The sequence below is a fragment of the Cricetulus griseus genome, chromosome 7, assembly GCF_003668045.3.
Source record: "Cricetulus griseus strain 17A/GY chromosome 7, alternate assembly CriGri-PICRH-1.0, whole genome shotgun sequence".
NCBI classification, from domain to species: Eukaryota; Metazoa; Chordata; class Mammalia; order Rodentia; family Cricetidae; genus Cricetulus; species Cricetulus griseus.
This window is the reverse complement of record NC_048600.1, coordinates 56848448-56920536: the sequence shown is the minus strand read 5'-3', so window position 1 is coordinate 56920536 and position 72089 is coordinate 56848448. Positions and strand designations below refer to the sequence as shown.

Below are 72089 nucleotides of genomic sequence, written 5' to 3'. Positions count from 1 at the left end.
CCCCAATTTCTTTGATCAGTGCCTGACTTCCTGCAGCAAGAATGATGATACTTTCTGCCAGAAGTGGTCTTGAGAAATAGCTCAAGACTTATTCTTCATCATGTAGTGGAAATAATATAGGCTTAAAGGAAACATGTTTTTAAAGGATTAAAATCAGAGGCAGGAGTATTTACTAAGCCATATAGATGGGATAAAAGTAACATGTTAGGCATTTGGACATGTTATCTTCTCACAGTGATTGGTTTCTCCCCAAAACTCATTTGGTGAGGGGAAAATTGTAGAGAGTTGTAGTGTATAAATTATGGCAAAACTCACCATCATGGTAAGCAAGACAATTTCTTTCAGGCACAGGAAGAACCCAGTGAAATGTGACTCCTCATGTGAAAATCATTTTTAATTAATTAATAAATTTTCTGCCCAGCCTGATCACAGTCTCCCCTCCCCCTCCCTCCCTCTCTCCCTCCCTCCTTCCTCCCTTCCCTCCTTTCCTCCTCTTCTCCCAGTCTTTCCCCACAACTGACCCTCCTTCCCTTATGCACTCTTCCTCCTTTCTCTTCAGAAAAGAGCAGGCCTCCCATGCTATCAGCCAGCCATGGCATATCAAGTTGCTATGGCACCTCCTCTCCTATTAAAGCTGGATAAGATAATTTGGTGGGAGGAAAGGGTCCCAAAAGCAGGTAGTAGAGTCAAAGACTCCTGGGAGTCCCAAAAGAAGACTAAGCTACATAACCGTAACATATGTGCAAAGTGCCTAGGTCAGTCCCATGCAAGCACGCCAGTTGGCCATTCAGTCTCTGTGACCCCCTATGAGCCCAATTTCATTGATTCTGTGGGTTTTCTGGTGTTTCTTATTCAGAAGCTCCTCATCAAAAGTTGGGTAGCAAACACTACACACTGCAATGGTGAGGTCATTTGCCCCCAGCTCCAAGTGCTTAGCATATGGGGTAATTTAGGATGATGTAAAAAAAAGCCAATGAAACTGGATATGTACTTTTAAAACAAATTAAAGTAAGGGAATTAAAAAATTAAGAGGTTCTCAGGGTGTTACAGTGTTCCAGGAAACAGGTGACTTCCTTTGAACACAGGACTGTGTAGCATCTCATTGATGCTGTCGTCATTTGTTTTTTAGTCTGGGTGACAGAACTTCATAGAAAATGTACTTGGTTTCTGCCATAATACTGAAGTGCACAGTGAAAATTGCACTATAGGATGTTTCTCAATAGATGGGATAGTGGAACTGGGGAAAATGAGCCTCCCTGAAAAAGGATACAGAGTTCTGCAGGCTCTGCTTTTATTCTAGGATGGAGAGAGACCTTCGAAGTGGCAGAGAAGTCATAAATTTGTTAGCTTAGAAGCTAAAATGTGATAGTTTGAAGATCAGGTAAAACCAAAACCAGACCTGTGTTCCCATGCAGCTAAAGAAAATACAAATGGAATTCACATAATTAATTTCCTCCAATAGGAACTTTCTTCTCTTCTTAAACCTATGATCCCTTAATTCCAGATGTAGTTAGTCCATGGAAATGATAGTTTTGTGAATAAATACTAGTGGTTCTTTTTTATTATTATTATTTAGTCCAGGAACTGACTAATGTACTGTTTGACCTTGGCTTGTCTTAATTCATGTTCAGAGTGATGCTAGTTCCCCTCCCCCAACCGTTTAGTACTGATGTAGCCATTTCTAGTCAATTTTACCTATTTCTCTCAAATAGTACATCATATTCATCCTCCATATTGGTTGCAAAAGTGTCATCCACAAAAGTAAATTTAATATTGTCTCTCCTTGCTCACAACTTCTTAATGGAACCAAGCTGCTATAAACATATGGATCACATTTTTGCCCATTTTTCCAGTATGTTACTTTGCCCTGGGAACATATATTCACTTCCAAGACTAATGAATTTATATTCTGTAGATATATCAAAAGTGATGAAATACTTAACAAATAGATACATCTCTTTTCATTTTTATATTTTCTATTCAAATTATACTTCTCTTTATATATATTTCTATTTAGAAAACTCCTATGTGCTCCTCAAAACTATGCTTCTTTGGGGCAACCTTACATCTACGATATATTTAGTCAAATCACTCTTTTATCTTCCCAGTGTCTACTACAGCAGGGTAATGTATTAACACCTATTTTATGTATGTTCTTATTATTCATGACAGTGTTCTTCAGCATCTTTCATCATCAAATGATCTACAGCATCTTTAGGAAGAATAGAATATACAAAATAGATCAGGTATTGTGAACAATTCTGGACAATAGAGATGTGGCAATAGATATCTTGTCTTAACAATGGTTAAGCACACTTTATATTCTTACTAAAATATAATTCAAATGGAGATATATCAGGGCTCAGATGGCACTTCAACAAAATCAGTTGAAGTTGCATTTATTAATTTTCGATACCAGTTTGTGGGCTTATTTTAAACATAAAATATTTCAAACATAAAATTCTCATGGTTGTGGGCCTGTTGCAAATCCATTAGCAAACACAAGCGCCATTCAAAAAATAAAATGGAACCCTAGTGGCGAAATTAATACACTGTGTGCTTGAGAACTGAATATACTGAGAACTAGACCCAACATTTATTGATTTCTTCAGTAGTCTGAGAAATGTAGAATTGGAAATTAATGAGATAACCTAGCTTATACTTTCCCCCCAAATAACGCAGAGAACAAAACCATGGAAAAATAAATTAAGGCATCTCAGACTATGGAGCAGTTCCACTTTTGAAAGCCTGCATTCTTTTCATTTCTTTTTTTCTTTCTTTTTTTTTTCTAGTTCAAATTAGGAACAAGCTAGCTTTACTTATCAATCCCTTCTCACTCTCCCTCCCCTCCCCCCAACCACCCACCAGGCCCTCACCCCATGTCCTCCCTCTCCCCAGGAAGGGTAGGGCCCACTATGGTGGCTCCCCAAATTCCACCACATCATCTTGGGCTGGGCCTAGGCCCTCCCCCATGTGTCCAGGCCCAGAGAGCATTCTTTGCATTTCTTAGAAACTATTTAAAACATTTTCTACAGATGATTATTTTCCTAGTGTAAAAATGTGTCTGATGCTAAACAAATTTGAAATTTCATTAGATTAAAACTTGCCTTTTTCAGGTTATTGCAATACTTTTGACTTTGAGCATTTACAAAATAATCTATCCAAGATTATAAAAATCCTTTTCTTTGAAGATATTTATCAGGAAACTCACCATTTTTCTTCCAAATGGTGAGAGAGTCAGAGTGCCTGGAATAAAGCATGGGCCAGCTATATCCTCGTGGTGAACAATCAAGATAGGCACTTCTGCCCATCTTATTATGTAGATCTCATACTTCTGTTCTCTACTATGGCATCAACTGGAAAAATTTATATGCTGTGTTTCATACCCTATGTGGAGTCAGGCTTTCCAAACAATGCAGACAAAAGGCACCCATCGTTTTGTCCCATTTCTGATCCTAACAATCGTTGTAATACTGCAGTTTTATATCCGGTGATGACAAAGCTGTCTACTGCATAAGGGAGGCAACATCTGCAGTGTGAAGATGCTGCCTTGGCATATGGTCTGCATATTGCACAATTATTCTGCCTCTGGGGACAAACTGTTGCAAGGTTCAAACCTTGACATAGGCATTGGCCAGCTGGAAAGTCTAAAGCCAAGAATTCCCTTTTTGGCACCCTGATTCTCCATCTCTGAAAAGAACATCAAAACGGTAATTTTGATGTTTGGAAAATATTGAGGTGTTCACCATTGCTCTTGGCAGATAAATGCCCCTCTATAATACTTTTATTTTTTTCTTCCCCCTTCACTTTCTCGTTCTCATATTATCTTTAGATTATTTTTCAGTAATACTGGAATTCTCTGAGTTTTAGTAGCAATGAGAACAGTAGTTATTAGTTGAGGCTATACTTACGTCTGCAGGTTACTAGATTAAGGAATATTTATTATTAATATTTTGAAATACATGCACCTGTGTTCTGCATTGCCATTGTTCTCCCTACTTTTTAAATGTTTATGACATTAAAAAAACTTTATCTTTTAAAAATATAATTAGGGAAGTTAGCCAATTAAACTTCACAAAGGAAAAGGAGACAGTATCTTTTTCATCTGACTGAATAGTCTACAATAAGATCAGATTCTTTCAGAATCAATTAATTCTTTCTCTCCTCCCCTCCTCTCCTTTCCTGGGATGCTCTTTCTCTAACATCTTACACTGATTGATCAGTCGTCATCAAGGACAAAGACCTTCCATGATCTCCTTAGTGAAAGAATACATCATTCACAATTGTCTTTCTCTCTTTTTCTCCTTTTAATTTACCTGCATAGAGTTTGGATTAAAATGAATACGTGTTAAGTAACTTGACTTTTCCTTGCTTCATAATCTAGGGATGCAGCAAAAGAAGAGAGAAATTATCTAATTATCAGCCACAGCCAGTACTGAATTTCTGATAATTAACACAATACCTGCCCTAGGGAAAGGGTTCAATATGTGGAGAAATCAATGCTAGATGATCCATTATCATATGCAGGTGAAGGGATTCTCATGCTGTCTTGAGTTAGTTTCTTTCCAGTATCACTTTCTTTATTTTCATTCTTTAATAACCTGCCATTCCTCATGTAACTTTCAAGGTAATGGTTTATAAATTGCTACAGTCTCATACAAGCTACCAGAAAATTTAAGATTCTTACGTCAAAGAAAGGATTTTGTTGTTGAAGGCAAGTCAGCAGTCAGTGAGCATCCTCTTTGCCTCAGTTCCCCTTGCCCCATGTCTCACTGACAGATATGAGGAAGGCTAGACTGCACTACACAAGTACTAACCACAGGTGATGAAACTCAGTGGATTCTAGCTGATTTTTTTTTAAATGAAGTGAGTTTCTTTCCTTTCCTCCAGAAGGAAATGCTGTTCCTGCCTCCTAAGATTAGCAAAACCTACTATTGGGAGAGAGATACTCTTTGTTTTCCAAGAAATTTACCAGCAACTCTCTGCAACAATCTAATTTGGCATAAAGGAAGGACATGCCCCTACTTATAAGACAGCAAGTAGTACAGATCCATTAGAGGTTGTATCTTAATCGGTTCTACTGTCTTAAATTTCAAACTAGTGTCTGCATTTCTCTTTTAGAGGTAACCTTGTGTATGACTCTTCAAAGTGTTGGATTGCTCCTGGCCCTCATGAAACTGGCAGATACTAATTAATAAGGAGATGCAAGCCCTCTAGCTCTAAATGAAATCTTCTCTATTCTGTCTAACCTTCCAGAGGACCACCTTTAACTAGTATTAGTGACTATGCTAATGTTTCTCAGAGATGTCTCCCTTTACATAGCAGTCAAGTGTCCTGGGTGTGTTTTGACAGACTTAGGGATATTAAATCATACAAGAGAAGTTAATCCGTGTTTACATTAGAAAATATCTCCATGTGTGAGTAAAGTATTGTTGCTATTTTTAGAGATCAAAATTTCCCTAATCAGAATACCCCTGGACTCCTGGACCTTTGGTTCATAGTAAATAATGCAGTCAGAGTCCATGTACAGGGGGTCAGAATTAGCAAGGAAAGCCTAATTAAGAAATTTAGACATCAATTCCCAGGTTGTTGAGTTTAAAGCTTCGTGATAAGACTCTATTCTATACACAATGGATACATGGGTGAATGTAAGCTAAAATAGTGTTTGGTCAATGTTGAGAATAGTATACAAAAAATCTTTACTCAACAAAGAAAGAGAAGCCAGGAAAGCACACATAATTCACCAACTATAACATTGTTGTGATTTTACCTATTGAATAAGATTGTTTTTAGAAAAACCCTCTCCATGGGATGAAGCATTTACACATCTACTTTATGAACTTTTGTGTTGGTGACATCAAGTTTCCATAAGAAAAAGTATTTCAAAGTCTAACATCTCCACAGTGACCTAAGGCTTGTATTATTGATATCTAACCCTACATTATGAGGAATTGCTATAAAGTCATTCTACGGATATAGAAGCTCCAGAGATCCAGAGAGAGAGAGAGAGAGAGAGAGAGAGAGAGAGAGAGAGAGAGATTCTTTCTTATATGTAACAGTGATAATAAAGTAACATACATACAGGATATACTATCAATTGTTCAGTTTCTTTTTTTTTTTAAAGACAGGGTTTCCCTATGTATCTCTGACTGGCCTGGAACTTGCTATGTACGTGACACTGGACTCAAACTCATAGGGATCCAACTTCCTCTATCTCTCATATGCAAGGATGAATGGTGTGTGACACCAAGCTCTACTCTTACTAATATTTTAGAGATTTTCATTGAATATAGGTCAGACATTAAGCTACGCATTTTACCTAAATTATATTTTATACCTAAATTATATTGTATAAAGCTATGCTTTCAACACAGAAAAAAATAGTTAAGTATACATTTACATCTGGATGTGTTTTTACCTCCTTTTAAACAATTACATGAGGAAGTTTCACTTTCTCTTGATAATGAACTTAACATTTATGTCTCTATAAACACTGAGTTGGTATGGTATGTTTTGAAAGGACAAAAGCAAAGGAACTCAAGGTTTTTAAGCTTATTCTCCATTTTAATTCCTATTCTCTCTGGGATTGTGTGGGAAGCCAATACACATGAGGAAAGAACATCCTTGGTAGGGTTTGGAACTGTTTTTTTTTTTTTTACATAATTGTTATGTAAAACCACAAACCAATCTTATATGTCTTTCCATGTGAGAGGAGTGAAGAGTTCCCAGATAGGGACATGGGCAAAAAACTCTGGTACCCATCAACATGACACTAACAGACTTAAACATATGCTCCCCAGGGTGTTTACAAGCATAGAAGACTCCTTCTCAAAAAAAAAAGAGAGAGAAAAAAAAAGCAGTAGCTGCATATCACTATATTGGCAGTACTGGAAAATGATATGGTATTTATAGCATATGCTGGAGTGTATTCCTTACTCAAATATTTGGTCCATTGATTGACAGCTTCTATTTTCAAAGATTTGTTGTTGAATTCATGGGGACCTATAAGTGTGCTCTTTGGGGGAATCAGTGAGATTCTGAACTAAGCTTATTTCTGAAGGGACGTGTTACTCCTGGATGACAAAAGAAGTGCGTATCATCTTCTAGCACTATGCAGCCACTTCCTCCTCAGCTTCTCAGGGTGTATGAAATCTCAGCAATTCTGAGAAGCCCAGCTCTCCCTGGGTGATAATTATAACAAAACTGTCTTTGCAAAATGTTCAGACTTTTGGAATTTCAAATGAACTCTGGATGTCACTGAATTACTATGCCTGTATCCAGAAACCTAAATTACATTTTAATCTTATTTTGCTTTGGTTTTGTCTTTTAAAAATGAAAAGTATATATGCACTAACAATATAGAATGGGGTAGATGAAAGCATGTGTGTGTGAAAGGGGTGTAGGGATGAAGATATGGCTCAGTCAGTAAGAACATGTCCTGCTCTCCCAGAGGACCCAAGTTCAGTTCCTGGCACCTGCATGGAGGTCCTCACAACCTCCAGTAACTCCAGCTTCAGGGGAACTGAAACCTCCAGCACTCCCCCCTGTTTTTTACCATCACAGGTACCTCCACTCTCACGTGCACATACCTACCAATCAAGCCACCCACAAAAACACATGTACACATATAAAAATTACCTTAAAACAACAGTAATCTCTATATGACTATGGTCAGTTTTAGGTTTCAGAATATGTATCCCAGGCTTGGCTCAAACCCAAAATAACCCCTGGAAAGTTGGAATGGGAGATAGGCATCATCATGCCCTGCCTAACTAACAGGTATTTTGTAAATTGGCAACCATTATATTGGATTTTTCCTTTGGAATATCATTTTTTGCCAATGAATATTTACTTCATTTATAAAGTTCTGCACGAAATTGGTGATGTAAATATATTCAATAATCCTTCCATTTTTATGTATTTTGATGCTCCTGTGGTAGCTGCATATTAATATTCCACCCAAGTATATGCTTTCACACTTGAATTATTGCTTATTGAATAGATTACCAAAACTGGGTTCAGATTTTGAGTTTTGAAGGAATTGACTTGGCTGCCCACTAACCAACTTACCACTAATGTTGAGTGCTGTTTAATACTAATTTTTAGAGTTTTTGTTATTTTGACAGACATGGCATTATAAAGCTTCAGTTTGTATCTCCATGACCAAACTTCAGTCAAATGGTTATTTCTGTGTTCATTGGCCAAAAGCAGAAACTTCTCATTCTTTTATCATTACATGTTCTAGATTTCTCTTCTTATGAATTGAACTTTGTCTTCTTCTACCAGGAATCCATTTTAATTTCTGGGTATGAAATAATTTTAAAGGTTTGTTTGGATTTGACTTGGTTTGGCTTATTTTACCTTGTAACCTATATATCACTCCATGTATTATTCAATAATTATCAGTTTGAAAAACTATTCGTATAGAATCTAATTTATACATGGATCTATAATTTTACAATCTTCATGTCTTCATAGCTGCTCATGTCTCTCTATATAGTAACTATTGAGTTCTATTTAATCAGCTTCATGAACATTTTTATGTAAGACAGAACAAATTTTATGTCTCATTTCCCCCACTTAATATTGTTCATATTAATTCCTTCAGTAAACTTTTTAATTCAACTTTGATTTTTAATAAAAATAAAACTAAGCAGATCATTGATTGTGGCTTATTTTATATGAACAGGGTTCTGGATAATCTAAAGCAATACATATCTCTGTATATATTAATTCTGCCAAGGGTCACCAGAAAGTGATTCTATGGGCCTGACAATGCTATGTTTTTATGTAGTGTAGAGATAAGTGGAGAAATCTCAAAGTCAGGTTTATATTTGGAAGCTTTATAAAAAATGGTCTATGTAAAAGAGATTACTGAGATCTTTTTTACACAAAATTGAGATAGATAATTTTTATTACATACATTGTCTAGAAAACACATTTTTTGCATTTATATAAATTCTTATAAATATTTGACACCCTACACTCTGAAAACTCTTTCTAGTTATAGATTGATGTTTTGTATCTGATGAATTTTAAAATTTTAAAATAAAAATATCTGAAAGGGAATGCCATATCAAATTTTTGAACACTTTTAGTAGGTTCAAAAAGCATCTAGTGCTTAACTGTGGGTCTCACACCCTTCATTTTTTCTAGGGCTTCTCATTCTGAATCAAAGAAAATATTGGTCTATCCTCCATTGTAGTTTCATTGTTGTTATTGTTTTTTTGTTTTTCTTTTACTGGGTTGTGACATACTGTTTAGAATTAAGTTACACTTTGCTTTTAGGAAATATGAGCAGTGGTAGCCTTGTGCAGGGGATTCTTTTAAGTCTGGGAAACCTTCACTGAACATGTGTGTGAAATGTCTGGAAGCCAGGCTTGTACTTCAGCCCCCCTTAAGCTTTTGACAAAGGCTTTCTGAACCTTGTCTGACCTTCAACAGCCATGTTCCTCCAAGCCACAGGGCAATTCCACCAAATTTGATGACTTGTTTGGGAGTCTGACAAAAATTTCTCCAGGCAGTGAAATCATGATTTAAACATATGGCTGTCAGACTAACTTAGGACAGTTCAATCTGTAAAATAGCTAGTTTTCCTAGAGGTATGAAGTCTCAAGGTCACCGGAAGAGGAACAAGAATGTTTCAACATGGTTCAAAGACCTAATGATGAAGGCAAACACAGAACAGCAGGCTAGCCGTGCTACTTTTCAGACATCCTTTCTATATTCTGGCTTATTTCCACATTAATAGATGAGAAGTCTATGACACATCTTAGTTTATATTAGTATACATAAAGAAATGTAAAACAACATAAAAATTGTTTTATTGTCAGTATAACAGTTGATATTTGTGCTTAATTTAAGGTTCAGGCCATGGATTAGTTTTATTTGATTCAATATAGAGTGAGTTTCCCTGGTAAAATGTTTCCACAAGTTTAAACTAACAGTTTGGGTACTCCAAAATAGTATTCCATATCCTTAGTTCTATCTAGCAAAAGAAGCTTTTTAATTTCTGAATTTACTGAGTTCTATCTAAACGGCTTTTCTTGCAGTTTCCCTTATGGACTTTGGTGAATTGCTGCTCACTTGAGAAATATCTCTACCAACTGTCAGAAAAAAAAAGATTAAGAACTAACAGAAGTAGGTTACATCTCCCACCCTCTGATTGATTCATTACTTTATGTCCCTTATATTGACTTCATTTTATTCATTCTATTTTATTACTTAACCTCTATTGTTTTGTTGGCAAAATAGCTGAGTAGAAACTGGTTGGAGAAACTATATTTTGCCATCTGTTGTGGGGTTATGGTTCCATTTTGCTATATTTTCAGTCTTAAGCATTTTATATATTATGTCTGACAACCTACAGAGTCCAGTTTCTCTGTGATAATGAATTCACTATCCATGTATGGCCAGTTCTTCCTTGCTTCATCTACAACTATGTAGTGAAGAAAATCAAATGGTCAATTTGGAATTTGTGGTTTTTATGTGTGTTTTCCAGCTCAACTGAAAAACCTCTAACTGTTTGAGCACAACCTCCCCAAACTTAATTTCAATATTGGATATCTGATAAACAACCTAGGAAATGCTACTTTCTATAAGATGGCATACATTTCAAAGGTGATGGTAACAGAAAACATAGCAACCAACTGTTGAGATTTTGTAAAAATCCAAATGACTATGCAGGTATTATCCCATAAATATTTCACGTAAGATGAAAATATGAATCTCTTCTTTCAAGTAAGAAAACTGAAGTTTAGAGAAATCATCAAAGAACAAAAAAGTCACAGAGAAAATAATATAGGAAGAAAGAGAAAGAAACAAAGATGAAAGAAAGGATAGAAGGAATGATATAAGAAAAGATAGATCTTCCTCCAAATTCCTTTGGTAAATATTATGGAAGACTATTCCCAAAAATAAAATATCCATAACTATATTTTGCTGTAAATAGCAAACCATTTGAGATAAAAAATAATTTATCTTCACTGTTTATTATTGCAAGGTTGAAAATATCAAATCTGGGCCAGTGTGCCTGATAAAATTCCATATACTTTTGGAACCTAGTTTCTCTATCTGTAAATAGTGCTATTGCAAAAATGTTATTAGAGATTATATGGGACTAAACCTTAGTACAATACTTGGTATGCTATTGCTTCTAAAGCAGGAAGAGCTAGCTAATCATTTCTATGAGCTACGAAAATACTGTTTCCTAAAGGCAATTTGAGAATGGTCTACTTTATCAGAATCAAAATACTGAGTATGAGTAAAGGCACACAGCAAGTGCTTTGAACTGCTCTCAAAATCTCAATTCATGTGTTTCAATGGCTACCATCTTCAATGGCAGGTAAACTATGCTGCAAACAAAGTATCAGAAATAACGTTTTCCAGAAACAACAGAGCAGTGCATGTATGAAGTCAAAGTGGTGACTCTGGATCTTTAAGATATGTTCAAACTTAAGCCAGGAAAAAAATTCTAGCATCAGAAAGGGGTGTTTGTAAAGCCCCATTATAGCTAAGGAACTATTGCTGAGTGATAGATTCCTTGAAAGGGGGGATTCGTTTTCTTTAAGAGTATGACTTCTGGCAGAACACCCACTCTTTAGTGGGTGACCACACAACCAAAAGTGTATAGGTAACTGTAATTAGGACTGAGGTCATTAAGAAACAAAGTGAAGGGGCTGGAGAGATGACCCAGCAGTTGACAGTATTTGCTGCTGGTGCTGAAGAGCTGAATAGTGTTGTCAGCACCAACATGTCAGCTCACAAACATTTGTAATTCTAGTTCCAGGGCATCCAATGATCTCCTCTTATCTGTAGTGTCACAAAATATCATAAGTATGGGACGAACATAGACCTAGGAAGAGTTGAAGGAAAGTGGTAAACGTGATTGTGAAATTCTCAAACAATAACACACACACACACACACACACACACACACACACACACACACACACACACACTCACACATCTTCATTTGTCATCTAGATTATTTTATCTCAAATGGTCTTGGAGTATATGGTGTGTGTGTGTGTGTGTGTGTGTGTGTGTGTGTGTGTGTGTGTGTGTGTACTGATCTAGAACACTTCTTTCTGGGCCAAACCCCAAATTACCATGGTGAATTGTCTGCTCTTTTATGAGATTTGTGTAGTGATATCATTGTTTCACAGATAATTATACACAAATGAATGATATTCAAATCTGATGCTATTAAATTTCCTCATAGCTTTTTTTATATAGATTGAGATAGAGATATGTATGTGTATGTGAGAGAGAGACAGATGGACAGATGGAATTTTTGTGCATATATGTACATATGAACATATGAGATACACATGAATACATACACAGACATATGCACGTAGAGAGAGACAGAGAGAAATTGTACTTTTTTCTGAGGAAACATTTTTGTCAGTTCCATTATAAGCAATGTAGGAAATGTGTTTAGGTTAAAGATCTTGATTTGTATGGATGAAAATTAAAGTAAATAAAACCTAATTTCCACTTTCCACATTTACCACAGGGCTATAGTTACATTTGGACTTGTTTATGTACAATCATAATACAAACGCATCTACAGCCACACACTTGTTTTCATTTCATTCCACGCAGCACAATTATTGTAAACATCAAAAACGGAGAGCTATTGAACAGATGGGGCATTAGTGTCTTAATTCTTGATCTTTGTCCCCACAAATCCTTCCGTTTCATATCCTTTCCACAAATCCTGTGACCATTCAGTGAATGATAGTTTTTCAAATGCTGCTGTAAGGTTCATGTCATTTTGTGTGTGTTATGATTGTAAACAAATATGTAAATGCAGATGTCCAAGAGCATAATGAGAACACATTAAAGTCTTGAAATGGTATAAGCCAGGCGTATCATAATCCTACCAGAATATCCTACATAGACTAAGTGAAGTTTCTTGGAACCAGCTTGTCTGTTGTTTTATTGTTATTATTTCTGGTAAGTAAACTCCCTAAAATTTCTTCTAAATAGTAAACACTTAATATATGTTGTTAAGTGAGTATTTATTCATCTCATTTGCCTAACTAATGATAGATAAATAGATGTGCATCCATACTCACAGTTAAGATGTTTGCTTTATGTACTTAGCCATGTATTCCAAATCTACCAAATAAAATGCATACACATATTTAATATCTTAATTCTCTTCTACAAACAACATATGTTTCTTTATTCAGGCCATTTAGCATTGTCTGCTATTGCATTTTAAAATATCTTGCACAGTGGATATTTTAACAGTTGCCTGTTTTTATACCTTCTCTCTGACTTATCTCATTCAAATTGCTAAGTGAATCTACAAAGGTGAAAACCCTTCTTCAGGGTTTGGGTACTATGAAGACTTTATTTCTGTTTGAATAAATAAAATCACGTCTTGCTGTCAGCTTATCATTTCATTCGATTCTAAATAAATCTGAATTTATCTATTTGAGTTGATGGATTTGACATCTGTGAAAAGCATTTTAAAGAAAATGGGTGAATCCAGGTTACCTGTGAGTCACTATATTGAAAATTATCAACAGAGGAAACCTCAAGAGTGTCCTACTTAAATAAGTATTCAATTGTTCCTGGCTCCTATACAGTATATATATTATTTTTATCATATAGAAGAGATGGTGTTTTAAATTTATCCTTGGGAGAGTCTTTGCTTGTGTGAAGTAACTGTGGATGATCATGTGCTGTGAGGATTCTCTGAGGCCTCATATCTGTTCAAGATTTTCATTTGGAACTATGTAAAACAATCTGTAGCTAAGAAAGATTCATTAAGAACAATTGTTTTTGTCAGAACACCCTACATATAAGAACATAGTCCTTGGATTAAGATGGCATTAGTTAGAATGTCCTAATACCTTGTGTGATGACCTCCTTTTTGGAATTTTAGTCTTACGCAGAAGTGACTACTGACCCTAGTTCTATGGGTTATATGGTCTTCCTTTTAAAACATGTATTAAATTCCAACAAATGAATATATTATTTATAAAAAGGGATATAATTAAAAATGTACATTCATTAGATACAATTTATGTTTCAAACAAGATTCAAATGAGATATTTTCCCATGACATGCTACAAATCGAAATATGAGGTATTATTATCTCACTATTTACATAACATATATGTGTGTGTATTTACCTCCTTTGCAAATAATATTCAGAAACAATGTAATTCTTACAATCTGCCATTGTTTGGGGAGTGATCATTCTATACAATCAGATTGTAAGACACGTATGAATCAAATTGAAAGAAATGGCTCTTTTGATTTTTGTTTTTACATTATATTTCCATGTCCCTTATTAACCTTAAATTATTAAACTATGCTTCTAATCCAGAAAAATACTATCTTAGATGACAAATATATCTCAAATAAAGTATAAAGCATCTTATTTTGTAAGTCACATTTGTTTTATTTCAGTATCAATTATGCAAAAGGAATATTCTACACAATATTTGATATGGTTCATTAAATAGGGTTGTCTGTATTATATACTAGAGAAATTAGTAAAGTTGGAAATATTTTATGTAATTATTCATTTATGTATAAATAAATATAGATATTAAAATACAACATTTATTGTTGTGATATTTTTTGTTTTTTGGGGAAACAGAGTTTTTCTATGTAGCTTTGGAGCCTGTCCTGGTACTTGCTCTGTAGATCAGGTTGTCCTCAAGCTCATATAGATCTGCCTGACTCTGCCTCACAAGTGCTAGGATTAAAGGCATGTGGCACCACTAACCAGTTGTTGTGTATTTTTAACCATACTTTATAATATGTCAATAATAAGAAATGTTTCCAGCACACATATATCTGAGCCATGCCAATATCTTTTTAAAAGTGACTTTGTTGCAGATTTCTGCTAAAGCTGATTATTTTACGTATATTTTATCTTCACCTCAAATTAGTTTATAAATGCTAAAAAAGGTTCACTGAATAAATGAGAACACTCATTATTTTACTGTCATTTACTACACATTCAGTTGAGAAAGTAAAAGCAGTTTTCTATTGAATAGAATCAGCACGACTTCTTCAATTAGGTCAGGGTTTCCTGCCATTTAAAAATGACAGAAAAGCCAATATGGACAAGACTGAAACACGCCAGATAAAGCTATTTGGCTTTCCTAGGGTCTCTGGTCCTTGGTTTGACCTCAAATCCCTCCTGCTAAAACTAGTAACTATTAAGAGGTTCTTAGCCACTGGCTTTATGAGACAAAGGAAAAAACTATAGCAAGAAATCTGAAAAGGAAAGGAACTTGTGTGCTGTTTCTCAACAAACAGATCTTCAAAATAATGACTGTTGTTATCAATAAATTTATCCTTCATTATATATGTGTATATACATATTTCAATTTAATTTAGTTTAATTTATATATTTGCTCTCCATTCCTCTTTTAACTTTTACAAGTGGATATTTTTGAAATTGAAATGTCCATTGATATCAGAGGAAACTGTGTGACTGACATAAATGGTCAAGTATAAGCATCAAACAAAAGGAAAAAGGACATTTGTTTGAACACATGGTCTCACAGTAAAGAAACACTGACACAGAAGTATGACCAAGTAAGTGAAGCTTGAACTCTTAAGATTCAGTTTCCATCCTAGAATTGATGACTCATGATCTATGTGACTTTGGGTGCATGTTTTGTTATTTCTAATCCACAGGTATGGAAAGATTTGTAAAATGGGTATATTAAAGTTTGCTTTAAGAACTTAACTTAATGAGATATGCTAAACAATTAGTACATAATTTTATGACATAAACACTTAGAAAAGTTAGACATCATAATTTATGCTTCTTCAGTAATTTATTTCATCAAGTACATACACTTTGAAAAAATTTATTCCAGATGTAACAGGGAAAGTATAATACTATTAACTGTCTTAAAGAATTAATGTAACAACAGGATAATATAAAACAATTTATTTTCTTGTTATTAATTTTCTGTGTTTTATTATCTGGAAATATGGGAATATATTAATACCTCAGATGGGAAACTATAAACACATTCATAACTTAGAATGCTGATTACTGTTTTACAAGTTATCAATATTTTAAATGCATGTATTTTATTTATTAAAAATATAGGTGTCCTAAAACAAATGCATATGTCTTCAAAGTTTATCTAATATATGTGCCCGTAGATACATACCAGAGACAATATTATATTCATTGAAATATATTCTACTTTGCTTTTTGTTTTAAGGGACATTTCCATGTCTGTATTCCCATTCAGCTCAAAAGTTATTCATATGTATTTCTTTTTAGTGCTGTGTAATTGCACACAGTTGTTGTTGAGCATAGCACAGTATGCAATTGCAATTGTTAAATAGTTTTTAATCAAATGATAACATGTCAGTGCCGATGTTTGCAAAAGTATAATCAATAGTGATTTGGTTGTATGAGGTTAGATATAAGAGTTAAAGTGTTCCCCAATTTGTTGAGAAATGTGAAAGGAGTTACAATAATTTAAAGTGGAGAAGGAAAGACTTTAATATCACATTTTATGACTTTATTATTTTTCAAAAGGCACTGAAACTGTGGAATATTATATATTGTAGAGAGATAAGAAGGGCTTTACAATTCTTAAATGGGGTTTCCAGAACCTTACCTAGTAAAGCCAGTTTTGCTTTACAACCTGCTCAGTGAATATGTAAATTAATTGACAAATAAATGGGGTCAGGTCACACAAGGGAATTGTAGTGATCTTCAGAATCTAAGAGTGAATTGATGTTTGTTATCTGCTTCACTGGCAATGCACTGCTGTTTAAAAAAGGACACCTCAAGTCAGGCTTCAAACCTACCCTCCAAATGTTTATCTTTAAAATACTTTGCTAGTAAATTATCCCCTAAAAGAAAGAGAACAAAGTTACACATGAATGTGGTCTTCCATCCTGTAGGCCACGCTATTGCAACTGCCTAGCTTAAGTTTTAATCTTACATACTGATTTCCTTGCAGCATAAGCCAAGAACACTTGTAGAATACTAACTACAGAAGTGTTTGGGGCTAGCTAATTAGTTTTTCCTTTTTATATTTTTTGGACAACACTCGGCCTCTGTTTCAAATTTCTCCTCCCGGAGAAGTGCACCAGAAGAAAATGGCCCGCGGGCTTACCAAAACTTCATCCACCAGAAGTGTGCTCGCATTTTCTGCATCTCCTCCCTGTGGTTTTTAAGTGCTGAAAGACAGTTCCTGGCAGAGCTGGTCTTGTCTGTCAACGCCCCCACGAAGACAGCACCCATGACCTGAAGCAGTCATTCACAAAACCTGAGTAAGGAACCATAGTCATCGCTCATTCCGTGAGGAAGATATCGACCACACACACACACACACACACACACACACACACACACACACACACACACACACTCTCTCTCCTCTCTCTCTCTCTCTCTCTCTCTCTCTCTTCTCAGTGTATAATTTATCTGTGGGTGAAGAACTCCTAAGAAACGTAATAAAAGAGGGAAGAGGGCAGAGAAGAAAAAAATAAAAGCTTCTATTTTTTTTTTTTTTTTTTTTTTTTTTTGGTCTGACTTCTAAACATCCCTCCCCCCTCCCATTTTTCTGATCGGAGGATGATGGAGTTCACGGCAAAGGCATGTTTCCGGAAATGGAGACATGCTTCTCAAACCCAAAAATGATTTATGTGAAGTTAAATATTCCACATTCGGAAATCCAGCAAAATCCAGAGTTAAGGGCATCCGTGTTTCTTCACCACAACGCACTCAGACAAAGGTTAAAAACCCAGTTCCGAAGCCTGCCTGGCTGTCCTCTATGCTACAGATGAAAGGCGGGGTGCAAAGCGCTCGGAACCTGAGAAAGTAGGAAGGACTCTAAAGCTAGGGGCCCTGGCGGCCAGGGTTCTTCCTTGCTGTCCCTCACTGTTCCTGGCTCTGCAACATGCTGCGATTTAGACATATGTGTGGGAGTGTTCAAAGGAGAACAAGTAGAGAGGACAGAGCGCTCTCCACACGTGTAAGCCTGCATCTCCCTGCTTCGTAGCTTGCGTTCATTCATATGGATGCAGTGGTTAAATATTTGATCATCGGAGGTAGCAGAGTTACAAGGATCAGTTGTGCTTTAATGAGCACACCTTAGAATAGTGTGTTTTCATAAATCGCAAGAGAGAAAAGATCCTAAGTGTAGCCCCCATGTCTAACCCTTTCTACCGTTCCCTCCCCCATTCCCAGTCCCAACTCCCACCCCACCAAAATAAAGGAATGCTTGCAGCCCATTGAAGAAAGATTTCAGTCGGCAGCAACAGAGAAGGGGATTAGGGCCAGAGCCGTGCAAGTTAAATTGCGCTGCATATAAAAAAATGGGCGGATTGGTGTCCAGATCCAGTGGCTGGTACCACCTTCCTTTCTAAAATAAAATCTCTCTGGCATGAAGTCACCGCCTATTTCACATCCGGTTTGCGCTGGGACGTATTACTACTGTCTTGGTACAGAGAAATCTTTTGTTGTATAGCTGCAGATTGGATATTGGGAAGCAAATTTGGGTATGAAATCTCCAGTGCAGGAGCACGCAGAGTCCATGATGGCTCAGACCGAGTGAGTGAGCGCGGCGCGAGGACGCCCTCCGCCCGGCGCGCCCGCGCTCGCACACTCGCGCAGCTCCGGCTCACCGCGATCCTCTCTCCCACACTTTTCTCCCCGGTCTGGAGCGATCCGGTGCCCAGAGGGGGCCCCGAGGTAAGTGAGACTTCGGACCGCGAGAACCCAGAGCTTGCAAGGCTCCTTTGTCGTAGCAGGAGAGGCAGAGATAGATGCTATAGTGGTGAAGAGAGCAAGAGCCAGCAGGACAGGAGCTGAAGCTGGGAGCAGGTAGAAACAAGGAATGTTTTTCTTTCGGGGTGAAAACTGCAGCGATATAGGAGCAGAATTTTCTCTCTTCCTTCTCTCCTCTCTGAGGCAGATTTGAATGTACCCTGAGGGGTGGGTGGTGACATGCTGTTTTGATTTTTTTTTTTTTTTCTGGCCAAGGGGAGCTGGGGTGAGTTGGGGAGGGGCGCTGGGGTTTGCCATCAGCTGAAGTTAAGGGACTAGAACAGAAAACCTGTCACCCTGTTACATCCTGGGGAAGACTCGCTCTCCCTGCCTGAGCACATCCCTTCTCCCCTTTCCAGCGACCGCTGCTGAAATGCCCTCTGGTGTAGGGGTCTCTCATTCGGGAAAGGAGAAACTGAACTTACTTAATCTGGGTGGCAGGGAGGTGGGTAGTGGAGCATGTGTCTGGCTAGGGGCAGGATGGAGGTGGAAATGGGTAAGGACAGAGCTCCGTGCTCCCCTTTCAACTATTATGTTTGCATTCGCAAGAAACTTTCTTCCTCCACAACTGAAGTGCCATGGCAGGTTTGTTTTCCTCCAAATATCAGAGGAGTGTAAAAGCTATGGTGTCTGGGTTTGGGGTTCAGTTTCCTTCACCCCTTTAGGACTTTCTCCCTTTTCTAGAACCAGTGGGAATTAACAGGGCTAAGAGAAGTTGTTTTCCTCTTCAGAACAGATGTTATTTTATTTGAAAGGATGGATTATCATTGTGTGATTTGGATCCAATATTTTAACTTAATGATATTTATCCAAGATGTCATGTCATATTCTACTCCTGTGTGTCAAAACCTGTCACCAAATGAAGATAAAGCTATGATGAATCTCACAGTTCTTATCTTTACATCCTTTTACTCTAAACAAATTCTGGTTCCTTGCTTACATGTCTGTATATGAGGGTTTTGACTTATTGGAATGATCTCAGAGACAGTGGAGAGCATTTTGTTGATGTATTTAAAGGCATACCACATGGAACAAGACAGTGCTCAATGTAAAAAAAAAATGGTTTTATAATGGCTGCATCTATTCATCTCTGATTCTATTAAGGAGTTAAGATTCAGGAAAGTGGCAAAGTCAAATACATGTGATAGTTTTCATAGTCGGACTGGAATTAATTTCAGTGCATTTAAGCAACTACATCTGCTTCTTAACCAGGTAGTGCTCAGGATGTTGAAATTTGGCTTCATAATTATGTATATATGCACACATAATTATATGAATACATACAACACATATATTTTTGTACTAGTTTATTCTTGCAGTATTCCCCAACCACATTCAAATTCAACAATCAGATTATGATTGATTGTACTTTACCTAAGTGAGAAGAAATATCCCCTTCTTTTCATGCAAAGCAAACCACTGAAGCTTCCATCTGTTTGAAATGAAGCATTTTCTAGCAGCAACCTGGAAGAAATTACAGAATGCATACAAGATATGTGTGGGCATGTTTGTGTGCATTGGTGTGTGTGTGTGTGTGTGTGTGTGTGTGTGTGTGTGAGAGAGAGAGAGAGAGAGAGAGAGAGAGAGAGAGAGAGAGAGCACAGCAGCAGCACATGGCCTGACTATAAAGTGTATCCTTTAGCTTCACAGAAACATTAGTGAGCATATTTAACAACCACAGAGGAGAAGCACGACTTTGGCATTCAACAGTGTGTTTCCAATGGTTTTTATAAAGAGATAAATACACTTACTTCTGAAATCAAGGTACATCCAGAATTCAGAGATGCATTCAGTCAACAGGAGGTGTTAACCTAGGCATCCCACCTACCTACATGCTTTCCTGATACAGATACCAAGCTTACATCTTTCCATACAGATCCTGCCACAGGGACCCAAGTCACAAAGGTTAAAGTTTTCAGATGATAAACAACAATAGAAAAGAATAAGTCAGCAAGTCATGAAAATTTACAGGCTATTTTAGAAAACTCATAGCTTTTGTGTTGAGCAATAGTGTCACCTGAAAGCATTGTCACCTTGTATTCTTTTTCAGGATAAACTCAAACGCTGGTATATTTCTGAATGGCGAGATGGTAAGGAAGGTGGAGTGTGGATGGTCCAGGTTTCCATTGCTTCCAATGAGGTGTCATATTCCAGTGAGGTCATTTCCTGACTTCAAAGCATTCATCTGAACTGCCTCAGTCAGCCCTAGTGGTTAGAACCTGATGTTTCTTGCAAGACACATTGATCTCTACTTATTCCACTTTTCAGTTGCACAAGCCCGTGATGAAGAAAAGTCCCGGTCTCTCTGACTATCTTTGGGCCTGGACCCTCCTTCTCAGCACTCTGTCAGTAAGAAGGTGGGGCACTTTATTTTAAATCTGCATGACAATTTCTGTAATTTTTCATTTATTCCATCAGGGGGAAGAAAATTGTCCATGGATGAATTCATGACTAAGGGAATTCGGAAAACTTTACTGCAATAAAATTTCAGCTAAGACTAAAGAAGAATAGAACATGAAAATAACTTTCTTATTGGGATGTCTGCTAGAATACACTTAACAAGCTTTTTTTGTTTTTTGTTTGTTTGTTTTTTTGCTAGGAAATATATGAGTTCAAGTTTTAAGCCTAAAATTGAACTTTGCAGTTTTCATTTGTATCTGAACAAAGCTTATAGTTTCCTAATTTACAGAAAAAGTTACCCGATTAATTTCTGCATGCCCTATAAGTTGTAAATTAATTTTCCAACAAGAAAATTTCTAACAATTTGCAAAACCGTACAGTAACTTGTAAAAGCACGGGAGTAGAAAACTTAAATTATTATTTATAACCTGAATGTCATGTCTATAAAGACATGCATATTGTATTTTTAAACTGTGGTTAATAAGCCAATAGAGATGGACTATACCAGATGAGTATTTTAAAATATTAGATAAAAATTAAACTGCTAGTACTAGAAAGACATGTGGTGAATAAATTTCAGTAAGTTGAACTAACAAAAATATTTTCTAATTATACAACCAACAATATGAGATATTGTAATAGCAACTATCTAAATGAATAGTTTATAGTTTTTGAGTAGTCTATTAATGTGCCTCATTAGAAGGTATTCGACATACCCAAAAATCTTGAAATCCTTGAAATGTCTTAGGAAGTGAATCTTTATGAGTTAAATTCAGAGATAAGGAGTCACCAGGAAAGGTCGAGATTTCTGAGTATTGTATTTAAATTGTTGACTATGTTACTTTTTAGTATTATTACATAAATAAATACCAGATGAATCAGACACACATTACTGTCAGATACTCTTTATTTGAGGAGTGAAGTGATGACTGATTTTTGAAAAATTATATGAAGTGTTACTATTATAATGACCTGTAGATGGAGTTAGTGCACAGTGTTTTATTACAGAGTGGTTCATATGGAATCAAAACCAGGTTTAGTAACTGACATTTCTCTTCAAAATACTTATTCAGTTTAGGGCACTCTATATTGGTATTAGTGTTTATACCCCCCCAAAGTCATCTTAATCTTTCTCCTAGGGTACTTATGTGGCAGTTGTAACTTTATATAGGGAATGAGAAGTCAAGTTGAATATGAGCCTGAATATAAAATCACAATAAAGAAAGGTTTCCATCCCAAATGGGATAGCAAGGTTGGTCTTATTTGGGATGGGACTGATCTCTGTGATATTTGCATTCCAATGGTAACAATTGCTGAGAGCAAGATTTGTAAGCTGAAAAGATTTCCTACATTTACGTAAGCTGTGGAAACACAGGGAGCATAGTTAAAGGCAACAGTTACCAGGGATTCTAAGGTGTGTTAGCAGTCTACCCACCCTCTGATGTCATCCTAACTCATCTTTCCCCTCTTAAATTTATTGCTTTCTCCCTGAGAGTTTTATCTATGGATACTTTCCTGAATCTTAAGATGTGTTCGTATTTCTGCCTCATCTTTATCAAGATGACCTTCCATTGTCCTTGGAAGATGCATGGATGGCATTTGGTTTTGTGACAATGAATTTTTATAAATAATCACTTTCAGAAAACTGCCTTTGCTTTTGCCTTATTGCTGTCATCTGCTAATGAGACATGCGGGAAGTCACAAGCTCACTGAAAAATTTGATTTAAAAAAACAAAATGAAACAGCAAGATGTTTAATTTTGCTAAAGGAAGTTCTCAATCTGTGTGACATGGATGGATTAATGTTTAATTTCAGGGAGTGAAAAATGATTTCATAGAAATGAATTCCATATATTTAATATCACAGAAATATTTAACTTATAACTTTTGAATTACTTTTACTTATGACTATTGAATTAAAATTTTAACAGCATAGTAGTCATTGAAAGTATACACAGCTCAGTGAAATTCTATACAGTTAAAACAGACATGCAGAGCAGGAGCAGTGCAGACTCACATTGAATTTTACCCTTTCAGTATTGAATATTTTTAGGCTTATCCATGGCAGAACTAGAAAAGTAATTATCTTTGTATCCTTAAAGTGGCCATTATCTGTATCCAGGCCTTCCTTATTCCTTTCTATTTAGCCTAGTGAATTTGGTGTGTGATGTTTTTATTTGCAAGTTTTAAATACAATTTTATGAAATTAAGAAAAATAGAAGTGGTATTTTAAACTTTGCTCATGCATAATTAATTACTTGCAAGACAGAATTTGTTTCTGAAGTGGTAATAGATTGTATTTGGTGTTCCTATCAAATAAGTGAATTCTGGTTTAAAATGCCACCATTTTACATATATTTATTAACTATATAACTACACATGAGTGAAGCAAAAGAATAATAAGATTTAAAAATGAAGTATGTAGATGTGTCTCAGTTTTACACCCTACATCCACTTTCTCTTTCCACTCAAGGTCAGAGCTAGCCCTGTAATCAGTCAGTGAATGTATATTCTTTCTAAGATAGAAACGGCTTCTCTCCAAGGATTTTGAATGTGTCATGCTAAATCGTTACATAAAAAAGATTAAATATGCATAGATAATAAAATGATTGGTTTAAGAAACACAAAGTATATGGAAGTACAGCCCTATATGGTTGAAAGCCAGAATAAAAATACTAAGGGATAGAAGCCTTATCCTCAAATAGAAAGAAACAGGAGTTGGTGTTCCTTTACAGAGGATGGAAATAAAGTGTTATCTCAGAAGGTGAAGAAAACTGAGTTCTGGCCTGAGTTATGCTCCTAAGTAGTGGTATCTTAAAGCAGAATGCCAAGGTTTATTGCACCTTACATAAAGAGTGCTAATCTTGACTTTTTTCAACAGTTATACTATGTCTAATGCCACATAAATCTTTTAATACATTTTCAAAATTTGTTCATACATCTTTAGTGGTGGATCAAAATTTCCACATTGATAAAAAATAATTAATATAAAAATTGTTTATATGTCTTCCTTTACTAAGTATCTTAAAATGAGATCCAAAACTCTAAAGCACAAATATATAGAAAGGAAATCAGAGAAGAAAGCTTGATAGGTGAAAACTTTCATATTAAATTTTAAAGTGAACCTTTAAATCAGTTTTATAACCCACGTATAGACATATATATGTAAATAAATAAAAATAATGTGGATAGAAGGTTCCTAGATGGCTTTATAATATAAGTTAACATTCTTGTTTTCTCAGGGAGGATCTGTTTATTCTAAGACTCTCTACCTCTTGAGAACTGAAAATGTAGACTTAGAACTCATTTTCTATATTAAAATTAAAAGCCTATCTCCAATGAGACCACAAATGAGAAAATGACCCAAGTTATAAATACTCTCAAACTCACAACAGCAAAGAAAGTAAGAAAATCTGAGAAAGGTTTTGAATGGTAAGAGGTTTTAGTGGAAATTTATAATTTCATGTTATTGTTTTCTTTATTCTTTCCTCAGCTATGGACAGCCTTCCCAAGATGAACTTAAAGACAATACCACTGTCTTTACAAGGATTTTGGATCGACTCTTGGATGGTTATGATAATCGTTTGAGACCAGGATTGGGAGGTGAGTTATACTCGCACATTTTTTTTCTTGAGAAATTTTAATATTGTTAAATCTTTACTAATATATCTCTACTTTCTCTTCAAACAATATTTTGAAATGTTAGTATGCTGATTGATAATCATATATTAATAGATCACTCAGTGCTAATTCAATTTACTAACTTAGTTTTGTGCATATACATATTTATATATTGAAAGACAGACACAAAATTCTCATAATGACACAAAAGAGATACATATTCTTGACATGCACAATGTTTTTCTGTCTAATAACTTGGTTATATAAAAAGAAAGATAATGTTCTTCCATTTAATATAAGGTTTGTCAACTTCACCTGCTCTGCCTGCACTGAATTCTATCTTGGATTCTGTGTTGGAAATGTTTACTTTAGAAGGTCGTGTGTTCAATCATATCTTTGTGTTGTATTACCCCATCTCTATGATAAAAGTTAAATAGAATAGATAGTAATGTTTTGTTTTTAATCTGTGCCTTTGAATATATTTTCTAATTGTCTTTAGTAAAGTTTATGATTCTTGTAAAACTAGTTAATTGATTAATTGACTAAGGAATTTCTGCTTAGGGAGAAAATAATGTTCAATATTGTGCATATATATATATATATATATATATATATATATATATATATATGTTCATAGTACCAGAACTTCCATGCTTATTTGAATAGTCTTTGAAAAAATGTACCACCTCATTGTGATTGAGTAAAGGCTAATAAAGTCACATCAAAATATTCATCTTAAAGCAAAACAAGTAAAGTGAGGAAAGAAATGTCATTGAAAGTCTCATAAGATTTCAACATATGACTGACTCTGTGACTCCAAGTTACAGCAGAATTGTCACCTTTACAAAGCCGCAGAAATCAATAATAATATTTAACTCACAGTATGAAAAGCCACTTCTTATTAAGTTAGACAGAACAGAAAAAGGAAGCTAAGCTTAAGAACTCAAACACTGGTTTTCAAACAACATAGTAAGATGGATTTAGAACTATTCATTCATTCATCATTCATTGTTCAAAGGTGGTCCTGGAATGAAAGACTTTGCCTACACTAGTCATACTCTACTCCTGAGCTATGGTCCCAGACCCAGAGTCTCTAAAAATATATGTGGCTTGCATACTATAATCCCATGAATGGAAATCACGGGTCTATTTTGAAGCTACAAATATCATTATCACCAGATAAGTAAGGAGGAAAACACCTGAACCAAAGAATATATATATATATATATATATATATATATATATATATATATATATATATATGGTCTTACCAGGTGTACTCTCTTCTCAAGTTCAAACATTAATTTTTAGAAATAGTTTCCTCAGGTTCAGCCTCCACCTTGTGTTCTTTTACATTATTGGGGAATATATATTATTCTAAAGTTGCTGAATGTAACATTATATATAGTAGACTCAGATACTAATAAATCTGAGGAAGGAGGGCAAACACATTAAGTCTATGGCTTCAAAAGCAGCCTAGGCAGTATAGGAAGCCTCTCTGTCAAGAAAAGTAAAACCTTATATTTGAAATGAAGTATTCATAAAATGGACAGCATAGATATGTTCATAATGCATAAACATAGTGTAATTGTATATCTACGCATGTGGATTGACTCTAAGAAATATTCTGTCTTTACAAACAATTTTAACAGATTGCAAAGACTAGTGATAAGGGATGAATGTTCAAAATGATGTAACCACGAGGTTATTGATACAATTCATAAAAAGGAAGGCTTCTGAAAATGCTGATGTACATTCCTTTACTTAATGTCTATCCTGTCTCAGGTCAATTTTTAGAATAGCAGTAGAATTAACCCCATATGCAAAAGTTTGGGAAATCATATTTGATCATTTGTATGCATTTTAGTGTGTATATATAAGTGTCTTCTAAAAGATGTGCATGTGACTTTTAATTTGTTAGAGAATTCTACATAAACACACAAACGTACACACTTCCTTTAATGGTCATTTGTGACGGTACTGTTATTACGGTCTACATAACAAGACATGACTGCTAATTTTCATTTAATTGTATATTCTAACTCCTTGAGGAATATATTGTACATACACCTAAATCACGGAAAGTCATATATTACAAATGAACAGGTAGCCTAAATTATACATTCAAAGTTAATTTTTGAGATCTATGACATTGCAAGATTTTCTTAAAGAAATAGCTACATTCGTTTATTAGAATACTTCTATTTTTAGTCTGGAATTACTTAATTTCTGAAAATAGCAAAAAAAATAGACTTATGGGTTAGAGAACAGAAATAATGGCTAATGTCATAAAGATCAGCTATTATCTTGTAAGATAATAGAAACTCAGGATTTAGAAAAATACATTTTTTTCTAAAAAGGAAAGTACTTTAATCTCTAGGAAAGAGTTATTTTTCTATTTCTCATTCTTGAGAATGCTGACTTAAAGAATATACTTTATGGTTATAAAAACAAAGGAAAACATAGTTGAAATCTTTCTTCGGAATCTGTTTTAAATGTTGGCTTGGAATGTAATGAACCCAGATGTGCAGAGTTTGAAATTTGCTTTTTTTAACTTTAATATTGACCAACCTTAATTTGTACATTTTGAAGGACATTCTTAATTTTTAAGACACAAACAGACATGTGACTGTTATAGGATCAAAACAATTTATGTACATTTTAATACTAAATATCTAGACAATTAGAGTTAGAATATGAAGTATATTTCCAGGACACTGATTTTATAATATAATCAGCTATGAATTTTTAAAAAAATGGTTAACTCTGATACTGACTAGAAAATGGAAATTATCTTTTCTCCAGGAATAAAATATTTAATTTCATATTTGCTACAGATTTCAAATAATTTAAGCATGGCATGATTACTAGTAAATACCTACAACAATGGAATTCCCACATATTATTATTATTTTACATAACTCATTTACTTTCAGAAGAAAAGAATATGGAAAGGAAACAGAAACTTTATATTACATGAAAACAAGGCAAAGCTTCCCAGTACTTTGTTCATGGTTATATCTGAGATGACTTTCTCCTAGAAAGGGGCCCTGCTGTCTTCTTCACTATGATAAAACACTGTGGAAAAGACAGGGATGCTTGTTTTGAATGTACTCAAAAAATAGTACATAAAACATAAAGTCTGTGTAAGCAATTTTTCTATATACAAACCCATTATGACATCCTCAGCTTTATCATTTGGGATCCTGGATAATATTAGGAATGAAATTCATGACTTGATCCTGTTACTGGAAATCAGCTTGCAGACATTATAACACTACTGTAAAAGGCTAGCCCCTGTTTCTCTTAGCACCAAGACTCAACCAGAAAAAGAATAAATAGAACTATAACATGAGGAGGAATCTTCTGATGGGGATTGTGGGTTTTTTGCTGATGTTGCTAAAATATGGGTGAACTAAAACAGATTAGAACCTGTAGAATACTAAGAACTGAATATAAAAAGAACAAAAATTAATGAATCAAGGATGTTCACAATCAAAAAGCAAATGCAAGAAATTTGAATTAAAATTATAGTAAGGAAATGTATATAGTAATTAATAATTACTGAATTCCTTATAATTTATGATAAACAAGAGAATTTTCTTGCAACCAGGAAACTCAGAGTGTGTTTGACTAACCCAAGTTCAAGTCAAAGGAGTGGCATAGTTTGAAAATCAGACAGTGGAAAGATAAGAAAAGCTAGCTCAAGAAGAAAGCAAACAAAACTGAGGCCAGGGGATAGGAAGTGGAAGTGAAGTTTATCAAGAAGAGTCATTGTGACTGAGAGGACCAGAGAGAGTTCTAATGCAGAGCAGGGGAATGGACAAGGTACAGAGGAGCTTTTTATGTTTGTCTGTGAACTGAAAGATCTCAAATTCATTTTCTAAAACTTTCTCCATATGTTAAAATGGATTAAGGTCTGCTCTTCCCCAAACTAAGCAACTATATAGACTTGGGAGATATTTGATTTATTTGCCTTTACATAGTCTTGTTTCCAACTCCAGAAATTGTAAAAATAATTCATAGGGATTCACCAAATGCTTAATGATGAATTAAGTTTTGGGAGGTTCTAAGAACAAGCAATATCCTCTGACCACATCCTATTTTTTTTGTCCCTTTATAGAGACCTGATTCATTTTATGATATGCTTCAGTTCCACAGTGAACCAGGCTGGCATATAGTGAATGTATTGTACAAGTCTCTTAATTTCACTCTTTCCAAAAAAATTGAGTAAATCCATGTTTAGCTAGAACACAAATGGGATGGAGAACAAGAGATAAAATATTGGTAAAGTCCCAACTAGAGGGCTTACAGAAACTCCTCATACTGTCTTCTTTTTGTTTCTGGTATTTCCTGGAAATACTGCTAACAATTTTTAAATTTATTTTTAAATTTAATTGCAACAAATAATGCATGGAATGATGGATGGATCCCAAAAGATTTCATCACTAAACTACACAGAAAGCCAAAGAAAGAGATGCAAGTGAATATTACTAGTGTTACAAGCCCAGCTGGGTGAGTTGGAAAGTAAAGTTTATAGATACATAGCCCTTTAGACAGCCACAAATTCTATCCCTGCTATGAATTAACAGTATTTAGTTGAATGCTTTTTCTTTGTATTAAATATTGTTGTTTTAAATTTTTTGTTTTGATCTTTTTTTGCTAAATAAAAATAAATAGGTTAATAAGTATTTAAGCAACTCTTTGAGACATTGGCACACTTAGATACTCAAGGTATTTTAGAAGTAACATGTTTAAGAAATAATCTTAGTCCCTAGGTACATGTACTGGCTACTTTTATGTCAACTTGATACAATATAGAGTCATTTGGAAGGAGGAACCTCAACTGAAAAAAAATGTCCCCCTAGATTGGCTTGTGGCCTGCCAATGGTGCATTTCCTTAATTGATGATTGATGTGGAAGGGCCCAGATCCCTTAGGTGGTACCAGCCTGAGCAGCTAGTCCTTCTAGTTGTAAGAAAGTAGGCAAATCAGCATAGGAGAAAGCAAGCCAGTAAGAAGCACTCCTCAATGAATTTGCATCAGCTCCTTCCTCTAGGTTTGCCTGAAGGTAGTTCTGGCTTTGACCTCTCCTCTCAGTGATAAAGTATGGTGTAAAATGTATCCTGAAATAAACCCTTTTCCGCAAGCTTTGTTTAGTCTTGGTGTTTATCTCTACTTGGTTTAAGTAGAAATCTTAACTAAAACAGTACCTTTTGTCTTTATCATTAGAATTTTCCTAATCCCAGCCTGTAATCAAAGCTCTTGATAGAGAGGCAGGAAAATCAGGAGTTCAAAGTCATCATCTGTTTCAAAATAATTTCAGGCCAGCTCTGCTACAAGAGACCCTGTAAAAATAAATAAAGAGACTAAAACAAAATAATTTCCCCAATCTTGAGTAGGGGTCAAACCCTCATAAAACCTTTTGAGTTAACTGTTAACCAAACTATTATAAGAGAACTCAGCTTGAAAGAGCCAATTGGCCTGAAGTTCTTTGTCATTAAAAAAAATGATACTGATTTCTTAGGGAATTTACTTGGTGTTTTTCTTTCAAATATGAGAAAAGTGGAAAGTTAAAGGAAAGCAAATTTAAGTTTTATATTTTATTCAATAGTTAAAAGTTTAAGTCACTAGAAATCAAGAAACACTATGGTTTAATTCTTTTAAAATTTAATTTTATTTTGAATTAAAATTAATTCATGAAGTTTATTATTTAATAAAAAGACTTGCAAAAAATTAAACATCTACACCCCAAGTTAACCAGACCCAAAGTCTATGCAGGTCAATGAACTTCTGTTCATTTAGGTGATGGGCATGAGTTGTGAAAGAGCTCCTAAAGCAGATTGTTATTCAAGTTTCAGTTCTGTCACAGATTTTTCATTTTTGGTGGTAGGTAAGTGCCTAAAATAGATTTGACAGTGAAGAAGTAGAATTCTATTTGAAGCTCCATGGCATCAGAATGGCTATTTTATAGATTAAAAAAAATTAAGTGGCTAACTTGTAAGATAGCAGGTATTCAAAAACCTTTTATAATTATTTGCATCCCAAGTATATTGAGATCAGAGAAAAGATTATACTCATGTTTAATGTTAAAATACTGGTTTTGTATTTATGTTTGGAGGATTTTCAAACAGCTTATATTTCTTTCACAATATAATAGTGTTAGATAAAAAGTATATGTACTGAAAAAAAATCACAAAATACAAACAAAAGGCTCTGCTTATTTAATCCTTTCTCATTGATGTTTTATTTATTTGACAAGAAAATGATCTTGAATATAGTATTTAAAATTTCTACACTTAGAAATCCTCACTTTAAATTTATTATAGTTTTATTGAGTTGTGGAACAGATGTTCAGATATTTGCAAATGCAACACACTTTCACAGAAATAATAAATCTAGACAGTCTATGACATAGTTGTTTTTGAGAAAGCCAGCTACCAAGAACCCAAAAGACATGGTTCAAAAAACAGAAAACCCCTCTGAATCTTTACTGGCTGAAATCTCCAGTTGGCTCATGAATCCAACTTATGTAATGAATCACCATGATACACTAAGGAATGTTCTAGCATATTTATAAATATTCTATTCTATTCTATTCTTTCCTGTTGTATGTCAATCATCTACATAATCAATGCCAAGAATTTCCTCAGATAAGAGGAAAACTCTGAGATGATGCTTAGGTTATAATGGCCAGTACTGGAAATGGGAATGGGTAATTTCTTGTACACTATAATTAATCTCTTTCTATCCTTTCCATTGCCCATCTTTATTCCAGTCCCATGAGAGTTCTCTAAAATGTTTTCTTTTGATTATTTCATTTTATGGTAGAATGTGAGTTCTCTAAATGAAAATTTATATAATTTTACAGACAAGAACCTCAGAATTAAGAATTACAGAGAATATTAATAGTTAATATTAATTAATTAATAGAGTGCTGGTTGTTATGTGGTGGAATATTACCCAATATCAGTATGCTGTTATTATATATCTTCAGTACCACATGGGGTATCATGACTCAAAGCTTTATATGAATGTGTACATATAAAAAGAACCTCATTTTCCCAAGACTATCATGCATCCACTCCCCTTTAAGTGAACACTCTCCCAGAAGACACCACTACTAAGGAAGAAAATTTTCCATGGAAATAAGATGTCCCTCATGTTCCATACTAAAATTAATCATTTTCCCCTACATAGATGCTTGTATCATTTGAAGTCTCTGAACCAGAACCCACTAAGTCGTCAGGGGCCTTTTAGAAATCTTAAAGCATATCTCTTTACCTTATATTCTGTTTTATTAGGTAAACACAAACACATTAGGATGATTTACAAGTTAATCAGGGAAGAGCTTCCATTCCCCCCTCCCCCATTCCCCCACCCCTGCCTCCGATGGTAGATGGTATTAGGAGGATATCAAGATTGGGAGATAAGTATTGCTTCAGGCAGGTTGATCTGGAGCTAGGACAAGACCCAGTCTAACATGATGGTGTTTTTGTGGTAACCCAGGGTATTTCCAGTTCTTAAACAGGACCATTTTAAACTAAGAGTTTTGAATTTATTTTATGAAGCTGACTAATGTTAGTCCATTTGTTCTCAATATAGGATTTCATAAATTAAGAATGCATGAAAACTTTCCCAGTGAATTTTTCTGAATTGTTCAATTGACAGCATTTTCATGGAACATGTGGCTAATGTCCCATTAAACAAGCTGTTCTGATCGGTATTGCTAAAAAATGCCTACAACTCTCCCATCTCCCTTTTCTTTTTATTATAGTCCCTCTTATACTCCCCTATTCACACAGTATCAGTTATTTTCTGAAGGTTCAAATAACATAATGTTACTTCTGTACCCAAAGGCTTTCTGTGGCATTACAGAAAGGTCAGCAGCTCTCTGCCATCCACAGGGGCCTTCATTGCAGGCCCACTTACTTCAAAGTGTAATCTCATCCTGTAATCATCAGAATTAGTAGGCTCTAGACATGCCAATCTTTCTCTTCTGTCCCCTATATAATCTATCCTCCTACCTTTCTATCTAGTATTTATCTATCTATCTATCTATCTATCTATCTATCTATATATCTATCTATCTATTCTTGATTAAATATATTTTCATTTATAAAGCCAAGAGATGTGCTACAGAACAGAAACATTAGTCATTTTTGCTCACAACTTTATTACTGTTAGAAGGAATTGTGTCTAGCTAGCACATTGAAAATAAGAAATAAACTAAAGTCACACACATAGCAAATGCTTCTTTGGTGATACAATCTTATTTAAAAATCATTTCAACAATGATTCATTTATTATTTCATTATTCATAACATGAAAAATATATGTAGAAAGATGCAAGCAAGGTACCTAAAATCACATAGCTTTTACTAAGAGAGAATCAGAGTTAAAATATGAGCACTTAAACTCTCAGTCCGATGCATGGTATACTTACTTTACTTTATTGCTTTTCTCTTTTATATATCTGGCACTAATAATACGTTTGAAATATCACTTCAGAGCCTCTAGTATTTCAATACTTTCCATATGGTCTCAATATTGTAGGAAACTCTTAAGTCAAAGAGATTTGTTGTCTGATTGTTAGAAGATAATGCACTTTTCATGTATGTTTAAACACAGCATGGAAAGATGAATTTGTTTAAAGACTGATTTTAAAATATGAATTTATTACTTTGTTTTATTATTATGTTCTCCAAAACTGTAGTAAAATTCATCATTGTGATCCCATTTTATATGAAGCAATCACATATTTTTCCTTGAGTCATGAATATATGAAGACTTTTACACTTAAAGGATCCATTGAGTTTCAATTACATTGACTGTTGCAAGTCTAATGTGAAGCAAACACCTTTGGGGAAATTATTTGAATATTTAGATATTTGAACAGTTCTTCCATTCAAGTTATTTTAACTGATTAATATTTTTCAGCCAATTCCCTCATTAAATGAGGGACTTGGGTATATTTGATTTTTGCTAGGTAATACATATGTTTACTTATGGGGAATGGCCTAGGCCTGGCCCAGGATGATGTGGTAGACTTTGGGGAGCCTCTTTTGAGGGCCTTACCCTGCCTGGGGAGTGGAGGGGGCATGGCTAGGGGCAGGTGGGATGTTGGGGGAGAGGGGCAGGAGAGGGAGAAGGGATTGACATCTGGAGCAAGCTTGTTCCTAATTTGAACTAATAAAATAAAAATAATAATAAAAAATTCCTCCAAAAATACATATGTTTACTTAAGTTTCTTTTAAGTGTCCTGATTCCTGATGATAGCTCTCAAGAATAAGATATTGAGACATAAAGTGTCTTGGCTTTTTGTCATGTGATCTCTAGAAAAATGTAATAAAATGTTAGTGTGTTATTAAATCAGTAAATTCTGGGATTACTGAATATGATTTAATATTAATTTTTCTTAATTTAGATAGATAATACATGATAGATAAATAACAGATAATAGATGATAAATAATTGATAGGTAGATGTATGATAGATAAATTGATAGATATAGATAGATGATAGATAAATGTTAGATATACAGATGATAGATAAATGATAGATAGATGATAGGTAGATGATAGATAACTGGTAGAAAGAGGATAGATAAATGATAGATAGATAGATGGATAGATAGATAGATAGATAGATAGATAGATAGATAGATAGATAGATGATAGGTAGATGGCAGATAGATGTTACTTGGGAGTCTCTTTAAGGAGAAGGACCTGGGAGGAATATATTTTCCAATCACATGAGCAAAATAAAGTTCCTTAGCCATGTTTCAAGATCTCAATCAGAGCACTGAGAGATAAGGATTTTTCCATTTACGCTTGGTCCTGAGCCTAAAGATGCCTTAATGTCAAGTCACTACTTATAGGTAACTAACCATGCCACTGAGTTTTGCTGAGATTCATTTGCAGACATGCTTTCTCCTGAGACTCTGTGCTTGAGATTATGAAGAAGTGTGACTGACAGTTCTTAGGGCATTTTCACTATCTGTGACAGGTCTGTTTTGGTCAAAGACCTGGCCCTTTACTCTGAATTCATGCTGGGCGGAAAGAAATATGGTGTAAGGAAAGCCGATGAATTGAATGAAGTGACTATTTAAAGGTTGGCATTTGGTATCTTCATATCTTTTTGAGATTTCTAAACTTGTTAACAGTAGATTGTAGCACAAAATATCATCGTCTGTATTGGCCTCACACTCAGCATGGCGATGTTGTGTGATTCTGAGAGGATCCCCAAAGATCGTTGGCAAACACACAGGTCAATAAGGCTGACTATATTACTTGAAATGTAGTGTCTTATAGTCACTTAGAGGTAAAAAGCAGAGAAAGTATTCATTTCCCTGTTGTAATTGCTCCATGATACTCAAGAACTGAGTGGCAGGCTGTTTCACTTAGTGCTTCTTCCCTCTCTTATGATATCACTCATCCTTCCATATAGTAGTTACTCATTTCTGCATTTCCTCATAGGCATGCTTCAGGTTTGCAAATTCTCTCCCTTCCCTTCCCTTCCCTTCCCTTCCCTTCCCTTCCCTTCCCTTCCCTTCCCTTCCCTTCCCTTCCTTCCCTTCCCTTCCCTTCCCTTCCCTTCCCTTCCCTTCCCCTCCCTTCCCCTTCTCTTCTACTCTCTTTATTCATCTCCTCTCTATCTATCTCTCTGTCCACCTTTCCCTCTTCTCCATTTAGAGGATAAAAGAAAATGTCAGAGACTAACAGAAACTCTGAGAGGTTAACTATGATTAAAAAATATAGCCAGGAAGTCATTTCAGACTCTTGATACAGGGACTTGAGGTCAGATTTCTTGTTTTGGAATATAGCGAAAGTGAGTGCTAGCAAATCTCAGAGGCAAGTGACTGTTAAATAATAAAGTGAAGTATCTGAAGGTTACGAACTGATATGATGAATAAGTCTCACGCAGGCCTAGCATGGATAAAAGATGATAAAATTTTTAAATGTAGGTATAAGTTTTTAAAAGTAAAACATTTTATAATGTAGTTATAGTCATTCATGTAAATTGCTTTCCATTTTATCTAAGCTTCACATGGCACAGGTACAATTATGCGTGGCAATAAATGACCTAAACTAAACCATGTTTCATGTTTTACTCATTTGGCACAAATGGTCTTAAAGATTTTAGGCTGAGCAAGGTATTCCATCATAGGGATTTTGTTTAAAAAAGCCAGTTCATTCACCCAGGATAATTCCTGGTCCCACTGCCAGCTCACACCCCCCAAGCAGATCAAGCCATATAACAGTCACTTACATTCAGAGAGCCTAGTTAGGTCCCATGCAGGTTCCCCAGGTATCAGTCCAGAGTCCTTTAGCTTCCACTAGCTCTGGTCAGCTTGGTCAACCTCTATACAAGAGGTAAGGGCTTGGTCTGCCTCAATTTGGTATGACAGACTTTGTTGACTCCCCAAGGGAGGCCCTAAACCCTCTGAGGAGTAGATTGGGGGTGGGTGAGGGAGGCAGGAAAAGGGAAAGGAGGGGCAATTGGGGTTGGTATTTAAATAAAATTAATAACTAACTAACTAAATAGATTTTAGACCTTCAAAATTGTTGATTGTGTAGCTGGTCATCTATTAACCATGAATCTTAAATCAACAGAGAGAAAATGGTACCTATATTCTGTAAATTTTCATCTAACTTCTTCAGGCCACTTCATCATAAATGATGATACAAATTGATTGATGTTAAAGAATATTCTAGTCTGGTTTCCTCAAACTAGCTACCTTGTGGAATTTCCATAATTGAAACTTAGTTTTCTTCATATACAAGAAACAGACAACAGTGGCATATATTTTTAAGAAAATGTCCCAGGTTGGCAGATGGATACCAAAGTGCAGACAGATTATTCACCAGTCCCTAAACCAACATGCATCTCAAGAATGAAAAGTAAAATTCCAAAACAGACATAACTTTGACACTGCATGCTACTAGGTTACATAAGATATTGACTATAGATCATATGTTTAATAGTCACCATACAATAAAACTTGAACCTTGGAAATAATATGAAGTCAACTCAGTTAATAAAAACCAAATATACAATAGGAATATCAGATCATATGATAAAGAATTATTAGAAAACAAATCTAATTAGAAATTCTTCCTATTTCACAGTTAAGTAGGGCTTAACAGCACTAAATTGAATTATAAGTAATAAAAAATAATTTCAATAAGAGGCATACTTGGTAGGAAATAATTTAGAGTGTAAATTTTCCTAAGGCTCTAATATGTATCTTTCTTTGTACCTTTTCATGGTACGATATGTCTATTTCATTGTATCAAATAAAATCTAGGTTTGATACAGAAGAATTAAAAAAGACACCATATAATATAATAAGCTCTAGCTTTTGTAAATATGTGTTATTGAATTTCCCTTTGTTATTGTTAATTGAAAATGGTCACAACTTTATAATAAAATGTGACTAACTGAAGGAATCTTAGGATGAGCAGAACACACACACATGAAAATATTGTAGTGAAACCCATGATATAATTTTTGTTATCATATAAAATAATGAGGTATTTTAAATCAGAAAAACAAATATAGTTAAAAATATATGGGTGAAAAAGTCTTTGACAGAGGTACATATGAGGGTGGATGATAGAAGATGCAGAGCCAAGAATTTAAGAGGAGAATGGGTAGCATTGCTGAGTACCTTCACCTCTTCAGCTACAGCCCGGTAAGGCTGAGGTTAGATGTGAGACCTAAACACAACTTTATGCTTGTTTTATTTTTTTGTTTGTTTTTTGTTACACGCTATGAAAAAATTAAAACGGCTTAAAGGGTAAACCAGAGATAAGTCCCAGATGAAGAATTTTATTGGGTTGCTTTAATATCAAGGAAATATTTCACCCAGACAAGAAAAAGTGAAATGGTTGTCTCAAACAATATTTCCTCCTCTTCTTGTTGTTGATTGAGACTAACCTCTTGGCAATGAATTTATTCTCACATTCTGACTATCCACAAGTGAATAGCTGGAGGAGACAGGCTAGCTCTTGATACTCAAAACATTTTAGTGTTGCAGAAATAGGGTGGTATTTTCAATGTCCTATGTTGAGATAGAAATGGAAGTACATATGATATGAACAGTTACAAGACTGGACTGTCATTTTTCAGAAAGCATCTGAAAATTATATAGCCCTCTTTCACATTCTCACTCCTCAACAAATTGTTTCTTTTCAGCCAGCAATATTTTCCTGTTTCTTGGTTAACAACTATTTCTTCGAAAAGATCTGTGTTGAGTTGTCACAAACTGCAATAAATATAGTTTATTGGTTTATTTATAGGCCATCAGAGGCCACTATAATAAAATTACACTCAATGTGAACACAACCTACTAAATTAACTTTTTCCATGCCACAATATGTTGTTCTCATCATCAAAACTAAAAATGCCTCCATCAGTTGTCATGTTTTTCCCAGGGAGTAATTTGGATAATTCAGTTATGATTTAGTAACAGAAAGCAATCATTTGTAAACCATACACTGATACTTTAAAGAGTCCATAAAGCCTACTAAGCTCTCCTTCCTACTTCCCAAGGGTAGACAATGTACTTTAAAGGTCTGTCTAACTACGTGAAAATATTTTAACTTCAGATGTATTGCTATGCTAACATATTTCTTATTTTAATGTGAAGTGGTTCAGTATCACTTAGACAAGTGCGTCTGCTCTTCAAAAATTCATTAAGAAGCAGTTGAGATCTCCTGAAATTGAGCTTCCCAAGGTGGCATATTTAGGATCTTTTTTCTATTGAAAATATTAACTGTGAAATTTCATGTGTGAGCAGTCAATTATCAGAACTACACAGTGGACAACTTTTAGCAATGGCTAATCAAAGTCAGTAAATTTCCCATTTGCATGTGGGTATGTGATAGTGAGCTCTATTTGGGGCTGTTGATAAACACTCACTGGCACAATTTCTTGCTTCATCAGAGCGTGTAACTGAAGTGAAGACTGACATCTTTGTCACCAGTTTTGGACCTGTTTCGGACCATGACATGGTAAGTGACACTATGTATTTGATTTTGGGGGGATTTGTTAAGGTTTTCAAAATTAAAATATAATTGCACCATTTCCCCTTCCCTTAGCTCCCTTTTAAGTAGCCTGTCCCTTCATGTCTGTATGTGAAATCATGGTCTCCTTTTCTTTTGTTGTTATAAATGCCTAACATACAGTGCTCATCACATTTAGTGTTCCTTGTGCTTGTGTAATTTCAGGGCTGACCACTTGGAGATAACCTATTAGGGGACTCATTCCTAGGGAAGACTAATTCTCTACCTCTCAGCCTTCTTTAGTTGCCTGTAGTTCTTTGTCTTTTGGTGAATTCCTCTTTCATGTTAGCAAGATTACTGGTGTTGTACTTCCATTCTCATCTAGGAAGATGCATTGTTGTATCATGAGTGAAACTAACCTGACATTTCTAGTATTGTCATTTCTAGAACTTTTAAATTTTATGTCTTAAAAGAAAAGTATAGACTATTTAAGGAACTACTTGAAAAGCCTTAGTTGGTTATAATTTGTGCCTTTGTGTGCATTATAACAAATACATGTGTATATACTGATAATATATATTTTATAACATAACACATGCACACACACACACACACACACACACTGTTTCTGTGTTTGTCAGCCAACCACTACAATGTTCCCCTTTTCATCCCTTAAATGATTGCTCTAATTAGCTTCTGTCCATAGGACTCATGATACCTCACTTCAATTGTGAGACCATGGTGATTCAGGGATGTCAAGCTTTCAGATCAGCAGTGTTATTCCAAAGAAAGTAACCATTTGTACTACCATGTCTGAATCCTTTTGGGCTATATATGGAAAATGAGTATAGAAGATGAGAGAATACTTGACCTTAATTAGAAGAAAAGAATACTTGAGAGGGGGAAAAACAGGACAGAGAATATTCTTTGTTGCAAAATGTGCATCAAATTATTTCCAAAATTGGAACTGTGTGTGTGTCCGTCCTTCCTTTTTCTGAGAAACATCTTTGAAAATTCAAGAGTTTTATCGATATAACCAAGCCATTATTAAGAGGCCATGAAAACATAATACTATGACTATTTCAAATATATATTATTAGTTTTTGATGTTCTTTATTAGTACTTAATGCAAATTTCTTAGTAACTCAGTGAGAACTCAAATAAAGTTACTGTTTTTTTCCTGGTTTAAAAGAATTTTCAAACTGTTCTTATTGGTTTCCATATGATACATACTTAATCTTGGCATTCCCTCTCACTAGTTCACAGGATTAACTACGTGCATATTGTCATTGTGCAAGTACTGATTATTATAAAATGATACAGCCTGTGTGTTCTCAAGTCTGGGTCTAGGAGTAAATATGGCTGAGTTAAAGTCTCTCCACCACCCACAGTCTGCCATTGAAAGACAATATAAAATCACATTCATATGAAACATAATATTAAGTATTCAGATCAAAAAGTTAAAAACCAAAGGTTCAAAATTTCTAAGATGTCTGTGTTACTATAGAAACCCATTTGTGTAAAATTACACATGATTTAAATCATTCTCTCTCTCTCTCTCTCTCTCTCTCTCTCTCTCTCTCTCTCTCTGTGTGTGTGTGTGTGTGTGTGTGTGTGTGTGTGTGTGTGTGTGTCTCCTTTCAAGGACATTTCTCATTGCTACATTCATCTAAACCCTATATTTCCAAAGGGGACCAAATAGAGAAAGAAAAGCTTACCATTTATCATTGACACAATACTAAATACTCTTCCTATTTGTGTTTCAATCATATTCTTTGACATAAAATTCAACACTGCCCAGATACATGAAAGAGGGCCTAAGCTATCCCCCAAATGATGTGACAGACTTTGATGATTCCCCTGTGGAAGGCCTCACCATCCTTCTGGAGTGGGTGGGTGGGTTGGAAGGATCGTGGTGGGCATAGGAGGATAGGAGGACAAGGGAATGGGGGACTGATCTGTAAAATAAGATTGTTTCTATAATAAAAGAAAAAATCAACACTGTTTTTGACTGCTTGCATAGTATTGCTTTGGTGAAGTTTTATTGCAAATTAATGTCTGATTTTCTCAAAGTGATGTCAAAAGTTGCAAAGACAAATATGTCTTAGAGATGTCACAGTGTGAGTGCATTGATAGTTTAAAGGGAGTAAGAAAATACTAGTTGCTTCATGGCAGAGCTAGAAGCCCAGTTCCTTTTTAAAAAAATAATTTTTGTGGGCCAATGTAAACTAAACTCTCCTCCTTGAGTTCTGAATATTTTGATAAGAAAGATAGTGGAGTAAAGGACATGGGATTAGAATACATTTTTTATATTTACTTTTATACAATAATTCTGCCTTTGTCTCTTCCATCTTGCAGAGTGCCTCATGGTGTTAAAGGACAGTGCCCAAAGGAAGCCAAATGTGAATAAAAAATATTTTCCCTTACAGTATTTAGTAAGCTTTAATTATTTTTTATTTTAAACTATATTTGTATTCATTCTTTTAAGAATTTCATGCATATATACAATGAGCTTTTATCAAATCTGCCGCTGTCCTAGTCTCTCCCCTTTAACTACTAGCACAGCCACCAAGAGAGTATTTTGAATCCACTGAGTACTATTTGTACTGCCAATATTTATGGTTGTAGGGCCATCCACTAGAGGATAGGCAGCCAAACAGGGATCAAATTCCAAATGAAAACTGATTTTCCATTCCTCCCAGCAGTCACTGGTTGCCAATAGCTTCTAAGCTAGGGCTTGGGCTTCATGAGGTCCTCCTCCATTCCTGGTGGATGTTGACAGCCTTGACTAGGTTTTTTAGTCATTACTTAGCTTAACAGAAATTCAAAGGACCAAGAAGGTTGTGCTTTTGGCTAAGAATAAAGGTACACAATAGGATTATTTTTACTTGTCAGTATCCCTATAGCAGTCAAAATTGTATTCCACATACAAATTTCAGATTTAAAAAATTGGAAAAGAAAAACAGAGGGTGAACAGAGCTGATCTTTCTCATTGCCTATAGTTTCTGAAACAGAATTCAAGTTGTTTTATGAAATGAACAAATTAGGCTTCACAATGATTTTTAAAGTGGGTCCTGGAACTTATACCATATCTTTTGCTATGGAAGATTATTTAAATTGCATTATGAGAGATTAAGTATTAAAGCAAGTTTTATTTAGAGGAGGTCAAAGTTCAAAGACAGAATGATAAGATTGCTTTTTAAAAACAAGAAAAGCTTTGTCCATTTTTAAGCAGGAACTAACAAAATACCTAATTAATAATGACCATATTTGAACTTGTCTTCACTTTATGTTTTCAAGATTCTAGTACATTTTAAATGTTATTCTATCTATTCCTCATTTCAAACCTTTCAGCTCAATAATATTCTTATCTGCATACTCTCAGGAAAGGAAAGTGACCCATGAGCTAAGGGTACCATTTGAAACTTGAGCAGTCCATCCCTGAAGACTGCTTAACTCCCAAGGCATCAAACTTCATCTAGAATAAAAAACAAAATGAGGTCAACTTAAGCTTATTTTAAAAACCATTAATTGGCCATCAAACAGTACATTCCCAGGGCACTAGACTCTGACAGAAATATCCTGGCTGTAGAATCACATAGCCTTGTTTTCTGTGGTGCTTAAATGTATTAAGCCAAGGCACACACAGATGTCAATAGATGACATGAACCGGACCACTTCAATATGACATTTATTTATTATTCAATATGACGTTTTGTCCTAGATCTTGAAAATAAGTCTCGTATTCTCCTAGGGCCTACTCTGTAGAGCAGAGAAACTTGAGAAGAATTTTCTCTTGTGAGGTGGGAGCTGTAATTCTGAAATGAATAAATCCTTCAGAAAAATCTTTGCATTTATTCAGTCTTTTCTACTGGGTCCCATCTTTTGTATTCTATTTTTGTTTTTGGTTATGACTGCTTTCTCACCTTCTTCAAGTTCCTATTCTGTAAGTTTTCCAAAGTCACCTTTCCCACACACCATTTTTTGATCCCACGCTATAAAGAATTCCAGTTTAAAAATTGTATTGATAAAATTGGAAGACAAGTAATAGGTCTGACTTTATCCCCATAGTCACTAATGCTATGGATCTTTTCTAAACCTTGTTTTAGCTTCATGAAAAGGGAAACATAACTCCTATTGACCTAAATGGCCATACTTGATAAACAAATTGTGGTCATGGGGGCTAGATCTTGCTGTATGAGGTCATCCTGGAAATTGCCTACTCCTACCAAGTCAAACTTCTGAAAAGATTCATGAACACATGGGGCAAAGAGTGTTTCTATTTGTGGTTAGATGGAAGGTGGTCAGAGGCAACTGCTTTTATTTAGGTTTTATTTCTGCTCTATCAGAGAAAAGGAGGGAATAAATTTACTCTCAGTGTTCTACCCGTGTGTGTGTGTGTGTGTGTGTGTGTGTGTGTGTGTGTGTGTGTGTGTGTGGCGTGTGTGCATATTACATTTGAGTGAGAATTGTCTCAAACAAAACTGGGGAAAGGGAGCTTCAGTGTTAATCTTTAGCACCTTATAAATAAATCTGATTGGAAATATAATAAAAAATAAGTGTTAGTACATGGGCAATTTTGACACAATTTTTGGAGACATTGCTTTTGGGCATTGTCTCACTGAAATTTTAAACTCAATCTATTTTAAGTTTAATTTACATTTAACACTTACTATGCTTCCAAAAACTAACCAAACAAACAAACAAACAAAGTCTTCCTTAGAGATAGCAAATGGATAATCAAGTGGTTTGACTCTTGGGAACATGATTTGTTTAAGCATGCTTGGGTTCTTGATTTACCTGTAGACATTCTGTATAGTATGAAGCAGTCTAAAGTCTTTCAGTTGTATGGAGAACAGTTGGCTGTAGCTAGATAAGATAAGGAAGAATAGAAAGGGCATCAGATATCATATCTCTGTCTCAGAAGCCTGTCTGTTATCCAGACAAAGAGACATGTGCACAAGAAGACTAGATATAGAATGAGTGATAAGCACTGTTTTGTCTAATATTGCCTCATCATCTAATACAGAATCCCTATCCTTTGTGAGTTCTTCTAATAACACTCAAGGCTTAATAAATTCTCCCTATGAGTTTAATGGATGCTTAACAAATATTTGTTGTGAATAAATCCCTATCATGTATCCAATGACTTCCATCAGACACAGAAAAGCCTAACAACAAACACTGTGACTTGTCTGGCCTGTATCAACAGAATAGCATCATTTTGCTCACTTCCTTCTTTATATATCAGTCACCAATTAGCCACATGGTACATTATAAGGCATCCACTAATGATGTAACTTCATGGACCAGTGATGGCTGAGCAACATCAAACTTCTGCCAGAGGGTAAACATTCATTCAGACTTCACTTCCTATCGTTTAAAACCTAAGAAGGAGACAGGTAGTTAAAACCATGTACAAAATACCTTAAGATAGAGATTATTTCTTTTGTATGTCCTAAGGAAGGCATGTATAGAATTTAAAAGCAGCTGCTTTCAGAGGCATCAGGCTTCACAGGATTAGGGAAACGTGGCATAATGTTTTCCAGTTAGTGCCTCCCCCTTTTCTGGTTTTGAGTATGCTAAGATTAATGGAGAATGTGGTAATCTTTATTTCAAACCATTGAGTTCTAAATTTAGTGCCAATGTAGCAAGTACTGCAAGGAAGATGAACACTATCCTTTTCAATTTCAGGAGCTGGTAAGTCACATTGCTTGTTTTTAGATGAGCAGATGTTCGTCTCTGGGTAATGCCATAAGGGATGCTCTGCTTATTCAAATAAATAGATTCCCTGGCTGTGAATGATGATGAGGTTCACACATCTCTCATGTGATATACACACACATTCGATCACTAACATATACACCTCCACACTTTGCGTTCTTCTGTCTTTCCTCTCTTTGGAAAAAAAAGTCAAAATTAACAGTGGAAATTGATTAGCTTTTTCCACATTTTTATAGTCTTGTTCACTATGTGGGAAAACTGGAAAGCTTCATGCATTATTATCGAATAAACAATAAACAAAAAGTCATTTCCTTAGCCAAATGATTTTTGCATCTACATCAACACCATGATTGGCTTGAGTTTGATTATGAGGAAATACCCAGGGGCCTGTAAAATACTATGTTTTGTTATTACTGCTGATATTTTTTTAATTTAAATATTCTCCTTTACAGATATCCTGCTTATGAGTTTATTTTTAATCTGTTATTTATTTTTTATATTACTGCTGTTGACAAACAGATCTCTGTTTTACTTTCATGTATTAAGGAGAAAATTGAGAACAATTTTACCATAAGTTTTGCATATTTGTGAGTGCGTGTGTGTGTTTGTGTGTGTGTGTGTGTAGGCACATGCACAAATATATATGTGTTAAAATTATTACAAAAGCCATCAGTGATTCCTCTAACACTAAAATGTAAGTGCCACCATACGTTTGCTTCTGAGAATGTCACCTAAGCCACAATGACCTTCAAAATCTTATTTGTATGGCAATGTAAAACACTGTGAACTCTTCTCTTTTCCAAAATTACCAGGAATATACAATAGATGTGTTTTTCCGTCAAAGCTGGAAGGATGAAAGATTAAAATTCAAAGGGCCCATGACAGTTCTTCGGTTAAACAACCTCATGGCCAGTAAAATCTGGACTCCAGATACGTTTTTCCACAATGGAAAGAAGTCTGTGGCCCACAATATGACCATGCCTAACAAACTCCTGCGCATCACAGAAGATGGCACATTGTTGTACACCATGAGGTAAGGACAACCTCGATTCCTGAAGGAAACTGTCGGGACTTCTTGTTCTGCTACAAGAAGTAAATCATCAGGGTGACAGGCCATGATTGGTCTTTGGGTTTTCAGTCTTTTAAGCATTAAGTTTATTCTGCTAAGCAATCATAATGCTGTGAAATATCATGAAATCATGCAATGTTAAATAAAACGTGAATGAAGTCTAGTCTATATTAGCTGCAGAGGCTGTAGTTCCAAACTGTTTTAATTCAACAAGAGAACCTTTTAATCCCTGATATGAATATTTCCTTGCATTCTGATAAGGTCTAGTCAAATTTCTAAAATCTATCTAATGGTAGATATTCAAAAATATTTCTACAGAAAAGGAAGACAAAATGAAAAGCATGATTATACAAAGTTCTTTTAAAAATTCACGATTTCTCAAATAGTGTTCTTAGCTAGAGTCGGTTAATTTGGCTTAGTCTGAAGACTGTATCTGTATGTGTGTATGATATAAAAATGACTGAAATCACTGAAAAGCATGTCATAAGTATACAATGTCTTAGACATAGAATAAAGAAGGCATGAAACATAAAAACAAAAATAATAAATAATTTTTATGAAAAGACATTTTTACATACTTTTTTTTTTTTTGGTTTTTTGAGACAGGGTTTCTTTGTCGCTTTGGAGGCTGTCCTGAAACTAGCTCTTGTAGACCAGGCTGGTCTGGAACTCACAGAGATCCGCCTGCCTCTGCCTCCCGAGTGCTGGGATTAAAGGTGTGCACCACCAACGCCCAGCTCATTTTCACATACTTTTAACTTCGAAACATTCAATGGTCAATGATATATTTTTTGATTTTTTTAATGAAAAAGATTCCCTTTTGTTCAAATGAAAGCTGGTTACCCAGTATGACTATTTATTTGAATGCTCAGTGTTTCCTATATTTGGTCACTTCTTTCATTAAAATTTGGCAATCTGTCTTCTGTCCCTAAACTCGCAGTACCTATGCCCAACCATTTCATTAAACTGAGATATGTAATCTAACAATGCCTATTCCTAATTTCATCTAGCAAATGCAAAATTCTTTCTCTACTCACAAATAATTGAGAACAAAGTTTTGCTTCTTATGTAAAATTCTGGCTTTCCATATAAAGAACCTGAGAAAAGCAAGCAAGCTCTACAATTTCCAACCCATGTTTTCTTTTACTGCTTTTGCAACTAAATGCAAACACACATTAGCAGGGCTGGCTAGCTCATCTGTAGAAGAATGAAAAACTAATAAAAATATCTAATTGTCTGAAGCCTTCTGAAGAAGTCAGTGAGAGCTTCCTTCAATTTTCATTAAAATATGTAGATTTACACATGGAACACATGCATTTGCAATTTCTTTCACATGTGGAATCCTTCTTGACATCCTACCTTTATGAATTTTCCATTCTTGTCAAGTGTTTCTATATCCAGGGAGAGCTATGACTTAGTGTGTGCTACTTCTTAATATCCCTCTCATTTTAAATTACACTGCATATTTGTAAGCTGCTGCAGCTTCAACTGTGCTAATCATATTATTATCAGAACTGGAGAGATCTCCTTGTATGGAACAAAAGGGAAAGAATTCACAACTACCACAACCTAAGCACCTGTTTCAAGTTAAAGTATTAAAAAATGAGGGTTTTTTTGTTTGTTTTTTTAAAAAAGGGAGAAAACTAGATGAAGGCACTAGTTGGTGTTTTTGTTTGTTTTGTTTTATTTATTCCTGGAGAAGTCTTGCTGGACAATTGTAACTCAACCTTTACTTTATATATGAGTCTGAGAAATGGAACAATAGAAAAGCCTTCTTTCCACTCCAAACCATGGAAGCAATATGTAGAGAGACATTCACATTCCACTAGGAAAAGTGGATGGATGAAAGAATAATGAGGATCCACTGAGAAGACAACATAGAACTTCATGCCAAGTCCTGAGTTCAGGATCTTTTTTTAAGGTGAAGATACAGGCAAAGATGAGGAAAATGGGCATCTTATATGATACATTTCTTCATATGATCTCAAAGGGGCATCCAATGTTGGGGTGCACTTCTGGGACCCAGAAGCCAGCTGTCAGGGGATGCCTCATGATGCCATCTTTATGGAGATTACATCTTTGTTATAGAAGAAGAGGAAGAAAAAGAAGATAAAGGAGAAGAACAGGAAGAAAAAGAAGAGGAACAACAAGAAAAAGTCTCAACTTTGTACTTTGTATTTAGCATTGGATTAGAGTGACAGTATGTCTTTGGCAGATGTTGCCAGAATATGTAGGTTTTCAAAAGCAAATATTCAGGTGAAAAGGACAGAAAATAATAGTTTAAAAAACGTTGTAGAAATTGAACCCATCTAGTCAAAATACAATATGACTTAAGGAATATGGGGAAACATATCAAGGGAAAGGAAAATAGAGGACTGGAAGGCATAGCTAGACTATGGCAGCATCCAAGCAGGACCCAAGAATAGTACAAATTAAAATTTGCTTTGGTTACAGACAGGCAACTCTCCTCCCCCTAAAAGTCCACTTGTGTTTCAACATAAACCAAATGTTTATTCCTTTCATGTGTAATTATGTGCAGATCCTAAATGGTTTAGGATTAATGTTTTCTGGGAGATGTAAAATTCTTTATTGACAAGTGACACATTTCATTATCTAAATTACTCACCACTTGTTGTGTTAGCAACTTTTTATATAGCTGAATGTAATATAAACATTAGCATGTTTTCTGTAATGTCTTAATCAGTATTAAAAGACCTAAATGTTTTTACTGGCTATAAAGCCATCCTATTTGAACTATTTAATAGAAAGGATAACACAGGACTTGCTAAAAATCTTTAAAAGATTTTGGCTATGTGGTTCATTTGGTGTGAGCACCAGGATACAGACGGTGGAAGGAAAGAACTGACTCCTGGAAGTTGTCTTTGGTTATAAATACCAAGGGATCTTTACATTCATATCCATGCATACACTCAAAACAGATGTTTGTTTTTAAATTTTATGAAGAAAATAAATGCAATTTTCCCACATTTCTATTTACTAATATATTATATATACGTAATATAAATATATTATTATATTTCAATGAATTCATTTTTAGCATTTTTTTAAACATGATTAGAATGTCTGGGCAGTGGTGGCACACACCTTTATACCCTGCACCTGGGAGACAGAGGCATGCAGATCTGTATGAGTTCAAGGCCAGCCTGTGAAGTGACTTCCAGGACAGCCAGGACTACACAGAGAAAGTCTGTCTCAAAATCAAAACAAACAAAATATGAATAGAGTTCACATCCCCAGAACATATGAGACTGATAGGAAATACAGTATAGTCCTGACTCAAGTAAGCAATGAATAAAACTAACTGATGGAAAATCAGTCACACTTCATGAAAATCATCAAGGAGGGGTTTGTACCTTGCATGAACCACAGTCTCATGAAGCCCAGGGACACTTTCTCCTTAACTTGGTCCATTTCTTTCCCATTTGTTGGTGCTGTGTAGGGAAGGGCTCAGAGAATGATTAGGATAGGAGAACTATTTTTGGTATTGCTGCCAATGTCTTCTCAATCAAGGTTCAAGTGGCAATTATGCATGTTCTTTTATAAGTTGTTTTCTATCTTTCATTGACAAATAATAATTACACATATTTAGGACTTACAATATGATTTCAAATTTGGTATACATTGTGTAATAATCAAATCAGGCAAATTACTCTATCCATCATTTGCTTATGCAATTATATATTTGATTATATCTATTTTAATTCTTGGAACAATTCCCATATTCAGATGGATTAGTGGAGTGTTTCTTGTTATAAGAAACACCAGTAATGTTTTCCCCTTCTTCAAAATCCAACCTTGTCAATTTTCACAATGTAAACAAAAAGTTACAGAAAGCAGTCACGGTAGCTTATAAATCATTCTAGATAAGTGGATTATTGGGAATATAGCATAGGTGTATAGTTTATGTCCATCTAATCTGCTTTGTTAATGTGTTTGCTATAGTTAATAATATCCTGCTCTAATTATCAGCAAGCGTATAATCTATAGAGCTTTTGTTTGTATTCTGTTTCCTTAATTAACAAGGCTGACGGTGAGAGCTGAATGCCCAATGCACTTGGAAGACTTCCCTATGGATGCCCATGCCTGCCCGCTAAAATTTGGAAGCTGTAAGTAAATTTACTTCAAATTATGATTATTCTTATATGGGATCTATGAACTTAAGCAAGATGTTTCCAATTAGTTATGGTCTGTTGGAAAGTCACAAATAAATCAAGAACATTCAGACAGCAATATAAGAGTTGCCTACGAGCAGTAGCCTTTATGTGTTGTTTTATTTTTACTTAAAAAAAGACTTTATATTTATTTTTGTGTATGTGTGTGTGCCTATGTGTGCTGGCTAATTTTATGTCAGCTTACACCAAGATACACTTATCTGAAAGGAAGGAACATCAATTGAAAAAAATGCCTCTGTAATATCCAGATTTAAGACATTTTCTTAATTAGTGATTGATGGATGTTGGTGCCATCCCTGCTCTGGTTGTTCTGGATTATATAAGAAAACAGGCTGAGCCAATGTCTGCTGTGGTGATATTTTGTTGTGATCTAACAAATAAAGCTTGCCTGAAGATCAGAGTGCAAAGCTAGCCACAGTCATAGAGGCCAGTTAACTCTTAACTGTGGTGACACACAGTTTTAATCCCAACACTTGTAAGACAGGCAGACGGATCTCTGTGAGTTCAAGGCCACCCTGAGCTACATGAATCTAAAGGAGAAACAGAACTCACACAACAGTGATCTCAGTATTTAGGATCCCATGCCTTTAATCCTAGCACTAGAGAGAAATATAAGGCAGGAAGAGACAGGAGCTGAGTACGTCTGAGGAGCAGTGCAGTTGGGAGCAGTCTGAGGTTAGGTGGCTCCCCCCTTCTGTCTGAGCGTTGGTAGAGGTGAGAACTCTCTAGTGGCTGGCCGCTTTGCTTCTCTGATCTTCAGCTTTAACCACCCCCCCCAAAAAAAAGCAAAAAGAAAACAGGCTGAGCAAGCTGTGGGTAGAAAGCAGTAACCAGCACTCCTCCATGGCCTCTGCTTCAGCTCCTGCCTCCAGGTTCCTGTCCTGTGTGACTTCCCTCAGTGATGGACTGAGGGACACGTAAGCTGAAATAAAACATTTCCTCCCCAGGTTGCTTTGCTCATGGTGTTTCATCACAGCAATAGTATTAACTCTAACAAAGAGACTATTTGAATGTACATCATGCATGTGTGCACGCCTGTGGAGTCCAGGGGAGAACATCAAATCTCCTGGAGTTGTAGTTACACTTGGTCAGGAACTGTCTAACTTGTATGTAGGGAGCCAAACTCAGGCTTCTGAGAAAAGCAGTGCACACTCTTCACTACTGAGATGTCTCTCCAAGTCCCATCTTTTCTTTCTAAAGAAAATAGAAACCAGGATTAAACCATCTAGTAGAAAAACAGCATTTTTGGAAAAGGGGAAAGAATCTTGAATCTCATAGATACATTTCCATCCCAATAAAAAGGGAATTGCCATATTTTCTTTACAATATTCTGACAAGATTTTAAGAAAATATTCATAAGTGGCCAAAGACAATGTGTAGGTGTTTTTTCTTGATAGAGGCATATTAAGGAGATACCTAGAAAATAAATCATTGTCATTATCATCTCTAAATTTTTCAAGGTCAGTATGACCCATGGAATTCTTGAATGTATTTACCCTTTTGTTTCCATTTTATTGTATTATAGACACATCTCCATTGTGTCAACTTTACAGATCTATAATGTTTGAAATAATCAAGGAGTACCTTTGGGGAGAAAAGGGAACTTTAGGATGTATAAGTAGACCTTCTGAGCTTCTCTCTCCTCTTCTATTTCTGACTATAATGCATACATGGAGTGAGGATAATGTATTCCTGGCTTCCTGCAGGGAGGGGTTCAGACAGGGACTGAGTCAATCCTGGTTTACCTAACCAGCTTACTTTTCCCACTAGACAGACAGACTGAGCAACTATTTTGGTAAAATATGATTCATAGAAGAAAAATAGTGATAGTGTGGGATGATAGCAAGCAAAGAAAATAGCAAAGGGCTTTCATGAGCCTAGCAGCTCTAGTGATGGGGAGACATTCTTCTCTATTTATAGATCACATTCTATCCTGACGACTCAAGATTAATCTCCTCCAAACCTTCCAGATAAACAGGACTTTGGGAGAAGACTGGCTTTTTCTACCCCTTTCTTGTACTCTTTACATGGTGGACCCTCCTGTTTTTCTCCTGAGTGGCAGTTTCATTTCTAAAAGGGGTGCTATTATTTGCTACTTGATTATCAAATAGTGCATCAAACATATGATTCATTATAAGTTCTCCTAGTCTACAATGTATCCTTAGGAGGAAGAAGATCACCCACTATATTGTTCCTGAGCCAGTACTGATCCATCATCACCATCACAGTATTATTATCAGTAATGTCCCTAGAAAAGTATTTTATTCCCAAGTTCAATTAGGCTTCAAATGTGTTCTTATTTGGTCAGTGAATTAGTTTCCTTTACAATAAGATTTGCTTCAGTAGTATGGACAGTTAAAGAAAAGGGGCCACACACCTTCATATAAAAGTATGAAGGTCATTGTTGGTTAATGTCTGCTTAGTTCCACATCTTAACAAAGGGTAAGGAACTTCTATACATGAAGTTCCTCAACACAGAAGGGCATCTCAAGTACTTGCATTTGCTTTCAGGGAGATGGCAAATTGTCGGTATGGCGAATAAGAAATTAGTGGCCACACAGATCAAAGCTTTTCCTAAAATCCTAAGCATCATCTACCTACATCTCAGTATAATGAAATGTGTTTTATTTTGCCTTTGTTCTCACAGTAGGTTGAGCAGAATATATTTTCATATAGACACATTTTCATTTGAAGGATTTGGGAAATATTTACAAAGAAAGATATGGATCATGAGGAGAAAACAAATGGTGTATTGTATGAAAAGAATGAAATTAAAGAAAAGTGTATAAAATAGCTTCCCACCTGGGTGTTTTGCTTGTGATCTTTCTATTCAATATTTATTGAATGATGAAAGATTATACTACCCAGGTTTTAGGCACCTTTTTGCTTTTTAGAATTTGAAGTTCTGAAGTTCTGAGGAAAAAGTATGAGGAATGAAAGGAAAATGTGGAAACCTGGGCATTAAGGCCTGTAACAGGCACTGTAACTTTATTTTACAGTTTCTCTCTTGACATTAAATCTAGGTTTGCATGCAGTACTAACACTAGTCTATTTCATAACCTCAACCAATGCCTTTTGTTTTTACCATTTCTTGCTAGGGAATATGATTCCTTTAAAATCATTTCCTAAAGTACTTGATTAAGCAGTTGAAGACATTTGCCAGCTTTGATTTCCATATATTTAAGAATTATCGATTCTTGTACTTTCCTTCTGTCTTCTCTACCACAAAACATCAGCTTGCATCAACGGAGTGCATTCTTCACTTAGGGAAATTACAAGGAGAAGCCCTAAGTAGTAATTGTTGTAAACCTTCACTGCACATAGAAGAGGGCTTATATATGTTCATCCACCATGGTACTTCTAAAAAGATATGCACAAGGCGCTAAAGATAGTATACTTTTCCTGCTATAGCTATATTAACATTCCAGAGACAACTCAAGTTATAAAATGATACCATTCAGCCACTGTTGCCAACAACTATACAATATAGTAGCAGGAGATTTAGCTTGTTCCAAAATGGCATGAGCTCTAGAATTAGCTTCCTCGACATTTACAGAACCAGCAGACTTCCTTATGTGCAAAGTGGACTTTTTTTTCAAGAAGAAATATTTCAAATGAGATGGAGCAGAATGAATAGCATTTTAAGCTTTTATCTCTCTTTCCCCACTAAATAGAGGCAAGCCTCGAGGCAAGTATTTGGGCCTGTGCCCCAGCTTACTGTCTATAAAATGTGGTGAAGCATGTGGCCATTGCTGAAACACTTTTCTCTTTTACCCACTGAAAATAACCACAAGAAAATAAGGAAATATTTGAAATCTGTGTGGCCAAATTCTAGATTATTCCTTTGTGTCAGGATACATGAAAATATTTTCTCCCAAACTTCTATATAAGTTTTGTCAAGAGATAACTGGTATAAATTAACTTATAAATGATGATGGAGAATACAGGATGTCTCCACATGATAGGGAAGCAAGATATCAGTTTTCCCTCATCACTCCACTCAGAATAAAGTGACATTCCAAGTTTGGTTTCAAAGTCCGCATATGATTTGCAGATACCATAATTTTCATGTAAAAGACAACCATAATTTAAAATCTTACAATATTTTAGCTCGGGCACATACATATTTGTACACAATTCTCAAGCCTGAGTCTGAAGGTTATATTGCACAGATCAGTGTTAACAATTTCAATGAGCTCTAAGCATTTTCATCTTTTGGGGGGTTCATTTCTTCCAAACATAATTCAAATTATAGTTTATAACTGTTGGTATAAAGATGAATACATGCCAGTTTAGGTTATATTGATCTTAGATCTTAAATAAATTAAAACCTTTTCATAGCCTTCTGAGAGTGGTTTGGTCCCTGGGAGGGGTGCCAAATGTGACTAATGGATGAGTTGGCTGTGTGCCAGTGAATCAAGCTTGTATCATAAGGCCAACCTTTGTTGTCAGGCCCTCCTATCAAATAATCTAAAGCACTTTGCTTTTCCTCATCTGACACTCCTTAAAATGTTAACATCATTGTGCATCTAAACAAAGGACAGCATTGCAACCCATGTAAAGTGGATTTTTCGTGACTACAAAATAGAAATTCTATGAAATCTTTTCTTCCCTCCTGCAACCTTCTTTGCCTCCCTCCAACTATCCTTCCTCCCCTCTCACTTCCTTCTTTCCTTCATTTCTATCCACTCCTCTCTAATCTGAATGGATTAAGGATTTATGAACCAGATTCTCATATGGGAGATTTCTTGACTAACTTGGCTAATGAAAATGAGTGAGAAGGAAGATTTTGTAAGGTAACTTAACAGCATCTTCAGCAGAAGCAGCATGATTGTAAATATCTATATAAATTATCATTTTAAGAGGATGTCAGTGCAAGCCTCTTCTCCAAAGCCTCTGCAGCAACACTTCTGGTGTTACTTTTCCCTTAAATGTAAGCTTCCCAGGCTCAACATTATTTGTACACAGGGTTGTTGTTTCTAATCTAACTTTAGGTCTCATGCTTTCTACTATGGATATACTAATCTTTTTCAACTGAGGCATGCCTTTGAAATAAAATACCCAAACAACAACAACATTGTCTATTGAACAAGTTCTTTCTTATTACCTCTGCTCTGCCCATCTTTTCTTTTTTGGTCTTACATTTATAAAAGTGTTGACTTTGAGCCTCTCCAAGCCCTTTCCATACCTAAATTCAGGCCTTCTCCCACCAACCTATCACCCAGAGTGCATAGCTTTATGGCATTAAACATTCAGTGTAATTATATCTTTATTTGGATGTCTGTTTGTGTCTCTATTACACCACTGTAAACCACATAAAGCAAGCAACCTTGTATATATCTATTATTGCAACAGCTGAACAGTGCTGTATCCTTTGTATGTGCTTAACATGTTAGGAGTGAATAAATTATTGAAAGAAAACCTCAGGAAAATGTGTATTTATAGTACCAAGCAACTGAATATGAGCTTTCATTTTCTAGCTTGTCATCTGCAACAATGTGGTAGGAAATATGAAGCTGATGAAGCAATCAGCTCATTAGTAGGAGCAAAGAGGCAGGATGCATAACTATGCTCTTTTTTCTCTCTCAGATGCTTATACAAGAGCAGAAGTTGTCTATGAGTGGACCAGAGAGCCAGCTCGCTCAGTGGTAGTGGCAGAAGATGGGTCACGCTTAAACCAGTATGACCTTCTTGGACAAACAGTTGACTCTGGAATTGTTCAGTCCAGTACAGGTAAGTTCCATTTTATTATTCTGAAGATAATGAGATGAAAAGAAAACATGTATAGTGAGAATGTAAGAATCTGTAACTCTCCCAAGCAACTGAAAAATCAGAAAAGGGTTAAACTCTGTGCCTACAGTGTTTTATCTGTTTAGCTGCTAAAATATTTGTCAAGCTAATAATTATTTTTACACACATCTTACAGAATTTTAATTTATTCAATGCACTTTAATTGTGATTTTAAAAAAGTGACCTAGTCATGTACAAAAACAGTGATGCTAATTTTATCAAGAAACCACTAATACCACAACCACCACCAATCTATAAACAACAAAAACCTTCTGTTTTCATATTTCATTTTGGGACCCTAAGAATGTTAACATTTTCAAATAATAGATCAATCACTTAGTTTTTACAGGTGTCTTTTGGTTGTTTAAAAAAATCACCACTTCCTTACGGGCTAAAATAGTTATTTTTCTTGTTTGATAAGATGAAGACCTGACCTCAGTTTTTCCCCTTATTAGAAATGCAGCAGCATGTTGGAAAGTCTGCCTATCTACCATGAAGCAGATGTTAATCAGCACCCTTTTGCTGCCACCAAAATCTTGGGGATGTTGGGCCAGTTCTTTCTCCAGACAGAAATTTTTCCTAAGGAATCAGCATAGCATGCATTTCATGAAAGATGAGACAGTGGTTGGGGATTTAACTTAATGTGAGGACACACTTGCAAGACATGCATCGGTGTCTGGGTTCTATCCTCATACCAAAATCGATAACAAGAAGTGGGGTAGAGCTCTAGTATAAAACACTGTGGAACAATATTACACAGTAGATACTCAAATTATTACACAATGACTGTTGCTCCAGCACTAAATCCTCCTCCTCCTCCTCCTCCTCCTCCTCCTCCTCCTCTTCTCTTACAACATGTGCTGAAAAGATACCCAAAATAACTCTGTTTACTTCTTTAAAATGAATGTTATGATAAGTCAGGTATCATGACTGGCACAGGAGTTTCAATGATGGCCCAGCACAGACCTTGTTCTTGTGGAAGGTGAAGTCTTGAGTGGATGAACACATAAACTATAATTATGAGTGCAGAGTGCCATGTTAATGCTTTTGTGAGGGCAGAGATCATGGCCATTTTCTTTATCCTACTATTTTCTGGAGTAGCAATGGCAGAAGAGGGATTGAATAAATATTTTGAGTAAACAAGGGACAAATGTAGCTTAGGTTAATTGAAAGGTTACTACAGGAGATAGCTTTTCATGTTGACAATGTATACCTCTGTTGTAAAACAGTAGCCAATATTCTAGGTCCTATGCATTTATTATCATATACAGAGACACATTTAATCTTTTATAAAGAGGGGTTGTGATATCAAGGAGACAATTCCATTGTAGGAATTCACATGGAATAGTGTATACAAGTCTGGAAGACCATTTGGAGAAAAAAAATGAATCTACTTTAGTTCTATCCTTAATGACTGTGACCATACCCTCTCCAGGTTGACATACTACGTTTTTAAACTTAATAGTTTTGTGAAATGACCTTGTGCTTCCTAAGCAGTCATGCCAACAAAATTCCAGTTATTCAGAGAAGAAAATATAATCAAAAAAGAAAGATGGACTGAGGCAAGGAGATAAAAGGTCAACACTTGGGTCACTGAACTGGTCAACCCCATAGAGTGGACTTACTTGGAATAGACATTCTATAATTGAACATTGAGTATACTAACAAGAAGAGGTGGTCCCCACTTATTATTAAATACTGGGGAGCAGAGGGAATGACAGCGAATTATCAAATAGAAAAGAACAGTGTAATGTCCATCTTCAACACTGTAATGAGAAACCAAATTATACATCCTGTGAGCCCACTTGAGCTCACCAAGAAATCCATCTCTGTGGGTTTCAGAGAAAAGCAACAAAGGTTTTTTGCAAGGTTGTCAGTGCTGTATTTTATACCTCATTGTGGAGGCCTGAAAATGTTAAGATAGATGACATTGAGTGCAGTTACTTCCCTGTTCCTGCCAGGGGACCAAAGAATGATGGCACTAGAACACAAAACAACAGTAACTAGATAGAAAAAAGTATTTGTCCACCTTAATATCCTTTGAGGAGCCCAGTCAATTCTAGATGGCTTTTACAATGTTAGAAAGTGGTATCCTGCTTGCCTATAAACACACATCATGCAATCCAGTGATAAAATTCAGGTCCAAATAACTCTATATCATTTCAGTGATGTGAAAAAGAGAAGGGTAGAGATACTACCACAATATCTGAATTTTTAGGTCAGTGATTACAGGCCATATGCAGAAAATTGCAATAATTGCATTGGCCACTAGTACAAGAATAACATCAGTATCCAGAATAGAATAAGAAAGTAATTCAATGAATGATTTTAAAATGTTCAAGGATAGCTTGATATTGTCATGTTTTTCAAAGCAAGTTTTATCACAGGGCATGTTGGTAAGCTTGCAAAGTGAGTTGTTTCTTCTGAATTACTATCTTTTATCCTTAGAAAAATGACTAAGAAAAATTGTGGAATCACCTTTCTTACATAAGGAGACTTTTCTGTGTTTTGTCTGAAAGATACCCTCCAAGGTTAATACCATTAAGGATCATCTTCTCTCACTGTGGATTGAAGTGTGATCAATATTCAGGGCTCCCATCTGTAAGGCCTAGTGCATGATCTCCAGAGAAAAGACTTCTGTGGTTTTCTATTCAACTAATTCATATTTTGAGAAGAGAAAGGATCTAGTTAGGCTATGAGTGCTATTATTCATTCATGCTTTCTTATTTTCATGGAATGTAGAAAAATTCATATGGACTCAATGTTCAATAACATTTTACAAGTTGACTGAGGGCTAATTTCCCAAGCCAGAATGAATATATATCTAGTGCTCTATTTTTGCACTATAAATCTATGTAAGATTTAGGATTATACATACTGTCACACATGCTGTTAAATTTTATCTTCAGAGCATTCTAGGGAATAGGCTGGTTCAATAGTGTCATGTGATGTAGACAAATCAGGAGAGTGAAGCCTAGGCAAACTAATGAAGGTGTTTGGCAAACATTTGAGAAAGCCTCCTCTAAACCAACTCCAAATGCCAATATGCCAAATTATACCCACTTTAATTCTTGCATTCTCCTCATTCTTATTCTGAAATATATCAGGAATTTTGTCACTTCTAATTTACAAGCTTCCCTTGGGGTTAGATGATCTCTGAGGCCATTTAACTTACAATTCTTCTACACTGTTAATTTGATATGCTTAATACATACACACTTGGTGTCTAGACTTTCAATCCACATTAAAGTATGGGCTTTTATTTTTGTTTTTCTTTCATTTTTAAATTATTACATTTTGATGCTGATGTTGCTGACACTTCTGTTCATTATTTGAAAGTTTTGGGCCAATGCTCTTTAGATTTTATGTAATTTGAAATGCTTTCAAAACAGTGGAAGGCCTCCTGTTCTTTCTGAATCTCTCAGGAAAATGCATTGTTTATAATACAGAATAATGTCAAATAGTAACTCCCTGGAACCATATTCTTTACAGACTCTTCACAAAAATGTCACAGTGCAAGTGACAAAAGATGATGGGATATATGTAGATACTCATCTTCCTGACATTTTATGAAAGATGGGCTTTTTTTTTCCTTTAAGGTGATGACATTTTTCAGGCCACTATAAAATGAATAGTTAGGAATAAAGTGTACCCCTGGGATGGTAAAGCAGCATTAGCATGTCTACACAGGGTGGATTTTAACAAAGGTCTCAGAAAATTGAGTTTTTATCCTATTATGATCTCTTGCTTTTCTTTTATTAACCTTAAAGACATTGCCAACAATATATATATATATATATATATATATATATATATATATATATATATATTAAGAGAGAGAGAAATCAAATTGAAACTACTTAAGGTTGTGTTTAGCATTCAAAATAGAGATTTTAAAATGGAAGCATAGTTTTATTAATCAATATAAACAACAGCTGTAACTAAAATACTTAGTAAGTGTTCAATATATGGAAATTGTCATTAATACCAGTTGATGAATGGTTTCCGTCTGTAACACTAATTGCATTTTTTATTGTCAATACTTCTTGCAGTTCTGATATGGGCAAAGAGTAAAGAAAATGGAGAAAGTAACTGAAATTTACTTTAGTTTTCTTATGTAATGTCCTGTTAGAGCAGTTATTCTTCATTCAGTTACATTGTAGTTCTACTATTGAACAGACAGGAAAACTGAGAATAAGGAAGTCTACATGAGGTGCCCAAGTGTATACAACTAGAAAATTGAGTATTAAACCCAAATAAACTCATTTCCTTCCAAGGCTAATAAAATTTTCCCTCAGAACGTTTTTGATACCTTGCTGAGGACCTGGTATTTGGGCTTTCCTCAATCGACTGATAAACAAAATGATCGGCAATAGATATCAAATAGAGTTTGGTTGGCCAAGGTACAGAGATGTTGAGATTTTGGAAAGGCATGAGCTTGTATTGCAGATTAAATCTATATTGTAGAGAGCCCTGAATACAGGGAAGAGATTATTCCTTACTGTGTGTAATGCAGACTATTTCCATCCTCATTTCAGGGAAGGATGCATTAACTAATGTTATTATCTACTGGTTAACAGGTGCTAACCTACACAAACTCAGTGGCTTTTTCCCCAAATATTCCAAAGAAATTAGAAAATACAAGTTGATAACAGAGAATTGTTGTGGCTAGGACTAGGGAGGATATGTTTTTAGAAGATGTCTCTCCTTTAGCAGGACTACAGTTTTAAAGAGAAGATGAAATGAAAATCAGAAAATAGTTACACATTGATTTTCTGGTGATAATCTGAAATAAACTGTTGGAACATGTGAAATTACCTCTGGGAGGCAACTTCCTCCTCCTTTGAACCAGAATTTTAGCTCTTCCCTCCTCCAGTGTATGGTTATTTGGGAAATTTAATTCTGTGGGATTTACTGCTTTAGGATCCCTGTTTCTGATAAAATCTAGAGATAAAGCTAAATATGCAATGCACAGATGGACTTTAACCACAAACAATTATTTGATCCCAAATGCCATTTGTAAATTTGAGAAACTCAGATGTAGATAATGGTATATGTTATATTTCTACTGTTATGAAAAAATACTCAAGGGAAATATTTAAATGGGAAAAAAGTATGCCTTGGTTCAGGATTTTTCTTATGTCCATCCATGAGTGGATGGTTCCATAGGTTTGGGACATATTACATAGTAGAATCCATGGCACCAAGCCCAAGGCAGATCAAATCTTCTCACATCAAGAAGCTTGGAGTCTCAGAACAAGAGAGACTTGTGGTTATTCAAATTCACAGGAGTGTTGCTATTATAAGTCATTCTTCAAGGACTGAAAAAGCAACCACAGTCTAATGCCTGTAAGCTTGTACAGTAGAGCTGTGCATACTTGGGATTCCACCTTCTTGGTCACTCTGGGTTGTTTAACCTACATTCGGAGTAGATCTTCACTTCTTAGCTCTGAGTCATTTCCCATCTTCAGAAACACCTATGCTGACATTTCTAGAAGTGTGCTACATCAATGCACTCAAGTTGGCTATTAAGATTAATGTTTATTATTATTATTATTATTATTATTAAGAATCTGTTTAGAATTTTAAGTTGGAAGGATGTTACAATCACAAGTAAAGGTTCCCTGTACATTTGAGGACAGGAAAAATCTTGAGGTAGATGCCACTGGTGGCACATAGACAACTAATAGCTTATTGTAATTAGTGTACAAAAAAAAATGGGAACCGTAACCATTAGAAAGGAAGAAGATAAAAGATGCTGCAGAGGTGAAATCAAATGTGGTGATAGAATCCTCTCCTTCTAAATCACCTTTTAACATGATAAGAATAATCCAATATATTATTATTAGTAATGATTAGACAGATATGTGCTAGTCAATCTTTTTGAGAGAAATAACCTAGTGTGATTTTTTTTTTGCTATGTTACCCAGGCTGGACTAAAACTCTCTGTTTTCCAGTATAAGAATATCTGGTACACAACTATGCTAGGTGAACTGCAATGTGAATTTTAACCATAGTTGTTCATTGAATATGAAAAGCTCTTATTTGTCTTCTTTGAATTCTGGGTTAGAAGTCTTTATTTTTAAAATAAAATTATTTCCAGGCAAAATTGGCAGGCACTTTCATACCCCCACAAAGCCATTAAGAAGAGAGATGGAGGGTCATCTTGTTCAACCAAGACAGATTAAGGAAGGGGCCTGAGGACAGAAGCATACTTCATTTACTTAGGAATAAAAAGGAAAATGATGATTGACATGGAACTAAGTATTTTATAAAGAAAATGATCAATGAGTTATTAAGAGACTCCAGAACAAAATGTTAAATGAAAAAAAAAGTAAATAAAAGATGGTTGTGAGAATGTATTATCAAGAAGGGAGATTCACTACTCATTTCTATGAGTGGAGTGAGCAGCAAGGTATGAAACTGATAGATACTGAGTCGTGAGATTTGGGCCATGAGGAGTTGTAGTCACGTACAGGAGTTGAAGCCAGGTTTGTTGTTAAATGAGAAATCAGGTACTGAGAAGCTTAGAATGGGAAGAAGGGGACTGGTATGAAACTCTTCTAAGTTGTGTGAGGATTTCTTATTTTGGACATATCTATCTCCTTGTGGATTCATCCACATATAGAGTCTATATGAATAAGGCTGAACATTTTGAAGATTTGCGGTTGAATAAAGTGCAACATGAAGAAAAGTGCACCATTCTGTAGTTTGTGGTGTTTAGCTACTTTTTCAGACCATTAAAACTGAAAGATCTTAGAGAGTGCCTAGCATTGTTTCCCAGGCCAGCCCAGGGATGGAAACAAATTCAAAGGGTGATTATAGAACTGTTTGTACAGTATAGCTAGAGTACTTGCCTTGCATGTGGGATGTCCTGGGGTACAGCCCCAGTACTGAAAAGGAAAAAATATTATTATCAGTATGGATTTCCTTGTAAATTCAAATAATGCTTTATATACCTGAATGACATTTGTGAGTTATGCCTTCCCAAATATTAACAGCTAATTCTGAGAAATAAATTTTGAGAAATAATGGAGTTTAGCTTACTGATAATTTTCTACTTCTGACCAAACTCCATCACTAATCTGAGGTCCAAAGAAGTCTTGGAACAAAATTTAGCTGGCCCAACTTTCATAACAAAGCACCTTGAGTTTACATTCTAAATTTGTTTTGCAAAGTCACACTTGAAACCAGTCTTGTTTTGGTTGCTGGGCTCAATGGATCTAGTACATCACTTTAGGGATCAATCTGGAAACATAAACTCAACTTTATCCCTTAGATATATGATTCAGCAATGATAAAGGGAAGAAATTCCAAGATTCTAATATCTCATATTATCCTCAGAGAGAATGTTTCTTTTTTCTTTGGGAGCAAGGCCTTGCACTCTAACATGTAGATGTCATGTGGAATACAAGATGTGGTTAACCTCTAGAATTTTCTTCCTTTGAAACCCTAGGGAATAACTTCTTTGAAATGGCAAATTACTCAAACTCACTGTCTATTTCACCCTCTAGGAGAATATGTGGTTATGACTACTCATTTCCACTTGAAGAGGAAAATCGGCTACTTTGTTATCCAAACTTATCTGCCATGCATAATGACAGTTATTCTCTCACAAGTCTCCTTCTGGCTCAACAGAGAGTCAGTACCAGCGAGAACTGTCTTTGGTAAGTGGCAATCAATGTATGTTTGTACGACTCTTAGAGGGCAGCCGCTCCATGATTGTGACATTGCGAAGAGAAGGAAAAAATGTCACTATATGTTCTAAGCTGAACTTTGTATGATAACAAGTTTTGAAGAATTACCATTTATATTATGTTATGATTTAAAACCAGTGTCTTTGTTAATAAATAGTTAACAGTGTCTTTGTTAATACAAATAGAATGGCTTGATATAAATTTAATTTGATGTTTTGGCATCCATGACACAAAACAGACATCAAAAGCACTTACTAGATAAAAATATAATAACCTAAAACTGTAAATCATATATAACATATGAGTTTTTGAGAATCTTAAAGAATACCGAGAGACTACTTTCTTAGATTGTTGAAACCAGAATTATGTTAAGTAGGGAGAGTAGTGAACCCAGCAATAGATAGATCCTTCCTTTTACCTCTCACGTGCATTCCAAATGAATTAGAAACTCTTTTCTATTGGGATCTCTAAAATAACCTGAACATTGCAAGTCAAGGCAATGTAATTGAAAATTGCTTAACAGTGGACACCCTTGTATAATGTGAAAACTGACCTATTGATACTTTATTTTAGAGTTTACGTTTCATAGAAAGATGTGTTTCCTGTGTGAATCCCAGGCACACCATCTCAAATATACTTTTCAGACTGATGAAAACAACATTTGTGATAGTAAATTTATCAATCCAATTAATCACTGAGTTTTTGAAATGCACCAAGTTATGGCTCTGTTCTGGAACTAAAATGAGGTAGTAAACTTCCACACTATTACCTTCATGAAATACATGCTTGAATGTGGAATTTTAATGACCATAAAACTACGAATAGTTTTTATGTGATTTTATACTAGTTATTTTCAATGTGATTCACCACACTATATTATTTAAACCTAAAACATCTTATAAATTATTATTATGAACATCTTATTAACTTGAAACCAAAATTAACACAAGGTTAAATTGTTTATCTCAGGTACTAGGTGAGGTGATGAGGAATCATGACAAGGTGTGAACTCCAGGTTCCTTGTACTTAGTGGTGGCACAGAGTCATCACGTTTGTTTCACCCTGCTACATTAAGCTGACACATAATGGGTTTACTCTGGTCCATGTCATTTATTTGGAAATAATAACTGCATACTTATTGGTGGAAGATATATTCATCCAAGCTTCTTCTACAAGGAACTGCTATGTGCCTGCTGTGTTGAAGGCCACATGTTCCACATGGAAAACCTTTTATATGTTTGCAAATCAATTCATATGTAGAGATTCTGATGTCCTAATACCGGTGTTCAAAGGATATGTTCAGAGATCATAGCGGTTCTCTGAAAAAGAGATGCTGACTCTACTCCCATCTACTCAGACATGTCTTGTCTCCCAAACTTAGCAATGCATGCAGGTGGAAAAACTCCTAATCTGTTCTCTGGGCTTCTGACGACAGCTTAATTGCACAACTAAATTAACCTGCAAAATGATTTCCAGCTGCAGAGTAAATGACCAGTTCATATTAAATTCATTTTTCTTTGTACCTATTTGTCAGTGTTAAAAACCATTGAATCCACTGAAGACTGACCTCTTGAGAGATTCTTGCCTCTGTATGGACATCCCATCTGAGCTCTCATCACACCCAGAAATAAGCATTGTATTAAACACATGATTTAGGTTTGGGGAATTGTTTTACTTTATTTAAAAAGAATGAAACCAGTACTATATTGAAAAAGTTTTTTTTTTCCTATTTTTTCCTCTCTTGCTCCAGACGAGACTATCCTTTCTATCTGGAAATTTGCCAGAACATTTCAATGTTTTTTGAGTTCAAAACATTGTTTATAACATTTTCAGTGATCTTATACCATAAAGACCAATGATCTTTTGGTGAACATAAGTGCATAACTGTAAACTCAGCTATAGCAAGTAATTCTGTTTGCAAAGTCATATATATATATATATATATATATATATATATATATATATGGTGTTTAAGTTGAATATAAATCACAAGTACATTTTTTCCTAGCCCTTTAGCCTTTTAACATTTATTCAGTACATGTTTCTATTCTTTGAAGCCTGAACTTAGCACATTCCTCTGAGCTCCATGGATGCCTAAGCACATCCGCAATATGTAAAGAAATATTTTAAAAGGAACAAATAATGTCACTACAGTTATAATAGTTTGATACAAAGCAATCCAAAATGAGGCAAAGCTGGTCTACTTTATGACCTAAAAGTATGATCTTTTGTTCTTCCTATTCTCTCTTATTTGCAGGCAATGCCATGTAAATCTGCTACTAAAAAAAAAATCCAAGCTTGGCCGGGCATTGATGGCTCAGGCTGGGCGTTGGTGGCACATGCCTTTAATCCCAGCACTCGGGAAGCAGAGGCAGGAGGATCTCTGTGAGTTCCAGGCTAGCCTGGGCTACAGAGCGAGTGCTCCAAAGCTACACAGAGAAACCCTGTCTCAAAAAAACAAATCCAATCTTTAGGTTTAATTTTACCCAGTAACAGCTATATAACATTGGTCTTTTAAATTCATTATTCTGAACTCCTGATTCTAGTCAAATATAAGTACAAGGGAGGAAAAACAATGTTTAAATGGATCCACAGGAAAGGTAAAATACATTAATCGTCAGGCTTAATCCTTGGAATTTCATACCCATGCAACATGTTTTTGTTCCTTTCCATTTTTATATGGCAGGGATTTCAAATATACACATACACACACTCACATACACACACACCTTAAATTATTCTGTACTATTCTTATTTTACAGAGTTTTGGGGGTAAGATAATTTCCAGATTATTCTTAATATTTGCATATCTAAACTGAACTTTAGAAAACTGGAGTTCATGGTAGTAATTATTCATAAAATAGAATACAGACATTTTCCTTCATAGTCATTAGTATTTCTCTTAACCCGTTGGCTAAGAATTAAATATTTTATTTTATTATCTTATTTAATAGTCCCAATAACACTGTGAGTTAGAGTTAATAAAATCAATTAACAAGGAAGAAATTAAAAGCAACAAACCAGAAGCCCGAGATTGTGGGGAAATTGTCCCAAGGTCATTCAGCAATTACAGAGCTGGGATTTGGAATTGGGCTGCTCTGTTCCCCAATTATGGACTTTTAATTACCTTGCTATCTGCTCCAGTTAATATTGATATGTAAATCTGGGGGCAGTTTGCCAGCTAATATTCTTTAGGTTGGTTATGTAATAAGGAACTTGCCCTAGAATTTTCTGAACCCTGTGCCATCCAAACTTAAATATATTTCTTATAATCCTAACCATGTGTCAAGAATATCATTTAACAGATATTGTATTGTATTTATTCTTCATTATGTCATTTTTTATTGTAGTTAAGAGACCATATACCTTGATATTCCTGGAAAACCTAGGAACACTTGTTGGTTTAAAGAAGATTACAAAAATCTTCTATCAGCTGTGTAGCCCAGCTGATATTTAAAGCTGTCAAAAGGGGGAATTAATGCCACATCTGAATCACGGATTGACAGCTCCTTCCTCGGGCATGCATTAGTTGTCATCGTCACATTATTAAATGCAGTCCTCACAATACTGTTGTGAGTGACTGTGTAAAGATTGTCCTTTCTGAGAATTTCAGTGATGGCATGGACAGTACAGAGATTGACGATGGAATTAGCCATTTTATGGGCACAGTGGCTGAGGCCTGTGAATTCATTTACCAGGGTGCTAATTTCTGGGCCATTCCCTGTAGTAGCTCAAAGCTGCCTGGTGGTGATCTCTGACCCTCTCTGGCAGGATTGCTTTGAAATATTGTTAAACATTTGTAAATTTTTCTAAAGGAGCCTCACAACATTAGGAAATGAGTAGCTCTTTTAAATGAGAAGTAGTATAGGAGAAAAGTTTCAAAGGTGGTATATCATAATTCCTCAAATTCTTACTTATCTTTCTGCTATCAAGGACTAATGGAGTTTCACCTTTCTACATTTGTGTTAAAGACTATTAACAACATTGTAGATATTTCTGGAGTATCACAGGCAGTAGATTTCTAAGATTTCTATGTCAAGAGTTGGGTGCACTGAATAATATTATCCCCTATCTTACTCAGAATACACATACACATACTAGATTTAAAGAGGTTCACTGTTTTAGCAACAGATTCTCGGTTAGCAGAGTAGTTTGTCTCTTCCTAATTAACCCTTAGTACTGCTATGCTATTGACTTCAAAGTGTATTGCTATATCATGACTCCTCCACTACAAGTCAAACCAGGTGAATACCAATCTGAATACAATGCTGTTGGTACCCTTTGATCATGGGAACCAGCTTAGGCCTGTTATTATGATGTTTTCTACAATGAACCAGCATATTGACTTAATTTCTCTCCTTACAGGCGTGACTACTGTTCTGACCATGACAACCTTGAGTATAAGTGCCAGAAATTCCCTCCCGAAGGTGGCTTATGCAACAGCTATGGACTGGTTTATTGCAGTGTGCTATGCCTTTGTTTTCTCAGCTCTGATTGAGTTTGCCACAGTAAACTATTTCACCAAGAGAGGCTATGCATGGGATGGCAAAAGCGTGGTTCCAGAAAAGGTAAATACTACAGTGGTTCTTGGTTATATCAGGATTTTGAGGCCTTAAGCCTTTTAGATGGAATATGTGGTTTTGTGGAATTAGATGAAAGAAGGGAATGATAAGAACACCTTTCTTATTTTTTTAGGCTGTAAATAAGGAATTACACTGGATTAATTATTTTGTTATTGTTCATAGTGAAGACAGTTTTATTGAATCGATGTGCAGATAGAGGGTAGGAGAGAGACATTCAAAGAAAAAAATCTCATTTCAAATGTAACTTCTGTAGTTTACAATGCTGTTTTTTATTTTGTTTTTTTTTAAGCAAACAAAACCAAAACCTGATATCAAATGCAAAGACAAATCCATTATCTTCTTAGTTTTGTTTATTTTTCTGTAATTAAACAAAGCATACCCATCTGTTTTCTGAGCATAATTATTTACATGTTTTAGTTGGGTTACATTTGAAAAATTAACTACCCTTAGCTTCCAGTGAAGTCAAGAGTAGGCATACCTTCTCTGTCCCAAAACAGAGATTTCCTTGATTTAAAATGTGCCCAAAACAATGTGAACCACTTTCCTATAGCTGCTGCCTTATAAAAATAATGCAATACACAGGACACTTAACAATTTCAAGTAGCCTTATTTTAAAAGTAAACATTTCCAGGCACATTGGCATCTTTAATTCCAGAACTTGAGAGGCAGGAGGAGGTGGATTTCTATGAGATCAAAGCTAACAAAAACTGTATAGTGATACCCTATTTCAGAAAAGCACTGATGATGATGATGATGATGATGATGATGATGATGATGATGATAATAATAATAATAATAACACATGAACAAAGTATAAATAAGCATTAACCATAATGATAAATATATTTATTTCCAATATATACAATACAGAAAACATACTGGCTTAATTGTTGTAACCCATCAAGGAGTTGCACTATATTATATTTTTATTTATACAAATCATTAAAATCCCAAGCATACTTTTGCCTATAGTGCAACTCAAGTCAGTCTAGATACATTTCAAGTGCTCAGTACCTACACATGGTTAATGACAACTGTGTGAAATCATTCCGAAAAAGACAATTGTTTAGGAAAATATCCTGATGAATGAACCTATGAAGTAGCCTAAAACAGCAGCCAGTTACCTGTTAGTGATTCTGAATTTATAGCTGGTAACAACCTGGAGCATTCCTTTCATGTAATCTGGGCTCATTCACATGATTGCGATTAACTGGAGGTTCCATAAAAGTTGGGAAACCCTCGGCCTCATATACCTGAGATCTCAACTGGCAGTCATTGGGTCTAGCATTCTCCCAACTCTCAGGGTATTCTCTAGTCTATCCCGGGCTTCTTTTCTTGTCCAGGAAGTATGTAGAAGGTGAAAGCTCTGATAGGAAAGAATTTGAGTCCAGTATTCTAAATGTGCATATAGCGTCACTTCTATAATCCCAAATCGGTTTTTGTTTTTTGGTTTTTTTTTTCTTTTCATTTAACCCGTGAAGAAATAGATTCCACCTCTTCATCTAAAAGGTTATAAACACATCTGGCTTTGTAAATGATCACAGTATGTGAGCCATAAATTACAGATTTCAGATTTTTAAATCAAGCAATACTTTGGGTTTGCAGCAAGTGCTGTTTTGCTCAGAAACTTACATTTTTTCTCACTGTTAAATAATTTACATTTTCTTCTTCAGCCAAAGAAAGTGAAGGATCCTCTCATTAAGAAAAACAACACATATGCTCCAACAGCCACCAGCTACACCCCTAACTTGGCCAGGGGTGATCCTGGCTTGGCAACTATTGCTAAAAGTGCGACCATAGAACCAAAAGAAGTCAAGCCTGAGACAAAACCACCAGAACCCAAGAAAACTTTTAACAGTGTCAGCAAAATCGACCGACTGTCAAGAATAGCCTTCCCGCTGCTATTTGGAATCTTCAACTTAGTCTATTGGGCCACATATTTAAACAGAGAGCCTCAGCTGAAAGCCCCCACACCGCATCAATAGGTTCTTTTAGTCTCATTCTGTTGTTCAGTCCTCTGCACCGAGAATCGCTTTCTGTTCTCAACGCAGTGATTCCTATCTGCTTTACTGCCTCTGTCTTAAAGAATCTGAAGGTTTCCTTATTTCCATATTTTATATAAATAAGAGACCCCTGTCTGACAGTTCAGAGCAGAGCAGAGTTTTCAGCTTGGAGACAGGATTCTGAGAGGAAGCCAGGGAGCATAATCGTGCCAGAAGGTGACAGGCATGAGAAGAAGGGGAGGGGAAGAAGGTCCAAAGATAGGACAAAAAGTAGAAGAAAAACAGAGCTTACTATAACCACAGAGTCATTTGTAGATATATATTTCCAAATATTCTCAAAAATATATATGTCAAAATATTTTTGTGTGAAGGTGTTTAAAAAGGGTAAACAACAAATGTTTAATGAACTTTAGATCTATGTCTTTATTGCACATATGATAATGTGCTTATGTTTTTATTTGCTTTATGTTTGAAGCTGATATATAGATTTAACTTTTTTGTCAAATTAAAAATTCCCTAGGTTTTCTCCTCTTAAATCTCACTACGTAATATTTTGTTGTTCAATGCTATTTTAGAATTTATGGAAGTCTAACAGGGTAAGATGCCGCTGTCAATGTAACACTCTATTATCTAGTAGAAAGAAACCCTTTCAACAGGCTACATCATTGTCATCTAAACTTTTACCAGTAGACTATGGAGATCTGCCAGCCTAACACAGATGTTTACTTGGTAGGAGAGAAAATAAAAAAAAGAATTGACTAATTTAAAACTATCCTCCCTTCCACTCTTATTCCCAGATAGCCCATCCATCCAAGAGTCACTCTATTCTTATGATGAAGATTTTTCAGAAGGGCAAAACTATTTTGCAAGCTCTAGTATTGTTGAATGTATTCTTTTATATAACTACATCAAAAGCTTTAGACTGAAATTTATGACTAGCCAAGAAAAAATAGAATATATAAATTATATATGTAAATATTCAGCATGAGATTGTACATTGAAAAATTTTTTAAAGTTCTGTTCTTAAAATATCATTGAGAAATCTCCACTTTTAGCTGTTAGAATGTTGTTAAATGCTATGGAAATACATTTAGAGCCTGCATTTAAGAACAGAACAGCTTGTAGGAGACAGATGCCACTTAAAACATATTGAGTATGAAATTCAATTATATAGAGAACGCTCATAACTTCACTGTTGCCCAGTGTTCAATAGAAGATCATTTGCTATCTGCTAGAGTTCTGTCATACCATATTTTCCCTACTTTAGGCTATTGTGATAGAGAAAAATACTAGGGAACAGTAGTTGGAGCTAGAAAACCAACTGTATATTATTTCTCTATTTGCTGATACCAACTATTTCAATAAGTGCTGTACCATATGTAGCATCCAATATAAAATACATGAAAGAATGTACAGGAACTAGCTTTTATTGAGTAATATTATTACATTTCATTTATACTGCAGCAATATATTTGTAGGTATACTATGTAAGGGCTTTAAATAAAAGAGGTCCATTAATATTCCTTATAAAACAATTCTAGCCTTTCATTACTGCCCAGACGTTTTAGAAGTAAATATTTATGAAGAAGGTATTTTTGAAGTCTCCTTTTGTCTGATAGATTTTCACAGATATTTAACTTTAGTGTTCAGAATCCACAGATCATGGTCTAGTAATATTTATAAGACCATGACATAAAACTTTTAGCATAATGGCCAAATGAGACAATTAGAATCCATACCTGAGTTTTAAGTGATGTTTTTCTCAAAAAGCTGCTATCCAGTAATGTTGGTAAACACACTGCTTGTGTTTCCTGAAAGATGACAAATCTCTGGTTTCATTTTAAATGTGCTTCATTGTTTGATTTGGTCCTGCCTAAATTTCATGAGCTATGCCAAGGACATGAGCTATGCCAACTGGCTGAACCAAGGACATTTTGTGTATAGATATGTATAGAAAATAAAATAAATTATGGCTCTAACATCTATTTGTGTTGCTGTTTATCTTGTTATTTTCCGACGTTAACCTAACATGTTTAGTGTGATCATTTTATCTTCCAGACTCCTCCTGCCTAGTTTTGGGTCTGTATTTTGCTCATTAGATGTGAATATCTTTTTCTTAGTCTGCTTACTGCTTTGCAATGATTGCATTGCCATCATTTCTTAGTTTGTTAGTACATGTGAGTATTATTCTATTGTGTAAATTGATTGCAAACTTATC

At 35.2% G+C, this 72089-nt stretch overlaps 1 protein-coding gene across 1 annotated transcript; it reads left to right on the top strand.

Annotated features, from left to right (window-relative positions):
* The first annotated feature begins 21067 nt into the window (after positions 1–21067).
* Gabra1 (gamma-aminobutyric acid type A receptor subunit alpha1) lies at positions 21068–69853 on the top strand. The gene is made up of 9 exons (XM_035447931.1): positions 21068–21141; positions 24677–24786; positions 38754–38821; positions 45349–45569; positions 49650–49732; positions 55388–55531; positions 63103–63255; positions 67651–67853; positions 69542–69853. Exons 1-9 carry the CDS (start codon positions 21068–21070, stop codon positions 69851–69853), a joined length of 1368 nt encoding a protein of 455 aa, XP_035303822.1.
* The last annotated feature ends 2236 nt before the right edge of the window (positions 69854–72089 follow it).

Coding starts and splice junctions, on each gene's coding strand:
- Gabra1 (XM_035447931.1), top strand. CDS start 21,068: ATGAAGAAAAGTCCCGGTCTCTCTGACTATCTTTGGGCCTGGACCCTC. Junction 55,532..63,102: donor AATTGTTCAGTCCAGTACAG/GTAAGTTCCATT, acceptor TTCACCCTCTAG/GAGAATATGTGGTTATGACT. Junction 63,256..67,650: donor ACCAGCGAGAACTGTCTTTG/GTAAGTGGCAAT, acceptor CTCTCCTTACAG/GCGTGACTACTGTTCTGACC.